Source organism: Salmo salar, chromosome ssa22 (assembly GCF_905237065.1).
Source record: "Salmo salar chromosome ssa22, Ssal_v3.1, whole genome shotgun sequence".
NCBI lineage: Eukaryota > Metazoa > Chordata > Actinopteri > Salmoniformes > Salmonidae > Salmo > Salmo salar.
The window spans coordinates 45,252,575-45,324,663 of record NC_059463.1 but is presented as its reverse complement, the minus strand read 5'-3'; the positions used below and the strand labels follow the sequence as shown (position 1 = coordinate 45,324,663).

General features: G+C 46.2%; 2 protein-coding genes across 2 annotated transcripts; both read right to left on the bottom strand.

Annotated features, from left to right (window-relative positions):
* Positions 1–46,225: 46,225 nt before the first annotated feature.
* On the bottom strand, positions 46,226–60,454 carry LOC106583587 (rac GTPase-activating protein 1). The gene is made up of 17 exons (XM_014167949.2): positions 60,278–60,454; positions 59,835–59,922; positions 59,139–59,341; positions 58,729–58,889; positions 58,424–58,493; positions 58,185–58,238; positions 57,924–58,001; positions 57,162–57,282; positions 56,869–57,014; positions 56,294–56,461; positions 55,986–56,084; positions 55,596–55,794; positions 55,395–55,500; positions 54,974–55,109; positions 53,161–53,284; positions 52,684–52,789; positions 46,226–47,920 (listed from the first exon to the last, which is right to left on the bottom strand). The coding sequence occupies exons 2-17, from the start codon at positions 59,917–59,919 to the stop codon at positions 47,845–47,847; spliced, it is 1,932 nt and encodes a 643-aa protein (XP_014023424.1). The 5' UTR covers positions 59,920–59,922; positions 60,278–60,454; the 3' UTR covers positions 46,226–47,844.
* A 3,822-nt stretch (positions 60,455–64,276) lies between these two features.
* LOC106583588 (major intrinsically disordered Notch2-binding receptor 1) lies at positions 64,277–70,746 on the bottom strand. The gene is made up of 3 exons (XM_014167952.2): positions 68,565–70,746; positions 66,785–67,018; positions 64,277–66,383 (listed from the first exon to the last, which is right to left on the bottom strand). The coding sequence occupies exons 1-3, from the start codon at positions 70,695–70,697 to the stop codon at positions 66,189–66,191; spliced, it is 2,562 nt and encodes an 853-aa protein (XP_014023427.2). The 5' UTR covers positions 70,698–70,746; the 3' UTR covers positions 64,277–66,188.
* Between the last annotated feature and the right edge of the window lie 1,343 nt (positions 70,747–72,089).

Here is a 72,089-nt window from a genome sequence, read left to right as displayed (position 1 = left end):
CCATAACTACCAGGACCAGCACACACACCGCTCACAGCATTAAACTACCCATAACTACCAGGAGCAGCACACACACCGCTCACAGCATTAAACTACCCATAACTACCAGGACCAGCACACACACCGCTCACAGCTATTAAACTACCCATAACAACCAGGACCAGCACACACACCGCTCACAGCATTAAACTACACATAACTACCAGGAGCAGCACACACACCGCTCACAGCATGAAACTACCCATAACTACCAGGAGCAGCACACACACCGCTCACAGCATGAAACTACCCATAACTACCAGGACCAGCACACACACCGCTCACAGCATTAAACTACCCATAACTACCAGGACCAGCACACACACCGCTCACAGCATGAAACAACCCATAACTACCAGGACCAGCACACACACCGCTCACAGCATTAAACTACCCATAACTACCAGGACCAGCACACACACCGCTCACAGCATTAAACTACCCATAACAACCAGGACCAGCACACACACCGCTCACAGCATTAAACTACCCATAACTACCAGGACCAGCACACACACCGCTCACAGCATTAAACTACCCATAACTACCAGGACCAGCACACACACCGCTCACAGCATTAAACTACCCATAACTACCAGGACCAGCACACACACCGCTCACAGCATTAAACTACCCATAACAACCAGGACCAGCACACACACCGCTCACAGCATTAAACTACCCATAACTACCAGGAGCAGCACACACACCGCTCACAGCATTAAACTACCCATAACTACCAGGACCAGCACACACACCGCTCACAGCATTAAACTGCCCATAACAACCAGGACCAGCACACACACCGCTCACAGCATTAAACTACCCATAACTACCAGGAGCAGCACACACACCGCTCACAGCATTAAACTACCCATAACTACCAGGAGCAGCACACACACCGCTCACAGCATGAAACTACCCATAACTACCAGGACCAGCACACACACCGCTCACAGCATTAAACTACCCATAACAACCAGGACCAGCACACACACCGCTCACAGCATTAAACTACCCATAACTACCAGGAGCAGCACACACACCGCTCACAGCATTAAACTACCCATAACTACCAGGAGCAGCACACACACCGCTCACAGCATTAAACTACCCATAACTACCAGGAGCAGCACACACACCGCTCACAGCATTAAACTACCCATAACTACCAGGACCAGCACACACACCGCTCACAGCATTAAACTACCCATAACTACCAGGAGCAGCACACACACCGCTCACAGCATTAAACTACCCATAACTACCAGGAGCAGCAAACACACCGCTCACAGCATTAAACTACCCATAACTACCAGGAGCAGCACACACACCGCTCACAGCATTAAACTACCCATAACTACCAGGACCAGCACACACACCGCTCACAGCATTAAACTACCCATAACTACCAGGACCAGCACACACACCGCTCACAGCATTAAACAACCCATAACTACCAGGACCAGCCCACACACCGCTCACAGCATTAAACTACCCATAACTACCAGGACCAGCACACACACCGCTCACAGCATTAAACTACCCATAACTACCAGGACCAGCACACACACCGCTCACAGCATTAAACTACCCATAACAACCAGGACCAGCACACACACCGCTCACAGCATTAAACTACCCATAACTACCAGGACCAGCACACACACCGCTCACAGCATTAAACTACCCATAACTACCAGGAGCAGCACACACACCGCTCACAGCATTAAACTACCCATAACTACCAGGACCAGCACACACACCGCTCACAGCATTAAACTACCCATAACTACCAGGACCAGCACACACACCGCTCACAGCATTAAACTACCCATAACTACCAGGAGCAGCACACACACCGCTCACAGCATTAAACTACCCATAACTACCAGGAGCAGCCCACACACCGCTCACAGCATGAAACTACCCATAACAACCAGGACCAGCACACACACCGCTCACAGCATTAAACTACCCATAACTACCAGGAGCAGCACACACACCGCTCACAGCATTAAACTACCCATAACTACCAGGAGCAGCACACACACCGCTCACAGCATTAAACTACCCATAACTACCAGGAGCAGCACACACACCGCTCACAGCATTAAACTACCCATAACTACCAGGAGCAGCACACACACCGCTCACAGCATTAAACTACCCATAACTACCAGGAGCAGCACACACACCGCTCACAGCATTAAACTACCCATAACTACCAGGACCAGCACACACACCGCTCACAGCATTAAACTACCCATAACTACCAGGAGCAGCACACACACCGCTCACAGCATTAAACTACCCATAACTACCAGGAGCAGCACACACCGCTCACAGCATTAAACTACCCATAACTACCAGGACCAGCACACACACCGCTCACAGCATTAAACTACCCATAACTACCAGGAGCAGCACACACACCGCTCACAGCATTAAACTACCCATAACTACCAGGAGCAGCACACACACCGCTCACAGCATTAAACTACCCATAACTACCAGGAGCAGCACACACACCGCTCACAGCATTAAACTACCCATAACTACCAGGACCAGCACACACACCGCTCACAGCATTAAACTACCCATAACTACCAGGAGCAGCACACACACCGCTCACAGCATTAAACTACCCATAACTACCAGGAGCAGCACACACACCGCTCACAGCATTAAACTACCCATAACTACCAGGAGCAGCACACACACCGCTCACAGCATTAAACTACCCATAACTACCAGGACCAGCACACACACCGCTCACAGCATTAAACTACCCATAACTACCAGGACCAGCACACACACCGCTCACAGCATGAAACTACCCATAACTACCAGGACCAGCACACACACCGCTCACAGCATTAAACTACCCATAACTACCAGGACCAGCACACACACCGCTCACAGCATTAAACTACCCATAACTACCAGGACCAGCACACACACCGCTCACAGCATTAAACTACCCATAACAACCAGGACCAGCACACACACCGCTCACAGCATTAAACTACCCATAACAACCAGGACCAGCACACACACCGCTCACAGCATTAAACTACCCATAACTACCAGGAGCAGCACACACACCGCTCACAGCATTAAACTACCCATAACTACCAGGACCAGCACACACACCGCTCACAGCATTAAACTACCCATAACAACCAGGACCAGCACACACACCGCTCACAGCATTAAACTACCCATAACTACCAGGACCAGCACACACACCGCTCACAGCATTAAACTACCCATAACTACCAGGAGCAGCACACACACCGCTCACAGCATTAAACTACCCATAACAACCAGGACCAGCACACACACCGCTCACAGCATTAAACTACCCATAACTACCAGGAGCAGCACACACACCGCTCACAGCATTAAACTACCCATAACTACCAGGAGCAGCACACACACCGCTCACAGCATTAAACTACCCATAACTACCAGGAGCAGCACACACACCGCTCACAGCATTAAACTACCCATAACTACCAGGAGCAGCACACACACCGCTCACAGCATTAAACTACCCATAACTACCAGGAGCAGCACACACACCGCTCACAGCATTAAACTACCCATAACTACCAGGAGCAGCACACACACCGCTCACAGCATTAAACTACCCATAACTACCAGGAGCAGCACACACACCGCTCACAGCATTAAACTACCCATAACTACCAGGAGCAGCCACACACCGCTCACAGCATTAAACTACCCATAACTACCAGGACCAGCACACACACCGCTCACAGCATTAAACTACCCATAACTACCAGGAGCAGCACACACACCGCTCACAGCATTAAACTACCCATAACTACCAGGAGCAGCACACACACCGCTCACAGCATTAAACTACCCATAACTACCAGGAGCAGCACACACACCGCTCACAGCATTAAACTACCCATAACTACCAGGAGCAGCACACACACCGCTCACAGCATTAAACTACCCATAACTACCAGGAGCAGCACACACACCGCTCACAGCATTAAACTACCCATAACTACCAGGAGCAGCACACACACCGCTCACAGCATTAAACTACCCATAACTACCAGGACCAGCACACACACCGCTCACAGCATTAAACTACCCATAACTACCAGGAGCAGCACACACACCGCTCACAGCATTAAACTACCCATAACTACCAGGAGCAGCCCACACACCGCTCACAGCATTAAACTACCCATAACTACCAGGAGCAGCACACACACCGCTCACAGCATTAAACTACCCATAACTACCAGGACCAGCACACACACCGCTCACAGCATTAAACTACCCATAACAACCAGGAGCAGCACACACACCGCTCACAGCATTAAACTACCCATAACTACCAGGAGCAGCACACACACCGCTCACAGCATTAAACTACCCATAACTACCAGGAGCAGCACACACACCGCTCACAGCATTAAACTACCCATAACTACCAGGACCAGCACACACACCGCTCACAGCATTAAACTACCCATAACAACCAGGACCAGCCCACACACCGTACACAGCATTAAACTACCCATAACTACCAGGACCAGCACACACACCGCTCACAGCATTAAACTACCCATAACTACCAGGACCAGCCCACACACCGCTCACAGCATTAAACTACCCATAACTACCAGGACCAGCCCACACACCGCTCACAGCATTAAACTACCCATAACAACCAGGACCAGCACACACACCGCTCACAGCATTAAACTACCCATAACTACCAGGAGCAGCACACACACCGCTCACAGCATTAAACTACCCATAACTACCAGGAGCAGCACACACACCGCTCACAGCATTAAACTACCCATAACTACCAGGACCAGCACACACACCGCTCACAGCATTAAACTACCCATAACAACCAGGACCAGCACACACACCGCTCACAGCATTAAACTACCCATAACTACCAGGAGCAGCACACACACCGCTCACAGCATTAAACTACCCATAACTACCAGGAGCAGCACACACACCGCTCACAGCATTAAACTACCCATAACTACCAGGACCAGCACACACACCGCTCACAGCATTAAACTACCCATAACTACCAGGACCAGCACACACACCGCTCACAGCATTAAACTACCCATAACTACCAGGACCAGCACACACACCGCTCACAGCATTAAACTACCCATAACTACCAGGACCAGCACACACACCGCTCACAGCATTAAACTACCCATAACTACCAGGACCAGCACACACACCGCTCACAGCATTAAACTACCCATAACTACCAGGACCAGCACACACACCGCTCACAGCATTAAACTACCCATAACAACCAGGACCAGCACACACACCGCTCACAGCATTAAACTACCCATAACTACCAGGAGCAGCACACACACCGCTCACAGCATTAAACTACCCATAACTACCAGGACCAGCACACACACCGCTCACAGCATTAAACTACCCATAACTACCAGGAGCAGCACACACACCGCTCACAGCATTAAACTACCCATAACTACCAGGACCAGCACACACACCGCTCACAGCATTAAACTACCCATAACAACCAGGACCAGCACACACACCGCTCACAGCATTAAACTACCCATAACTACCAGGACCAGCACACACACCGCTCACAGCATTAAACTACCCATAACTACCAGGAGCAGCACACACACCGCTCACAGCATTAAACTACCCATAACTACCAGGACCAGCACACACACCGCTCACAGCATTAAACTACCCATAACAACCAGGACCAGCACACACACCGCTCACAGCATTAAACTACCCATAACTACCAGGAGCAGCACACACACCGCTCACAGCATTAAACTACCCATAACTACCAGGAGCAGCACACACACCGCTCACAGCATTAAACTACCCATAACTACCAGGACCAGCACACACACCGCTCACAGCATTAAACTACCCATAACTACCAGGACCAGCACACACACCGCTCACAGCATTAAACTACCCATAACTACCAGGACCAGCACACACACCGCTCACAGCATTAAACTACCCATAACTACCAGGACCAGCACACACACCGCTCACAGCATTAAACTACCCATAACAACCAGGACCAGCACACACACCGCTCACAGCATTAAACTACCCATAACTACCAGGAGCAGCACACACACCGCTCACAGCATTAAACTACCCATAACTACCAGGAGCAGCACACACACCGCTCACAGCATTAAACTACCCATAACTACCAGGACCAGCACACACACCGCTCACAGCATTAAACTACCCATAACTACCAGGACCAGCACACACACCGCTCACAGCATTAAACTACCCATAACTACCAGGACCAGCACACACACCGCTCACAGCATTAAACTACCCATAACTACCAGGACCAGCACACACACCGCTCACAGCATTAAACTACCCATAACTACCAGGACCAGCACACACACCGCTCACAGCATTAAACTACCCATAACAACCAGGACCAGCACACACACCGCTCACAGCATTAAACTACCCATAACTACCAGGAGCAGCACACACACCGCTCACAGCATTAAACTACCCATAACTACCAGGACCAGCACACACACCGCTCACAGCATTAAACTACCCATAACAACCAGGACCAGCACACACACCGCTCACAGCATTAAACTACCCATAACTACCAGGACCAGCACACACACCGCTCACAGCATTAAACTACCCATAACTACCAGGAGCAGCACACACACCGCTCACAGCATGAAACTACCCATAACTACCAGGACCAGCACACACACCGCTCACAGCATTAAACTACCCATAACTACCAGGACCAGCACACACACCGCTCACAGCATTAAACTACCCATAACTACCAGGAGCAGCACACACACCGCTCACAGCATTAAACTACCCATAACTACCAGGAGCAGCACACACACCGCTCACAGCATTAAACTACCCATAACTACCAGGAGCAGCACACACACCGCTCACAGCATTAAACTACCCATAACTACCAGGACCAGCACACACACCGCTCACAGCATTAAACTACCCATAACTACCAGGAGCAGCACACACACCGCTCACAGCATTAAACTACCCATAACTACCAGGAGCAGCACACACACCGCTCACAGCATTAAACTACCCATAACTACCAGGAGCAGCACACACACCGCTCACAGCATTAAACTACCCATAACTACCAGGACCAGCACACACACCGCTCACAGCATTAAACTACCCATAACTACCAGGACCAGCACACACACCGCTCACAGCATTAAACTACCCATAACTACCAGGACCAGCACACACACCGCTCACAGCATTAAACTACCCATAACTACCAGGACCAGCACACACACCGCTCACAGCATTAAACTACCCATAACTACCAGGACCAGCACACACACCGCTCACAGCATTAAACTACCCATAACAACCAGGACCAGCACACACACCGCTCACAGCATTAAACTACCCATAACAACCAGGACCAGCACACACACCGCTCACAGCATTAAACTACCCATAACTACCAGGACCAGCACACACACCGCTCACAGCATTAAACTACCCATAACAACCAGGACCAGCACACACACCGCTCACAGCATTAAACTACCCATAACTACCAGGACCAGCACACACACCGCTCACAGCATTAAACTACCCATAACTACCAGGAGCAGCACACACACCGCTCACAGCATTAAACTACCCATAACAACCAGGACCAGCACACACACCGCTCACAGCATTAAACTACCCATAACTACCAGGAGCAGCACACACACCGCTCACAGCATTAAACTACCCATAACTACCAGGAGCAGCACACACACCGCTCACAGCATTAAACTACCCATAACAACCAGGAGCAGCACACACACCGCTCACAGCATTAAACTACCCATAACTACCAGGAGCAGCACACACACCGCTCACAGCATTAAACTACCCATAACTACCAGGAGCAGCACACACACCGCTCACAGCATTAAACTACCCATAACTACCAGGACCAGCACACACACCGCTCACAGCATTAAACTACCCATAACAACCAGGACCAGCCCACACACCGCTCACAGCATTAAACTACCCATAACTACCAGGACCAGCACACACACCGCTCACAGCATTAAACTACCCATAACTACCAGGACCAGCCCACACACCGCTCACAGCATTAAACTACCCATAACTACCAGGACCAGCACACACACCGCTCACAGCATTAAACTACCCATAACAACCAGGACCAGCACACACACCGCTCACAGCATTAAACTACCCATAACTACCAGGAGCAGCACACACACCGCTCACAGCATTAAACTACCCATAACTACCAGGAGCAGCACACACACCGCTCACAGCATTAAACTACCCATAACAACCAGGACCAGCACACACACCGCTCACAGCATTAAACTACCCATAACTACCAGGAGCAGCACACACACCGCTCACAGCATTAAACTACCCATAACTACCAGGAGCAGCACACACACCGCTCACAGCATTAAACTACCCATAACTACCAGGACCAGCACACACACCGCTCACAGCATTAAACTACCCATAACAACCAGGACCAGCACACACACCGCTCACAGCATTAAACTACCCATAACTACCAGGAGCAGCACACACACCGCTCACAGCATTAAACTACCCATAACTACCAGGAGCAGCACACACACCGCTCACAGCATTAAACTACCCATAACTACCAGGAGCAGCACACACACCGCTCACAGCATTAAACTACCCATAACTACCAGGAGCAGCACACACACCGCTCACAGCATTAAACTACCCATAACTACCAGGAGCAGCACACACACCGCTCACAGCATTAAACTACCCATAACTACCAGGAGCAGCACACACACCGCTCACAGCATTAAACTACCCATAACTACCAGGAGCAGCACACACACCGCTCACAGCATTAAACTACCCATAACTACCAGGACCAGCACACACACCGCTCACAGCATTAAACTACCCATAACTACCAGGAGCAGCACACACACCGCTCACAGCATTAAACTACCCATAACTACCAGGAGCAGCACACACACCGCTCACAGCATTAAACTACCCATAACTACCAGGAGCAGCACACACACCGCTCACAGCATTAAACTACCCATAACTACCAGGAGCAGCACACACACCGCTCACAGCATTAAACTACCCATAACTACCAGGAGCAGCACACACACCGCTCACAGCATTAAACTACCCATAACTACCAGGACCAGCACACACACCGCTCACAGCATTAAACTACCCATAACAACCAGGACCAGCCCACACACCGCTCACAGCATTAAACTACCCATAACTACCAGGACCAGCACACACACCGCTCACAGCATTAAACTACCCATAACTACCAGGACCAGCCCACACACCGCTCACAGCATTAAACTACCCATAACTACCAGGACCAGCACACACACCGCTCACAGCATTAAACTACCCATAACTACCAGGACCAGCACACACACCGCTCACAGCATTAAACTACCCATAACTACCAGGACCAGCACACACACCGCTCACAGCATTAAACTACCCATAACAACCAGGACCAGCACACACACCGCTCACAGCATTAAACTACCCATAACTACCAGGAGCAGCACACACACCGCTCACAGCATTAAACTACCCATAACTACCAGGACCAGCACACACACCGCTCACAGCATTAAACTACCCATAACTACCAGGAGCAGCACACACACCGCTCACAGCATTAAACTACCCATAACTACCAGGACCAGCACACACACCGCTCACAGCATTAAACTACCCATAACAACCAGGACCAGCACACACACCGCTCACAGCATTAAACTACCCATAACTACCAGGAGCAGCACACACACCGCTCACAGCATTAAACTACCCATAACTACCAGGAGCAGCACACACACCGCTCACAGCATTAAACTACCCATAACTACCAGGAGCAGCACACACACCGCTCACAGCATTAAACTACCCATAACTACCAGGAGCAGCACACACACCGCTCACAGCATTAAACTACCCATAACTACCAGGAGCAGCACACACACCGCTCACAGCATTAAACTACCCATAACTACCAGGAGCAGCACACACACCGCTCACAGCATTAAACTACCCATAACTACCAGGAGCAGCACACACACCGCTCACAGCATTAAACTACCCATAACTACCAGGACCAGCACACACACCGCTCACAGCATTAAACTACCCATAACTACCAGGACCAGCACACACACCGCTCACAGCATTAAACTACCCATAACTACCAGGAGCAGCACACACACCGCTCACAGCATTAAACTACCCATAACTACCAGGACCAGCACACACACCGCTCACAGCATTAAACTACCCATAACAACCAGGACCAGCACACACACCGCTCACAGCATTAAACTACCCATAACTACCAGGAGCAGCACACACACCGCTCACAGCATTAAACTACCCATAACTACCAGGAGCAGCACACACACCGCTCACAGCATTAAACTACCCATAACTACCAGGAGCAGCACACACACCGCTCACAGCATTAAACTACCCATAACTACCAGGAGCAGCACACACACCGCTCACAGCATTAAACTACCCATAACTACCAGGAGCAGCACACACACCGCTCACAGCATTAAACTACCCATAACTACCAGGACCAGCACACACACCGCTCACAGCATTAAACTACCCATAACTACCAGGAGCAGCACACACACCGCTCACAGCATTAAACTACCCATAACTACCAGGAGCAGCACACACACCGCTCACAGCATTAAACTACCCATAACTACCAGGACCAGCACACACACCGCTCACAGCATTAAACTACCCATAACTACCAGGAGCAGCACACACACCGCTCACAGCATTAAACTACCCATAACTACCAGGACCAGCACACACACCGCTCACAGCATTAAACTACCCATAACTACCAGGAGCAGCACACACACCGCTCACAGCATTAAACTACCCATAACTACCAGGAGCAGCACACACACCGCTCACAGCATTAAACTACCCATAACTACCAGGACCAGCACACACACCGCTCACAGCATTAAACTACCCATAACTACCAGGAGCAGCACACACACCGCTCACAGCATTAAACTACCCATAACTACCAGGAGCAGCACACACACCGCTCACAGCATTAAACTACCCATAACTACCAGGAGCAGCACACACACCGCTCACAGCATTAAACTACCCATAACTACCAGGAGCAGCACACACACCGCTCACAGCATTAAACTACCCATAACTACCAGGAGCAGCACACACACCGCTCACAGCATTAAACTACCCATAACTACCAGGACCAGCACACACACCGCTCACAGCATTAAACTACCCATAACAACCAGGACCAGCCCACACACCGTACACAGCATTAAACTACCCATAACTACCAGGACCAGCACACACACCGCTCACAGCATTAAACTACCCATAACTACCAGGACCAGCCCACACACCGCTCACAGCATTAAACTACCCATAACTACCAGGACCAGCACACACACCGCTCACAGCATTAAACTACCCATAACTACAAGGACCAGCACACACACCGCTCACAGCATTAAACTACCCATAACTACCAGGACCAGCACACACACCGCTCACAGCTTTAAACTACCCATAACAACCAGGACCAGCACACACACCGCTCACAGCATTAAACTACCCATAACTACCAGGAGCAGCACACACACCGCTCACAGCATTAAACTACCCATAACTACCAGGACCAGCACACACACTGCTCACTGCATTAAACTACCCATAACTACCAGGAGCAGCACACACACCGCTCACAGCATGAAACTACCCATAACTACCAGGACCAGCACACACACCGCTCACAGCATTAAACTACCCATAACAACCAGGACCAGCACACACACCGCTCACAGCATTAAACTACCCATAACTACCAGGAGCAGCACACACACCGCTCACAGCATTAAACTACCCATAACTACCAGGAGCAGCACACACACCGCTCACAGCATTAAACTACCCATAACTACCAGGAGCAGCACACACACCGCTCACAGCATTAAACTACCCATAACTACCAGGAGCAGCACACACACCGCTCACAGCATTAAACTACCCATAACTACCAGGAGCAGCACACACACCGCTCACAGCATTAAACTACCCATAACTACCAGGAGCAGCACACACATCGCTCACAGCATTAAACTACCCATAACTACCAGGAGCAGCACACACACCGCTCACAGCATTAAACTACCCATAACTACCAGGACCAGCACACACACCGCTCACAGCATTAAAGTACCCATAACTACCAGGACCAGCACACACACCGCTCACAGCATTAAACTACCCATAACTACCAGGAGCAGCACACACACCGCTCACAGCATGAAACTACCCATAACTACCAGGACCAGCACACACACGCTCACAGCATTAAACTACCCATAACAACCAGGACAAGCACACACACCGCTCACAGCATTAAACTACCCATAACTACCAGGAGCAGCACACACACCGCTCACAGCATTAAACTACCCATAACTACCAGGAGCAGCACACACACCGCTCACAGCATTAAACTACCCATAACTACCAGGAGCAGCACACACACCGCTCACAGCATTAAACTACCCATAACTACCAGGAGCAGCACACACACCGCTCACAGCATTAAACTACCCATAACTACCAGGAGCAGCACACACACCGCTCACAGCATTAAACTACCCATAACTACCAGGACCAGCACACACACCGCTCACAGCATTAAACTACCCATAACTACCAGGAGCAGCACACACACCGCTCACAGCATTAAACTACCCATAACTACCAGGACCAGCACACACACCGCTCACAGCATTAAACTACCCATAACTACCAGGACCAGCACACACACCGCTCACAGCATTAAACTACCCATAACTACCAGGAGCAGCACACACACCGCTCACAGCATTAAACTACCCATAACTACCAGGAGCAGCACACACACCGCTCACAGCATTAAACTACCCATAACTACCAGGAGCAGCACACACACCGCTCACAGCATTAAACTACCCATAACTACCAGGAGCAGCACACACACCGCTCACAGCATTAAACTACCCATAACTACCAGGAGCAGCACACACACCGCTCACAGCATTAAACTACCCATAACTACCAGGACCAGCCCACACACCGCTCACAGCATTAAACTACCCATAACAACCAGGACCAGCACACACACCGCTCACAGCATTAAACTACCCATAACTACCAGGACCAGCACACACACCGCTCACAGCATTAAACTACCCATAACTACCAGGACCAGCCCACACACCGCTCACAGCATTAAACTACCCATAACTACCAGGACCAGCACACACACCGCTCACAGCATTAAACTACCCATAACTACAAGGACCAGCACACACACCGCTCACAGCATTAAACTACCCATAACTACCAGGACCAGCACACACACCGCTCACAGCATTAAACTACCCATAACAACCAGGACCAGCCCACACACCGCTCACAGCTTTAAACTACCCATAACAACCAGGACCAGCACACACACCGCTCACAGCATTAAACTACCCATAACTACCAGGAGCAGCACACACACCGCTCACAGCATTAAACTACCCATAACTACCAGGAGCAGCACACACACCGCTCACAGCATTAAACTACCCATAACTACCAGGAGCAGCACACACACCGCTCACAGCATTAAACTACCCATAACTACCAGGACCAGCACACACACCGCTCACAGCATTAAACTACCCATAACTACCAGGAGCAGCACACACACCGCTCACAGCATTAAACTACCCATAACTACCAGGAGCAGCACACACACCGCTCACAGCATTAAACTACCCATAACTACCAGGAGCAGCACACACACCGCTCACAGCATTAAACTACCCATAACTACCAGGACCAGCACACACACCGCTCACAGCATTAAACTACCCATAACTACCAGGAGCAGCACACACACCGCTCACAGCATTAAACTACCCATAACTACCAGGAGCAGCACACACACCGCTCACAGCATTAAACTACCCATAACTACCAGGAGCAGCACACACACCGCTCACAGCATTAAACTACCCATAACTACCAGGACCAGCACACACACCGCTCACAGCATTAAACTACCCATGACAACCAGGAGCAGCACACACACCGCTCACAGCATTAAACTACCCATAACTACCAGGAGCAGCACACACACCGCTCACAGCATTAAACTACCCATAACTACCAGGAGCAGCACACACACCGCTCACAGCATTAAACTACCCATAACTACCAGGACCAGCACACACACCGCTCACAGCATTAAACTACCCATAACAACCAGGACCAGCACACACACCGCTCACAGCATTAAACTACCCATAACTACCAGGAGCAGCACACACACCGCTCACAGCATTAAACTACCCATAACTACCAGGACCAGAACACACACCGCTCACAGCATTAAACTACCCATAACTACCAGGACCAGCCCACACACCGCTCACAGCATTAAACTACCCATAACTACCAGGACCAGCACACACACCGCTCACAGCATTAAACTACCCATAACTACCAGGAGCAGCACACACACCGCTCACAGCATTAAACTACCCATAACTACCAGGAGCAGCACACACACCGCTCACAGCATTAAACTACCCATAACTACCAGGACCAGCACACACACCGCTCACAGCATGAAACTACCCATAACTACCAGGACCAGCACACACACCGCTCACAGCATTAAACTACCCATAACTACCAGGACCAGCCCACACACCGCTCACAGCATTAATCTACCCATAACAACCAGGACCAGCCCACACACCGCTCACAGCATTAAACTACCCATAAATACCAGGACCAGCACACACACCGCTCACAGCATTAAACTACCCATAACTACCAGGAGCAGCACACACACCGCTCACAGCATTAAACTACCCATAACTACCAGGACCAGCACACACACCGCTCACAGCATTAAACTACCCATAACTACCAGGACCAGCACACACACCGCTCACAGCATTAAACTACCCATAACTACCAGGAGCAGCACACACACCGCTCACAGCATTAAACTACCCATAACTACCAGGAGCAGCACACACACCGCTCACAGCATTAAACTACCCATAACTACCAGGACCAGCACACACACCGCTCACAGCATTAAACTACCCATAACTACCAGGAGCAGCACACACACCGCTCACAGCATTAAACTACCCATAACTACCAGGAGCAGCACACACACCGCTCACAGCATTAAACTACCCATAACTACCAGGACCAGCACACACACCGCTCACAGCATTAAACTACCCATAACAACCAGGACCAGCCCACACACCGCTCACAGCATTAAACTACCCATAACTACCAGGACCAGCACACACACCGCTCACAGCATTAAACTACCCATAACTACCAGGACCAGCACACACACCGCTCACAGCATTAAACTACCCATAACAACCAGGACCAGCCCACACACCGCTCACAGCATTAAACTACCCATAAATACCAGGACCAGCACACACACCGCTCACAGCATTAAACTACCCATAACTACCAGGACCAGCCCACACACCGCTCACAGCATTAAACTACCCATAACTACCAGGAGCAGCACACACACCGCTCACAGCATTAAACTACCCATAACTACCAGGAGCAGCACACACACCGCTCACAGCATTAAACTACCCATAACTACCAGGACCAGCACACACACCGCTCACAGCATTAAACTACCCATAACTACCAGGACCAGCACACACACCGCTCACAGCATTAAACTACCCATAACTACCAGGACCAGCACACACACCGCTCACAGCATTAAACTACCCATAACTACCAGGAGCAGCACACACACCGCTCACAGCATTAAACTACCCATAACTACCAGGAGCAGCACACACACCGCTCACAGCATTAAACTACCCATAACTACCAGGAGCAGCACACACACCGCTCACAGCATTAAACTACCCATAACTACCAGGACCAGCCCACACACCGCTCACAGCATTAAACTACCCATAACAACCAGGACCAGCCCACACACCGCTCACAGCATTAAACTACCCATAACTACCAGGACCAGCACACACACCGCTCACAGCATTAAACTACCCATAACTACCAGGACCAGCACACACACCGCTCACAGCATTAAACTACCCATAACTACCAGGACCAGCACACACACCGCTCACAGCATTAAACTACCCATAACTACCAGGACCAGCACACACACCGCTCACAGCATTAAACTACCCATAACTACCAGGACCAGCACACACACCGCTCACAGCATTAAACTACCCATAACAACCAGGACCAGCACACACACCGCTCACAGCATTAAACTACCCATAACTACCAGGACCAGCACACACACCGCTCACAGCATTAAACTACCCATAACTACCAGGACCAGCACACACACCGCTCACAGCATTAAACTACCCATAACTACCAGGACCAGCACACACACCGCTCACAGCATTAAACTACCCATAACTACCAGGACCAGCACACACACCGCTCACAGCATTAAACTACCCATAACAACCAGGACCAGCACACACACCGCTCACAGCATTAAACTACCCATAACTACCAGGAGCAGCACACACACCGCTCACAGCATTAAACTACCCATAACTACCAGGAGCAGCACACACACCGCTCACAGCATTAAACTACCCATAACTACCAGGAGCAGCACACACACCGCTCACAGCATTAAACTACCCATAACTACCAGGACCAGCACACACACCGCTCACAGCATTAAACTACCCATAACTACCAGGAGCAGCACACACACCGCTCACAGCATTAAACTACCCATAACTACCAGGAGCAGCACACACACCGCTCACAGCATTAAACTACCCATAACTACCAGGAGCAGCACACACACCGCTCACAGCATTAAACTACCCATAACTACCAGGACCAGCACACACACCGCTCACAGCATTAAACTACCCATAACAACCAGGAGCAGCACACACACCGCTCACAGCATTAAACTACCCATAACTACCAGGAGCAGCACACACACCGCTCACAGCATTAAACTACCCATAACTACCAGGAGCAGCACACACACCGCTCACAGCATTAAACTACCCATAACTACCAGGACCAGCACACACACCGCTCACAGCATTAAACTACCCATAACAACCAGGACCAGCACACACACCGCTCACAGCATTAAACTACCCATAACTACCAGGAGCAGCACACACACCGCTCACAGCATTAAACTACCCATAACTACCAGGACCAGCCCACACACCGCTCACAGCATTAAACTACCCATAACAACCAGGACCAGACACACACACCGCTCACAGCATTAAACTACCCATAACTACCAGGAGCAGCACACACACCGCTCACAGCATTAAACTACCCATAACTACCAGGAGCAGCAGACACACCGCTCACAGCATTAAACTACCCATAACAACCAGGACCAGCACACACACCGCTCACAGCATGAAACTACCCATAACTACCAGGACCAGCACACACACCGCTCACAGCATTAAACTACCCATAACTACCAGGACCAGCCCACACACCGCTCACAGCATTAATCTACCCATAACAACCAGGACCAGCCCACACACCGCTCACAGCATTAAACTACCCATAAATACCAGGACCAGCACACACACCGCTCACAGCATTAAACTACCCATAACTACCAGGACCAGCCCACACACCGCTCACAGCATTAAACTACCCATAACTACCAGGACCAGCCCACACACCGCTCACAGCATTAAACTACCCATAACAACCAGGACCAGCCCACACACCGCTCACAGCATTAAACTACCCATAAATACCAGGACCAGCACACACACCGCTCACAGCATTAAACTACCCATAACTACCAGGACCAGCCCACACACCGCTCACAGCATTAAACTACCCATAACAACCAGGACCAGCCCACACACCGCTCACAGCATTAAACTACCCATAACTACCAGGACCAGCACACACACCGCTCACAGCATTAAACTACCCATAACTACCAGGACCAGCCCACACACCGCTCACAGCATTAAACTACCCATAACTACCAGGACCAGCACACACACCGCTCACAGCATTAAACTACCCATAACTACCAGGACCAGCACACACACCGCTCACAGCATTAAACTACCCATAACTACCAGGAGCAGCACACACACCGCTCACAGCATTAAACTACCCATAACTACCAGGAGCAGCACACACACCGCTCACAGCATTAAACTACCCATAACTACCAGGAGCAGCACACACACCGCTCACAGCATTAAACTACCCATAACTACCAGGACCAGCACACACACCGCTCACAGCATTAAACTACCCATAACTACCAGGACCAGCACACACACCGCTCACAGCATTAAACTACCCATAACAACCAGGACCAGCACACACACCGCTCACAGCATTAAACTACCCATAACTACCAGGAGCAGCACACACACCGCTCACAGCATTAAACTACCCATAACAACCAGGACCAGCACACACACCGCTCACAGCATTAAACTACCCATAACTACCAGGACCAGCACACACACCGCTCACAGCATTAATCTACCCATAACAACCAGGACCAGCCCACACACCGCTCACAGCATTAAACTACCCATAACTACCAGGACCAGCACACACACCGCTCACAGCATTAAACTACCCATAACTACCAGGACCAGCCCACACACCGCTCACAGCATTAAACTACCCATAACAACCAGGACCAGCCCACACACCGCTCACAGCATTAAACTACCCATAAATACCAGGACCAGCACACACACCGCTCACAGCATTAAACTACCCATAACTACCAGGACCAGCACACACACCGCTCACAGCATTAAACTACCCATAACAACCAGGACCAGCCCACACACCGCTCACAGCATTAAACTACCCATAACTACCAGGACCAGCACACACACCGCTCACAGCATTAAACTACCCATAACTACCAGGACCAGCCCACACACCGCTCACAGCATTAAACTACCCATAACAACCAGGACCAGCCCACACACCGCTCACAGCATTAAACTACCCATAAATACCAGGACCAGCACACACACCGCTCACAGCATTAAACTACCCATAACTACCAGGACCAGCCCACACACCGCTCACAGCATTAAACTACCCATAACTACCAGGACCAGCACACACACCGCTCACAGCATTAAACTACCCATAACTACCAGGACCAGCACACACACCGCTCACAGCATTAAACTACCCATAACTACCAGGAGCAGCACACACACCGCTCACAGCATTAAACTACCCATAACTACCAGGACCAGAACACACACCGCTCACAGCATTAAACTACCCATAACTACCAGGACCAGCCCACATCCCGCTCACAGCATTAAACTACCCATAACAACCAGGACCAGACAACACACCGCTCACAGCATTAAACTACCCATAACTACCAGGAGCAGCACACACACCGCTCACAGCATTAAACTACCCATAACTACCAGGAGCAGCAGACACACCGCTCACAGCATTAAACTACCCATAACAACCAGGACCAGCACACACACCGCTCACAGCATGAAACTACCCATAACTACCAGGACCAGCACACACACCGCTCACAGCATTAAACTACCCATAACTACCAGGACCAGCCCACACACCGCTCACAGCATTAATCTACCCATAACAACCAGGACCAGCCCACACACCGCTCACAGCATTAAACTACCCATAAATACCAGGACCAGCACACACACCGCTCACAGCATTAAACTACCCATAACTACCAGGACCAGCCCACACACCGCTCACAGCATTAAACTACCCATAACTACCAGGACCAGCACACACACCGCTCACAGCATTAAACTACCCATAACAACCAGGACCAGCCCACACACCGCTCACAGCATTAAACTACCCATAAATACCAGGACCAGCACACACACCGCTCACAGCATTAAACTACCCATAACTACCAGGACCAGCCCACACACCGCTCACAGCATTAAACTACCCATGACAACCAGGAGCAGCACACACACCGCTCACAGCATTAAACTACCCATAACTACCAGGAGCAGCACACACACCGCTCACAGCATTAAACTACCCATAACTACCAGGAGCAGCACACACACCGCTCACAGCATTAAACTACCCATAACTACCAGGACCAGCACACACACCGCTCACAGCATTAAACTACCCATAACTACCAGGACCAGCACACACACCGCTCACAGCATTAAACTACCCATAACAACCAGGACCAGCCCACACACCGCTCACAGCATTAAACTACCCATAACTACCAGGACCAGCACACACACCGCTCACAGCATTAAACTACCCATAACTACCAGGACCAGCCCACACACCGCTCACAGCATTAAACTACCCATAACAACCAGGACCAGCCCACACACCGCTCACAGCATTAAACTACCCATAAATACCAGGACCAGCACACACACCGCTCACAGCATTAAACTACCCATAACTACCAGGACCAGCCCACACACCGCTCACAGCATTAAACTACCCATAACTACCAGGACCAGCACACACACCGCTCACAGCATTAAACTACCCATAACTACCAGGAGCAGCACACACACCGCTCACAGCATTAAACTACCCATAACTACCAGGACCAGCACACACACCGCTCACAGCATTAAACTACCCATAACTACCAGGACCAGCACACACACCGCTCACAGCATTAAACTACCCATAACTACCAGGAGCAGCACACACACCGCTCACAGCATTAAACTACCCATAACTACCAGGAGCAGCCCACACACCGCTCACAGCATTAAACTACCCATAACTACCAGGACCAGCACACACACCGCTCACAGCATTAAACTACCCATAACTACCAGGACCAGCACACACACCGCTCACAGCATTAAACTACCCATAACAACCAGGACCAGCACACACACCGCTCACAGCATTAAACTACCCATAACTACCAGGACCAGCACACACACCGCTCACAGCATTAAACTACCCATAACTACCAGGACCAGCCCACACACCGCTCACAGCATTAAACTACCCATAACAACCAGGACCAGCACACACACCGCTCACAGCATTAAACTACCCATAAATACCAGGACCAGCACACACACCGCTCACAGCATTAAACTACCCATAACTACCAGGACCAGCACACACACCGCTCACAGCATTAAACTACCCATAACTACCAGGACCAGCACACACACCGCTCACAGCATTAAACTACCCATAACTACCAGGAGCAGCACACACACCGCTCACAGCATTAAACTACCCATAACTACCAGGACCAGAACACACACCGCTCACAGCATTAAACTACCCATAACTACCAGGACCAGCCCACATCCCGCTCACAGCATTAAACTACCCATAACAAACAGGACCAGACAACACACCGCTCACAGCATTAAACTACCCATAACTACCAGGAGCAGCACACACACCGCTCACAGCATTAAACTACCCATAACTACCAGGAGCAGCAGACACACCACTCACAGCATTAAACTACCCATAACAACCAGGACCAGCACACACACCGCTCACAGCATTAAACTACCCATAACTACCAGGACCAGCACACACACCGCTCACAGCATTAAACTACCCATAACTACCAGGACCAGCCCACACACCGCTCACAGCATTAAACTACCCATAACAACCAGGACCAGCCCACACACCGCTCACAGCATTAAACTACCCATAAATACCAGGACCAGCACACACACCGCTCACAGCATTAAACTACCCATAACTACCAGGACCAGCCCACACACCGCTCACAGCATTAAACTACCCATAACAACCAGGACCAGCCCACACACCGCTCACAGCATTAAACTACCCATAAATACCAGGACCAGCACACACACCGCTCACAGCATTAAACTACCCATAACTACCAGGACCAGCCCACACACCGCTCACAGCATTAAACTACCCATGACAACCAGGAGCAGCACACACACCGCTCACAGCATTAAACTACCCATAACTACCAGGACCAGCACACACACCGCTCACAGCATTAAACTACCCATAACTACCAGGAGCAGCACACACACCGCTCACAGCATTAAACTACCCATAACTACCAGGACCAGCACACACACCGCTCACAGCATTAAACTACCCATAACTACCAGGACCAGCACACACACCGCTCACAGCATTAAACTACCCATAACTACCAGGAGCAGCACACACACCGCTCACAGCATTAAACTACCCATAACTACCAGGACCAGCACACACACCGCTCACAGCATTAAACTACCCATAACTACCAGGACCAGCACACACACCGCTCACAGCATTAAACTACCCATAACTACCAGGAGCAGCACACACACCGCTCACAGCATTAAACTACCCATAACTACCAGGAGCAGCACACACACCGCTCACAGCATTAAACTACCCATAACTACCAGGAGCAGCACACACACCGCTCACAGCATTAAACTACCCATAACTACCAGGAGCAGCACACACACCGCTCACAGCATTAAACTACCCATAACTACCAGGAGCAGCACACACACCGCTCACAGCATTAAACTACCCATAACTACCAGGAGCAGCACACACACCGCTCACAGCATTAAACTACCCATAACTACCAGGAGCAGCACACACACCGCTCACAGCATTAAACTACCCATAACTACCAGGAGCAGCACACACACCGCTCACAGCATTAAACTACCCATAACTACCAGGAGCAGCACACACACCGCTCACAGCATTAAACTACCCATAACAACCAGGACCAGCACACACACCGCTCACAGCATGAAACTACCCATAACTACCAGGACCAGCACACACACCGCTCACAGCATTAAACTACCCATAACTACCAGGACCAGCCCACACACCGCTCACAGCATTAAACTACCCATAACAACCAGGACCAGCCCACACACCGCTCACAGCATTAAACTACCCATAAATACCAGGACCAGCACACACACCGCTCACAGCATTAAACTACCCATAACTACCAGGACCAGCCCACACACCGCTCACAGCATTAAACTACCCATAACTACCAGGACCAGCCCACACACCGCTCACAGCATTAATCTACCCATAACAACCAGGACCAGCCCACACACCGCTCACAGCATTAAACTACCCATAAATACCAGGACCAGCACACACACCGCTCACAGCATTAAACTACCCATAACTACCAGGACCAGCCCACACACCGCTCACAGCATTAAACTACCCATAACAACCAGGACCAGCCCACACACCGCTCACAGCATTAAACTACCCATAACTACCAGGACCAGCACACACACCGCTCACAGCATTAATCTACCCATAACAACCAGGACCAGCCCACACACCGCTCACAGCATTAAACTACCCATAAAAACCAGGACCAGCACACACACCGCTCACAGCATTAAACTACCCATAACTACCAGGACCAGCACACACACCGCTCACAGCATTAAACTACCCATAACAACCAGGACCAGCCCACACACCGCTCACAGCATTAAACTACCCATAACTACCAGGACCAGCACACACACCGCTCACAGCATTAAACTACCCATAACAACCAGGACCAGCACACACACCGCTCACAGCATTAAACTACCCATAAATACCAGGACCAGCACACACACCGCTCACAGCATTAAACTACCCATAACAACCAGGACCAGCCCACACACCGCTCACAGCATTAAACTACCCATAACAACCAGGACCAGCCCACACACCGCTCACAGCATTAAACTACCCATAACTACCAGGACCAGCCCACACACCGCTCACAGCATTAAACTACCCATAACAACCAGGACCAGCACACACACCGCTCACAGCATTAAACTACCCATAAATACCAGGACCAGCACACACACCGCTCACAGCATTAAACTACCCATAACTACCAGGACCAGCACACACACCGCTCACAGCATTAAACTACCCATAACTACCAGGACCAGCCCACACACCGCTCACAGCATTAAACTACCCATAACTACCAGGACCAGCACACACACCGCTCACAGCATTAAACTACCCATAACTACCAGGAGCAGCACACACACCGCTCACAGCATTAAACTACCCATAACTACCAGGACCAGAACACACACCGCTCACAGCATTAAACTACCCATAACTACCAGGACCAGCCCACATCCCGCTCACAGCATTAAACTACCCATAACAAACAGGACCAGACAACACACCGCTCACAGCATTAAACTACCCATAACTACCAGGACCAGCACACACACCGCTCACAGCATTAAACTACCCATAACTACCAGGAGCAGCAGACACACCGCTCACAGCATTAAACTACCCATAACAACCAGGACCAGCACACACACCGCTCACAGCATGAAACTACCCATAACTACCAGGACCAGCACACACACCGCTCACAGCATTAAACTACCCATAACTACCAGGACCAGCCCACACACCGCTCACAGCATTAATCTACCCATAACAACCAGGACCAGCCCACACACCGCTCACAGCATTAAACTACCCATAAATACCAGGACCAGCACACACACCGCTCACAGCATTAAACTACCCATAACTACCAGGACCAGCCCACACACCGCTCACAGCATTAAACTACCCATAACAACCAGGACCAGCACACACACCGCTCACAGCATTAAACTACCCATAACTACCAGGACCAGCCCACACACCGCTCACAGCATTAAACTACCCATAACAACCAGGACCAGCCCACACACCGCTCACAGCATTAAACTACCCATAAATACCAGGACCAGCACACACACCGCTCACAGCATTAAACTACCCATAACTACCAGGACCAGCACACACACCGCTCACAGCATTAAACTACCCATAACAACCAGGACCAGCCCACACACCGCTCACAGCATTAAACTACCCATAACTACCAGGACCAGCACACACACCGCTCACAGCATTAAACTACCCATAACTACCAGGACCAGCACACACACCGCTCACAGCATTAAACTACCCATAACTACCAGGACCAGCACACACACCGCTCACAGCATTAAACTACCCATAACTACCAGGACCAGCACACATCCCGCTCACAGCATTAAACTACCCATAACAACCAGGACCAGACAACACACCGCTCACAGCATTAAACTACCCATAACTACCAGGACCAGCACACACACCGCTCACAGCATTAAACTACCCATAACTACCAGGAGCAGCACACACACCGCTCACAGCATTAAACTACCCATAACAACCAGGACCAGCACACACACCGCTCACAGCATGAAACTACCCATAACTACCAGGACCAGCACACACACCGCTCACAGCATTAAACTACCCATAACTACCAGGACCAGCCCACACACCGCTCACAGCATTAAACTACCCATAACAACCAGGACCAGCCCACACACCGCTCACAGCATTAAACTACCCATAAATACCAGGACCAGCACACACACCGCTCACAGCATTAAACTACCCATAACTACCAGGACCAGCCCACACACCGCTCACAGCATTAAACTACCCATAACTACCAGGACCAGCCCACACACCGCTCACAGCATTAAACTACCCATAACTACCAGGACCAGCCCACACACCGCTCACAGCATTAAACTACCCATAACAACCAGGACCAGCACACACACCGCTCACAGCATTAAACTACCCATAACTACCAGGAGCAGCACACACACCGCTCACAGCATTAAACTACCCATAACTACCAGGACCAGCACACACACCGCTCACAGCATTAAACTACCCATAACAACCAGGACCAGCCCACACACCGCTCACAGCATTAAACTACCCATAAATACCAGGACCAGCACACACACCGCTCACAGCATTAAACTACCCATAACTACCAGGAGCAGCACACACACCGCTCACAGCATTAAACTACCCATAACTACCAGGAGCAGCACACACACCGCTCACAGCATTAAACTACCCATAACTACCAGGAGCAGCACACACACCGCTCACAGCATTAAACTACCCATAACTACCAGGACCAGCACACACACCGCTCACAGCATTAAACTACCCATAACTACCAGGAGCAGCACACACACCGCTCACAGCATTAAACTACCCATAACTACCAGGACCAGCACACACACCGCTCACAGCATTAAACTACCCATAACTACCAGGACCAGCCCACATACCGCTCACAGCATTAAACTACCCATAACTACCAGGACCAGACAACACACCGCTCACAGCATTAAACTACCCATAACTACCAGGAGCAGCACACACACCGCTCACAGCATTAAACTACCCATAACTACCAGGAGCAGCACACACACCGCTCACAGCATTAAACTACCCATAACAACCAGGACCAGCACACACACCGCTCACAGCATTAAACTACCCATAACTACCAGGACCAGCACACACACCGCTCACAGCATTAAACTACCCATAACTACCAGGACCAGCCCACACACCGCTCACAGCATTAAACTACCCATAACAACCAGGACCAGCCCACACACCGCTCACAGCATTAAACTACCCATAAATACCAGGACCAGCCCACACACCGCTCACAGCATTAAACTACCCATAACTACCAGGACCAGCCCACACACCGCTCACAGCATTAAACTACCCATAACTACCAGGACCAGCCCACACACCGCTCACAGCATTAATCTACCCATAACAACCAGGACCAGCCCACACACCGCTCACAGCATTAAACTACCCATAAATACCAGGACCAGCACACACACCGCTCACAGCATTAAACTACCCATAACTACCAGGACCAGCCCACACACCGCTCACAGCATTAAACTACCCATAACAACCAGGACCAGCACACACACCGCTCACAGCATTAAACTACCCATAACTACCAGGACCAGCCCACACACCGCTCACAGCATTAAACTACCCATAACAACCAGGACCAGCACACACACCGCTCACAGCATTAAACTACCCATAAATACCAGGACCAGCACACACACCTCTCACAGCATTAAACTACCCATAACTACCAGGAGCAGCACACACACCGCTCACAGCATTAATCTACCCATAACAACCAGGACCAGCCCACACACCGCTCACAGCATTAAACTACCCATAACTACCAGGACCAGCACACACACCGCTCACAGCATTAAACTACCCATAACTACCAGGAGCAGCACACACACCGCTCACAGCATTAAACTACCCATAACTACCAGGACCAGAACACACACCGCTCACAGCATTAAACTACCCATAACTACCAGGACCAGCACACACCCCGCTCACAGCATTAAACTACCCATAACAAACAGGACCAGACAACACACCGCTCACAGCATTAAACTACCCATAACTACCAGGAGCAGCACACACACCGCTCACAGCATTAAACTACCCATAACTACCAGGAGCAGCACACACACCGCTCACAGCATTAAACTACCCATAACAACCAGGACCAGCACACACACCGCTCACAGCATGAAACTACCCATAACTACCAGGACCAGCACACACACCGCTCACAGCATTAAACTACCCATAACTACCAGGACCAGCCCACACACCGCTCACAGCATTAAACTACCCATAACAACCAGGACCAGCCCACACACCGCTCACAGCATTAAACTACCCATAAATACCAGGACCAGCACACACACCGCTCACAGCATTAAACTACCCATAACTACCAGGACCAGCCCACACACCGCTCACAGCATTAAACTACCCATAACTACCAGGACCAGCCCACACACCGCTCACAGCATTAAACTACCCATAACAACCAGGACCAGCCCACACACCGCTCACAGCATTAAACTACCCATAACAACCAGGACCAGCACACACACCGCTCACAGCATTAAACTACCCATAACTACCAGGACCAGCACACACACCGCTCACAGCATTAAACTACCCATAACTACCAGGACCAGCACACACACCGCTCACAGCATTAAACTACCCATAACAACCAGGACCAGCACACACACCGCTCACAGCATTAAACTACCCATAACTACCAGGAGCAGCACACACACCGCTCACAGCATTAAACTACCCATAACTACCAGGACCAGCCCACACACCGCTCACAGCATTAAACTACCCATAACAACCAGGACCAGCACACACACCGCTCACAGCATTAAACTACCCATAAATACCAGGACCAGCACACACACCGCTCACAGCATTAAACTACCCATAACTACCAGGAGCAGCACACACACCGCTCACAGCATTAAACTACCCATAACTACCAGGACCAGCCCACACACCGCTCACAGCATTAAACTACCCATAACTACCAGGACCAGCACACACACCGCTCACAGCATTAATCTACCCATAACAACCAGGACCAGCCCACACACCGCTCACAGCATTAAACTACCCATAAATACCAGGACCAGCACACACACCGCTCACAGCATTAAACTACCCATAACTACCAGGACCAGCACACACACCGCTCACAGCATTAAACTACCCATAACTACCAGGACCAGCACACACACCGCTCACAGCATTAAACTACCCATAACTACCAGGACCAGCACACACACCGCTCACAGCATTAAACTACCCATAACTACCAGGAGCAGCCCACACACCGCTCACAGCATTAAACTACCCATAACTACCAGGACCAGCACACACACCGCTCACAGCATTAAACTACCCATAACTACCAGGACCAGCCCACACACCGCTCACAGCATTAAACTACCCATAACAACCAGGACCAGACACACACACCGCTCACAGCATTAAACTACCCATAACTACCAGGAGCAGCACACACACCGCTCACAGCATTAAACTACCCATAACTACCAGGAGCAGCACACACACCGCTCACAGCATTAAACTACCCATAACAACCAGGACCAGCACACACACCGCTCACAGCATGAAACTACCCATAACTACCAGGACCAGCACACACACCGCTCACAGCATTAAACTACCCATAACTACCAGGACCAGCCCACACACCGCTCACAGCATTAATCTACCCATAACAACCAGGACCAGCCCACACACCGCTCACAGCATTAAACTACCCATAAATACCAGGACCAGCACACACACCGCTCACAGCATTAAACTACCCATAACTACCAGGACCAGCCCACACACCGCTCACAGCATTAAACTACCCATAACTACCAGGACCAGCACACACACCGCTCACAGCATTAAACTACCCATAACAACCAGGACCAGCACACACACCGCTCACAGCATTAAACTACCCATAAATACCAGGACCAGCCCACACACCGCTCACAGCATTAAACTACCCATAACTACCAGGACCAGCACACACACCGCTCACAGCATTAAACTACCCATAACAACCAGGACCAGCACACACACCGCTCACAGCATTAAACTACCCATAACTACCAGGACCAGCCCACACACCGCTCACAGCATTAAACTACCCATAACTACCAGGACCAGCCCACACACCGCTCACAGCATTAAACTACCCATAAATACCAGGACCAGCCCACACACCGCTCACAGCATTAAACTACCCATAACTACCAGGACCAGCACACACACCGCTCACAGCATTAAACTACCCATAACTACCAGGACCAGCACACACACCGCTCACAGCATTAAACTACCCATAACTACCAGGAGCAGCACACACACCGCTCACAGCATTAAACTACCCATAACTACCAGGAGCAGCACACACACCGCTCACAGCATTAAACTACCCATAACTACCAGGAGCAGCACACACACCGCTCACAGCATTAAACTACCCATAACTACCAGGAGCAGCACACACACCGCTCACAGCATTAAACTACCCATAACTACCAGGACCAGCACACACACCGCTCACAGCATTAAACTACCCATAACTACCAGGAGCAGCACACACACCGCTCACAGCATTAAACTACCCATAACTACCAGGAGCAGCACACACACCGCTCACAGCATTAAACTACCCATAACAACCAGGACCAGCACACACACCGCTCACAGCATGAAACTACCCATAACTACCAGGACCAGCACACACACCGCTCACAGCATTAAACTACCCATAACTACCAGGACCAGCACACACACCGCTCACAGCATTAATCTACCCATAACAACCAGGACCAGCACACACACCGCTCACAGCATTAAACTACCCATAAATACCAGGACCAGCACACACACCGCTCACAGCATTAAACTACCCATAACTACCAGGACCAGCCCACACACCGCTCACAGCATTAAACTACCCATAACTACCAGGACCAGCACACACACCGCTCACAGCATTAAACTACCCATAACAACCAGGACCAGCACACACACCGCTCACAGCATTAAACTACCCATAAATACCAGGACCAGCACACACACCGCTCACAGCATTAAACTACCCATAACTACCAGGAGCAGCACACACACCGCTCACAGCATTAAACTACCCATAACAACCAGGAGCAGCACACACACCGCTCACAGCATTAAACTACCCATAACTACCAGGAGCAGCACACACACCGCTCACAGCATTAAACTACCCATAACTACCAGGAGCAGCACACACACCGCTCACAGCATTAAACTACCCATAACTACCAGGACCAGCACACACACCGCTCACAGCATTAAACTACCCATAACAACCAGGACCAGCACACACACCGCTCACAGCATTAAACTACCCATAACTACCAGGAGCAGCACACACACCGCTCACAGCATTAAACTACCCATAACTACCAGGAGCAGCACACACACCGCTCACAGCATTAAACTACCCATAACTACCAGGACCAGCACACACACCGCTCACAGCATTAAACTACCCATAACTACCAGGAGCAGCACACACACCGCTCACAGCATTAAACTACCCATAACTACCAGGAGCAGCACACACACCGCTCACAGCATTAAACTACCCATAACTACCAGGAGCAGCACACACACCGCTCACAGCATTAAACTACCCATAACTACCAGGAGCAGCACACACACCGCTCACAGCATTAAACTACCCATAACTACCAGGAGCAGCACACACACCGCTCACAGCATTAAACTACCCATAACTACCAGGAGCAGCACACACACCGCTCACAGCATTAAACTACCCATAACTACCAGGAGCAGCACACACACCGCTCACAGCATTAAACTACCCATAACAACCAGGACCAGCACACACACCGCTCACAGCATTAAACTACCCATAACAACCAGGACCAGCACACACACCGCTCACAGCATTAAACTACCCATAACTACCAGGACCAGCACACACACCGCTCACAGCATTAAACTACCCATAACTACCAGGACCAGCCCACACACCGCTCACAGCATTAAACTACCCATAACAACCAGGACCAGCACACACACCGCTCACAGCATTAAACTACCCATAAATACCAGGACCAGCACACACACCGCTCACAGCATTAAACTACCCATAACTACCAGGACCAGCCCACACACCGCTCACAGCATTAAACTACCCATAACTACCAGGACCAGCACACACACCGCTCACAGCATTAAACTACCCATAACAACCAGGACCAGCACACACACCGCTCACAGCATTAAACTACCCATAAATACCAGGACCAGCACACACACCGCTCACAGCATTAAACTACCCATAACTACCAGGACCAGCACACACACCGCTCACAGCATTAAACTACCCATAACTACCAGGACCAGCACACACACCGCTCACAGCATTAAACTACCCATAACTACCAGGACCAGCACACACACCGCTCACAGCATTAAACTACCCATAACTACCAGGAGCAGCACACACACCGCTCACAGCATTAAACTACCCATAACTACCAGGAGCAGCACACACACCGCTCACAGCATTAAACTACCCATAACAACCAGGACCAGCACACACACCGCTCACAGCATTAAACTACCCATAACTACCAGGACCAGCACACACACCGCTCACAGCATTAAACTACCCATAACTACCAGGACCAGCACACACACCGCTCACAGCATTAAACTACCCATAACTACCAGGACCAGCACACACACCGCTCACAGCATTAAACTACCCATAACTACCAGGACCAGCACACACACCGCTCACAGCATTAAACTACCCATAACTACCAGGACCAGCACACACACCGCTCACAGCATTAAACTACCCATAACTACCAGGACCAGCACACACACCGCTCACAGCATTAAACTACCCATAACTACCAGGACCAGCACACACACCGCTCACAGCATTAAACTACCCATAACAACCAGGACCAGCACACACACCGCTCACAGCATTAAACTACCCATAACTACCAGGACCAGCACACACACCGCTCACAGCATTAAACTACCCATAACTACCAGGACCAGCCCACACACCGCTCACAGCATTAATCTACCCATAACTACCAGGACCAGCACACACACCGCTCACAGCATTAAACTACCCATAACAACCAGGACCAGCACACACACCGCTCACAGCATTAAACTACCCATAACTACCAGGAGCAGCACACACACCGCTCACAGCATTAAACTACCCATAACTACCAGGAGCAGCACACACACCGCTCACAGCATTAAACTACCCATAACTACCAGGAGCAGCACACACACCGCTCACAGCATTAAACTACCCATAACTACCAGGACCAGCCCACACACCGCTCACAGCATTAAACTACCCATAACAACCAGGAGCAGCACACACACCGCTCACAGCATTAAACTACCCATAACTACCAGGACCAGCACACACACCGTTCACGGCATTAAACTACCCATAACTACCAGGAGCAGCAGACACACCGCTCACAGCATTAAACTACCCATAGCTACCAGCACCACCAAACCACAAACATAAAAAACGAAAAGTAAATAGTCTCATCCCCGCCCTCACCCCTGACTGGAGGGCCTCAAACATTTACACTATACATGTGTGTATATAATTATTCCAACACATCAATTCCACCCTTCAGACAGACACAGATCAACCCATATTTCCCAAATGTCTGACCAAATGTCCCTAAAAATAAACATTTCACCTAACAGCACAATGATGTTTCCGACTGTGGTTCATCAAATCCCCCAGCAATACTGTGTGCAGGTCAAACCGCATCCTGATATTATGGCAGGGTTAGTTCCATTTGCTTTGCCCCTAAAAACCTGGTATTAGGTTTGTGTTGGGCGAGGGGTAAGCTGATCCTAGATCTGTGCCTACTGCTTACAAACAATTTCTACCTGGCACTAGAGAGCCTATATGCTTTCATAACAACCTAGCATTGTGCATTGGGACTTAAACTCATGAAACTCTTTATTGTTAATTTTACAGACACAAGCAAAGGACATTTCTGAATAGATCAGTGAATGACTACAAATGTATTATTGTTCATGTATTTCTGCGAAAGAGTGAGAGAGCGAATGAGCTTTAAAGTGAGAAAGTTAGATGGGTGAAGATGAGACAGGGACTTTTGTTTAGGGAACATTCTCAATCTTCTGCAAAACATCAGTGTGCTCATTCTTCTAAACTGACAAGTCAGTAAAAAGAGCTCTCTCTTTCCGACGTCTTGATTGAACTAGTTTAATTAGTTGTAATACTGTCTGAAAAGCATATTTCATTACAAGCCCTTTTATTCAACAAGAAAAAAGCATTTTTCCTTAGATGTAAATTCTCCATTGCTTCTACTCAACCCTGCTATTTGCTTATCTCCGTAATGCCTTTTCTTTGTCACTGATTTTTTATGAGAATTCCAACTTCAGCTTTATCCAAATAAAATTATACATTATTTTGCATTCTGTAAAACATGTATGCTCAAGCAATTGACAGGAAATTAATAAAAATGGCCAATGTGCCATTAATAAAAATGGCCAAATATGTGTACAAAAGCTATTTTCTCTGCGTAGATTTGTGGGGGGTTGTCAGCATGAGCCATGCATGTAAGAGGATGGTCAGAGGTGGGCAGACACATTGGAGGCTTGTTAAATGCCCATTGGTTTCAATTGGTATAAAATTCATAACAGGAGACATTGTCACGTCCGTCTTAAGGAGTAGACCAAAATGCAGCGGGAATGTGTATACTCATCTTCTATTTTATTAGAAGGAAACTGACCACAAAACAAAAATAACAAACATTGACGGAAACAGTCCTGTCAGTTGCAACAAACACTAAACAGGAAACAACTACCCACCAATCCCATAGAAAAAACACCGCTCTTAAATAGGACCTTCAATTAGAAGCAACGAGGAGCAGCTGCTTCCAATTGAAGGTCAACCCAATTAACTAAACATAGAAATAGAAAACCTAGAATGAACATAGAAATACACTACCATAGAACATTAACCAAAAAAAACCAAAACACACTAAACAAACACCCCCTTTTACTGGTCAGGACGTGACAGTACCCCCCCCCAAAGGTGCAGACCCCGGATGCACCTCAAACAAAAAGAAACCAAAACAAAAATAATCCCAAACTAAAGGGAGGGAAGGGAGGATGGCTACCGTCACCGACGGCTCCCGTGCTACACCCCCCCTCCCCAATCCTCCAACTATGGAGGTGGCTCAGGCCCTAGCGTTAGTACCCAACCTAACCTGTCCACTCCCGCTGAAGACTCAGGGCTAAGGCGCGTCGCTGGAGACCTCGGGCTGATGCGCGTCGCTGGAGACCTCGGACTGGAGGGCGACTCTGGCTGCGCCGGTTCCGGACTGTAGGGCGACTCTGCAGGCTCTGGACTGTGGGCCGTCTCTGCTGGCTCCGGACTGTGGGCCGTCTCCGCTGGCTCCGGACGGTGGGCCGTCACTAGACGGGGCACTGTCGCCGGAAGCTCTGGACGGGGCACTGTCGCCGGAAGCTCTGGACGGGGAACTGTCGCCGGAAGCTCTGGACGGGGAACTGTCGCCGGAAGCTCTGGACGGGGCACTGTAGCCGGAAGCTCTGGACGGGGCACTGTCGCCGGAAGCTCTAGATGGGGCACTGTCGTCGGAAGCTCTAGATGGGGCACTGTCGTCGGAAGCTCTAGACGGGGCACTGTCGTCGGAAGCTCTGGACGGGCTGATGCACTGGAGGCCTGGTGCGTGGGGCTGGCACTGGAGGAACCAGACTGGTGACACGCTCCTCAAGGCTAGTGCGAGGAGCAGGAACAGGACATACTGGACTGGGCTGACGCACTGGAAGCCTAGTGCGTGGTGCTGGCTTTGGAAGCGCCAGACTACGGACACGCACCACAAGGCAAGTGCGAGGAGCAGGAACTGGATACATTGGGCCATGAATAAGCACTGGAGGTCTGGAGCACACAACTCCTTCTGGCTGAGTGCTCACTCTAGCAAGGGGCTGGAATCGCTCGCACCAGACTGTGCGTGCGCATGGGCGTGATTGTGCGCACTTCTGCATAGCACGGTGCTCTCTTGATCCGTTGCTCCCCATAATAAGCACGGGGAGTTGGCTCAGGTCTATAGCCTGACCTAGCCAATCTTCCCGTGTGCCCCCCCCAAAAAAAAACATTTTTGGGGCTGCCTATCAGTCTCCTCCAGCTCCCTTTGTTTGTCCTCCCAAAATCTTCGTTCATCCGCCCATGTCCATCCTTCTCCCCGGTGCTCCAATCCCCATGTTCCTGCATAGCGTTCCCGGTCCTCTCCAGTCTTCCTCCATGGTCCCTCTCCAGCTAGGATCTCTTCCCAAGTCCATGACTCCTTGTATTTCTCCTGTTGCTCCTTCCTCCGCTGCTTGGTCCTTTGGTGGTAGGTAGTTCTGTTACGTCCGTCGTAAGGAGTATCAAATCAAATCAAATGTATTTATATAGCCCTTCTTACATCAGCTGATATCTCAAAGCGCTGCACAGAAACCCAGCCTAAAACCCCAAACAGCAAGCAATGCAGGTGTAGAAGCACGGTGGCTAGGTAAAACTCCCATGAAAGGCCAAAACCTAGGAAGACCTAGAAAGGAACCAGGCTATGAGGGGTGGCCAGTCCTCTTCTGGCTGTGCCGGGTGGAGATTATAACAGCACATGGCCAAGATGTTCAAATGTTCATAAATGACCAGCATGGTCAAATAAGTAGTAGACCAAAATGCAGCGGGAATGTGTATACTCATCTTCTATTTTATTATAAGGAAACTGACCACAAAACAAAAATAACAAACATCGACGGAAACAGTCCTGTCAGGTGCAACAAACACTAAACAGGAAACAACTACCCACCAATCCTATAGAAAAAAAAACACCCCTCTTAAATAGGACCTTCAATTAGAAGCAACGAGGAGCAGCTGCTTCCAATTGAAGGTCAACCCAATTAACTAAACATAGAAATAGAAAACCTAGAACGAACATAGAAATACACTAACAGAACATTAATAACCTGTTAGGGCTAGGGGGCAGTATTGACACGGCTGGATAAAAAACATACCCGATTTAATCTGGTTACCACTCCTACCCAGTAACTAGAATATGCATACACTTATTACATATGGATAGAAAACACCCTAAAGTTTCTAAAACTGTTTGAATGGTGTCTGTGAGTATAACAGAACTCAAATGGCAGGTCAAAACCTGAGAGATTCCTTTACAGGAAGTGGCCTGTCTGACCATTTCTTGAACTTCGTTTCCATCTCTATCTTTTACTAAGGATCTCTGCTCTAACGTGACACTTCCTACGTCGTCCATAGGCGCTCAGAGCCCGGGAAAAACCTGAATGTCGTCATCCCAGCCCCAGGCTGAAACACATTATCGCCTTTCTCAAGTGGCCGATCAAGGGACTCTGGGCTTAGGCGCATGACCCGACAGCCCCCGCCTTTGTGATTTTTTCCTCTGTTTGCCGTAAAGGAGATTCCCTGTCGGAATATTATCGCTTTTCTACGAGAAAAATGGCGTAAAAATTGATTTTAAACAGCGGTTGACATGCTTCGAAGTACGGTAATGGAATATTTAGAATTTTTTTGTCACAAATTGCGCCATGCGCACGACCCTTCTTTACCATTTCGCATAGTGTCTGGAACGCACGAACAAAACGCCGCTATTCGGATATAACGATGGATTATTTTGGACCAAACCAACATTTGTTATTGAAGTAGCAGTCCTGGGAGTGCATTCTGACGAAGACAACAAAAGGTAATCAAACTTTTATAATAGTAAATATGATTATGGTGAGTGCTAAACTTGCCGGGTGTCTAAATAGCTAGCCCGTGATGCCTGGGCTATGTACTTAGAATATTGCAAAATGTGCTTTCACCAAAAAGCTATTTTAAAATCGGACATATCGAGTGCATAGAGGAGGTCTGTATCTATAATTCTTAAAATAATTGTTATGCTTTTTGTGAACGTTTATCGTGAGTAATTTAGTAAAATGTTAGCGAATTCGGGGGGTATGCTAGTTCTGAACGTCACATGCTAATGTAAAAAGCTGTTTTTTTATATAAATATGAACTTGATTGAACAAAACATGCATGTATTGTATAACATAATGTCCTAGGGTTGTCATCTGATGAAGATCATCAAAGGTGAGTGCTGCATTTAGCTGTCTTCTGGGTTTTTGTGACATTATATGCTAGCTTGAAAAATGGGTGTCTGATTATTTCTGGCTTGGTACTCTGCTGACATAATCTAATGTTTTGCTTTCGTTGTAAAGCCTTTTTGAAATCGGACAGTGTGGTGAGATTAACGAGAGTCTTGTCTTTAAATAGCTGTAAAATAGTCATATGTTTGAGAAATTGAAGTAATAGGATTTTTAAGGTTTTGAAAATCGCGCCACAGGCTTCAAGTGGCTGTTACGTAGGTGGGACGAATTCGTCCCGCCTAGCCCAGAGAGGTTAACCCCAAAAAAACGAAACACACTAAACAAACACCCCCTGCCACCCCCTGACCAAACTACCATAACAAACAACCCCTTTTACTGGTCAGGACGTGACAGACATGTATGCATGATGGCATCCCTGGGGTTCATATTTATATGCCAAAGTTGTTGAACAATCGGTTCATGGCTTGCACTTACAAATTACCCTATGCTGGAGAGGAGACCAATTTATTACACCGTCTTGAACTGAATTGTCCAAATCTTGTGGTAAATTAATCTGTACTGCTAGCCTTTGGATTTCATCCAGTCAATGTTCTGTGACCCTTCACAAACAGGTTTAATATTTTGCAAATGTTTTTCTTACCTTGACAGTCTCTTCTGGGACAAGAATACCTGCAAGTGCGATCTGGGTTGTGTCCATTGGGGAACCCATTGGAAAATGTTTTAAAATGTTTTGGACAAGTCCAGTTAGTCGCATCCTGTTTCAGTCTTTTTTCTTCCATTTGATGCCTTATGAATACAACCCAGGCTTTTAGTACTTTAATATAGCCACACAATGCTAACATTAGCATAGATTAACACAAAAAGATAGGCATAAATGCTGCAGACTGCAGTAACTATCAAGTAACTGTAAAAAGCAAATGGAAACCTGTGTGTGGTTAATCTTTTCCACTACCTTTTATGCAGCCATCTGCCTTCTCCAATCATTGTCAAGCAATCTTAATTACATCTAGACGTTCCACTAGCGGAACACCTGCTCTAATATCCAATGATAGGCGCGAATTACAAATTCCTCAAAAATCCAAAAACTTCAATTTTTCAAACATATGACTATTTTACACCATTTTAACCTCTCTGGGCTAGGCGGGACGAAATCGTCCCACCTACGCAACAGCCAGTGTAATCCCGTGGCGCATTTTCAAATACCTTAGTAATGCTATTACTTCAATTTCTCAAACATATGACTATTTTACACCATTTTAAAGACAAGACTCTCGTTAATCTAACCACACTGTCCGATTTCAAAAAGGCTTTACAACGAAAGCAAAACATTAGATTATGTCAGCAGAGTACCCAGCCAGAAATAATCAGACACCCATTTTTCAAGCTAGCATATAATGTCACAAAAACCCAGAAGACAGCTAAATGCAGCACTAACCTTTGATGATCTTCATCAGATGACACACCTAGGACATTATGTTATACAATACATGCATGTTTTGTTCAATCAAGTTCATATTTATATCAAAAAACAGCTTTTTACATTAGCATGTGACGTTCAGAACTAGCATACCCCCCGCAAACCTCTGGTGAATTTACTAAATTACTCACGATAAACGTTCACAAAAAACATAACAATTATTTTAAGAATTATAGATACAGAACTCCTTTATGCAATCGCGATGTCCGATTTTAAAATAGCTTTTCGGTGAAAGCACATTTTGCAATATTCTGAGTACATAGCCCAGCCATCACGGCTAGCTATTTAGACACCCACCAAGTTTAGCCCTGACCAAACTCCGATTTACTATTACAAAAGTTTGATTACCTTTGATGTTCTTCGTCAGAATGCACTCCCAGGACTGCTACTTCAATAACAAATGTTGGTTTGGTCCAAAATAATCCATCGTTATATCCAAATAGCGGCGTTTTGTTCGTGCGTTCAAGACACTATCCGAAGTGTAAATAAGGGTCACGAGCATGGCGCATTTCGTGACAAAAAATTTCTAAATATTCCATTACCGTACTTCGAAGCATGTCAACCGCTGTTTAAAATCCATTTTTATGCCATTTTTCTCGTAAAAAAGTTATAATATTCCGACCGGGAATCTGCGTTTAGGTAAACAGACAAAAGAAAACAAAGCATGAGGTCGACGCGGGCACGAGCCTGAGTCTCACAGTACTGTAACCAGCCACTACCCAAACGCGCTACTTTTTTTCAGCCAGAGCCTGCAAAGCCACGATTCAGCTTTTTGCCGCCTTCTGAGAGCCCATGGGAGCCGTAGGAAGTGTCACGTAACAGCAGAGGTCCTCTGTAATGGATAGAGATAATCAAGAAGGGCAAGAAATTGTCAGACAGGCCAGGCAGTATTTTCACAGACGGAAAAAAACATACCCGATTTAATCTGATTATTACTCCTGCCCAGAAACTAGAATATGCATATAATTATTAGCTTTGGATAGAAAACACTCCAAAGTTTCTAAAACTGTTTGAATGGTGTCTGTGAGTATAACAGAACTCATTTGGCAGGCCAAAACCTGAGAAGATTCCAAACAGGAAGCGCCCTCTCTGACTATTTCTTGGCCTTCTTGATCATCTCTATCCAAAACAGGGGATCTCTGGCATAACGTGACATTTTCTAACGCTCCCATAGGCTCTCAGAAGGCGGCAGAACGGTGAATGATGACTTTGCAGGCCATGGCTGAAAAACAGTAGCGCATTTGGTGTGGTCGATCTGAGATCAATGAGACTGGGGGCGACAACATTGTTCAACAGCAATGTAATATATGTCATCTGACTCTGAGATGCAGTACATAAGAGGTTGCCTACTTCCCAACCCTCCTCTTGAATAAGTGTGCAGACTTTTGTTCCATTCCTACCTTAACTCTCCAAATTCACTGAATAAAGGTCCTGTTGAGCTGCTGATTGGAAGAACCAAGGGTGTTAAAGCAGGGCTGGGAAAAAAGCCTGCACACCCTGTAGCTCTATCCTGGAGGAAAGTTGGCAAATTAGCAACTCATGTTGCTCATGCTACATCTACCCGTGTGAATACTTTTTTCAATTCAAACAGACCTATGCATTTGACAAGACAAGAACATAGTATTTCCTCTAAACCACCAGCAACTATCGAGAACTTATCCCAAATGAGATGGTGCTCTAGGAAAAGATTATGTGTTCGTGCTAGGCTCAATGAGATGACAGATAATGACTCACATAGTACAACACTTCCCCCTAGTGGCCATTATTTGTAACTACACAAAGGTGTGCTGACCAAATAGATTTTTCACCGTGTTGTTTAGTTACATAACTATCCAGCAGCGGTAGTGATAGAGGGGTGTCTATATGGAATGTGTCTGATCTGCCCTGCGTTGCCTCGCACGAGAGAGAGAGAGAGAGAGAGAGAGAGAGAGAGAGAGAGAGAGAGAGAGAGAGAGAGAGAGAGAGAGAGAGAGAGAGAGAGAGAGAGACTGGGATGCACTTCCTAACCTCCTGCCAAATGTATGACCATATTAGAGACACATATTTCCCTCAGATTACACAGAGCCACAAGGGTTACTGATGATTGGTTCATGGCCAGTATGTAATAACACTGGTATGGCCTACGTTACAAAAACATCAATCTAAATGACACTGACAAATTCAACAATTTCTAGCCGGGGAAGGGTGAATGGCATGTTACATTACATTTCAGATGAAGGCCAGTCTGTTCATCTTTAGGCTGAGCGATAACTGTTATTACAACAAGGAGGATACAATATACACCATATACAACCTTCCAGACTTTTGTGTTTGTCCATTTTTACATTTTACATTTACATTTTAGTCATTTAGCAGACGCTCTTATCCAGAGCGACTTACAGTAGTGAATGCATACATTTCATTTCATACATTTTGTTTTTTCTGTGCTGGCCCCCCGTGGGAATCGAACCCACAACTCTGGCGTTGCAAACACCATGCTCTACCAACTGAGCTACAGGGAAGGCTAACTTCAGAAGAGGAGCTGGATGTGTTTGACCGGAAGAAATACTCCAGATCAGAGGAGGGTCTCTGGGGCTGCTGCCAGTGGTCACAGAGGAAGGCTTTGCTGCATCTAAATTGGAAAAACAATCAGGAATTCAGAGACAGAAACACATATAGGCCTATACGTATTCATAGACCTGTAAATATTCATAGACCTGTAAATATTCATAGACATAGCTAGAGGAAATACACTGAGTATACAAAACATTAGGAACACCTTCTCTTTCCATGACATAGACTGACCAGGTGGATCCAGGTGAAAGTTTTGATCCCTTATTGATGTCCTGAAATATTTCTGGGTGATCAGGATAGGGCTGCCCTTCTCTCAACTATTTCACTGTTCTGTTCTCCTCAGACAGAGAGAGCTGTCTGTATGCTGTGTTTGGTTCCAGTGTGAGCTTACAGACATCACACTTTACTTATACACACTTATGCACTCACATACAAGTGCACACACAAACTGTCAACAAACTGGTCCTGGGTCTAACATGAATCCTGATTGACACAAACCCTCAACATACTTGAGTGACAGCAGTCTACAATGTCGATCTTCCAGTTCACCAGAGAGCAGCTTCAAACCTGAATCTCCTGGGTGATTGTGACTCAGTTCCAGCTCTCTCAGGTGGGAGGGGTTTGACCTCAGAGCTGAGGGTAGAGAAGCAAAGCCTTCCTCTGTGACCACTGGCAGCAGCCCCAGAGACCCTCCTCTGATCTGGAGTATTTCTTCCGGTCAAACACATCCAGCTCCTCTTCTGAAGTCAGCAAGACAAAGACCAGAGCTGACCACTGAGCAGGGGAAATGTTGGCTTCTGAAATACGTCCTGAACTCAGGTAGCGTTGGATCTCCTTCTCCAGAGAATAGTCATTCAGCTCATTCAGACAGTGGAACAGATTAATGCATCTCTCTGAGGAGGGTATTTCTCTCTTCTCCTTGATGTACTTGACTATCCTCTTATTGGTCAGTGAGAGGCTTCTTGTCCGTGTCAGAAGGCCGCAGAGGAGAGTCTGATTGGACTCCAGTGAGAGGCCCAGAAGGAAGAGGAGGGACAGCTCCAGCCAGCCATTCTTACTCTGTAAAGCCTTGTCCATTGCATCGATTGATTGATTTAATTTATTTGACAATTTGTAAAATCCAGCTGGTGACGCCTCCACATAGAATTTAACAAAATCATCAAGGATAACACAATAAAGCTTAACAACTTACTTCCATTGCGGACACCAGGGTGCCCCGCCTGTCCTCCGGCCCAGCCCGAGTGGCCCTCCTGTCCTCCGGCCCAGCCCGAGTGGCCCGCCTGTCCTCCGGCCCAGCCCGAGTGGCCCGCCTGTCCTCCGGCCCAGCCCGAGTGGCCCGCCTGTCCTCCGACCCAGCCCGAGTGCCCCGTCTGTCCTCCGGCCCAGCCCGAGTGGCCCGCCTGTCCTCCGGCCCAGCCCGAGTGGCCCGCCTGTCCTCCGGTCCTGCCAGAGTGGTCCGTCTGCCAGGGTCAGCCCGAGTGGCCCGTCTGCCTGGCGCAGCTATCGCAGCTAGCGAGGTCCACGTCCCGCACCTGAGCCACCTCCAGGATAGGTGGGTTGGGGAGGGAGGGTGTAGCACAGTGCCGTCGTTGACGGCAGCCACCCTCCCTTCCCTCCCTTATTGTTTAGGGGTTATTGTTTATGGGTTTTGTTGGGGTATTGGGGATTTTTTTGTGTTTTCTTTTGTACGGTGCATTCCGGGGTCTGCACCTTGGGGGGGGGGGGTTCTGTCACGTCCTAACCAGGATAGGGAGCGATTGTATTAGTTTTGGTCAGGACCTGGCAGGGTTTTTGTGTGTTAAGTGTTGTGTTGGTGATTGGACTCCCAATTGAAGGCAGGTGTGTTGAGTTGCCTTTGATTGGGAGTCCTATATAGTAGTGTGTGTTTTTCTTTGGGGTTGTGGGTTGCACTGCGTTTTGTGTGCCTGTAAAACTGTTGCTGTCGTGGTTATTATTGGTTTTCCTGTGGATGCTTTACTCTGATTCATTAAAAATATGAGTATCCACATTCCCGCTGCGCCTTGGTCCATTCTTGAAGACAGCTGTTACACAATCGCTCACCTCATTTTCATTATTGCCCTCTCCACTTCCACCCTCTGTGATGTAGAGCTCTGTATAGATCTTATTGAGAAGTGTTGGGTTTCCTTGTTTAGCTATTCCCTCAATAACACTTTCAAACGTATTTAGATAAGATTTTAGCTTCCATTGGCTCCTAATGACAAGCGTATAGACAACACCAACCAATCCAGAGGACATAAATGTTACCAGAGCTTTGATTTACTATATTCAGGATGTCAAATTATTTTTTAGAGAACAGCCAACACTACACAGAGATATATACTTTGTTTGGCTAATATATTATGAATTTAGCATTAAACCTGCAGACAGCATACTAATTGAAACATAATTGGACGATATGATTGTAACTACTCCCAAGTCAGATGATAACACAGGTGAAGAATAAATACTCCTCAGTTTCATCAGCTGTCTGGGTGGCTGGTCTCAGACAATCCCGCGGATGCAGAAGCCGGATGTGGAGATCCTGGGCTGACGTGGTTACATGTGGTCTGCGGTTGTAAGGCCGGTTGGAGGTACTGCCAAATTCTCTAAAGTGTTATTGGACGGAGGAATTAACATTCAATTCTCAGGCAACAGCTCTGGAGGACATTCCTGCAGTCAGCATGCCAATTGCACTCTCCCTCAAAACTTGAGACATCTGTGGCATTGTGTTGTGTGACAAAACTGCACATTTTACAGTGGCCTTTTATTGTTAACCCAGCAGTGTTGCAGTTCATGAGAGTAGCTGCTGCCTTGCCAGCAGCTAATGGGGATCCATAAAATTACAAAATACAAAAACCATACCCTGTTCAAAGGCACTTAAATATTTTGTCTTGCCCATTCACCCTCTGAATGGCACACATACACAATCCATGTCTCAATTGTCAGAAAGTCCTTATTTAACCTGTCTCCTCCCCTTCATCTACACGGATTGAAGTTGATTTAACAAGTATTAAGGGATCATTGCTTTTACCTGGATTCACCTGGTCAGTCTAAAGAGCATGGAAAGAGCAGCTGTTCTTAATGTTTTGTACATATGTGGTCAGTTGTTATTTTGAGTAGTGTCAAATAAATGCATGTACTTACTACTTACAAGTTATATGAAGGCTCTATCATTTTTGAAATCTTATTTACCTTTATTAATGTATTTTACTCAGCTCTGTTTCACTGACAGTGTAGAAGTAGCAACATGACCTGTCCAGTAGATGGCAAGGTGTAGGCGTATTCCATAGACTTGGATCAGGGGAGAATGACTGGCCCCTGTCATTGAGGATTTCAAGTTCACAGCCGTCCAGGTACTGCAGGCAATGTTTTCTGAAAGCAGGATCGCTGATTATAGTCAATGGGAGTATGGTGATCTTCATGGTCAATATTCATGTATATATAAATAAATAAAAATAACAAATTCTGAACACACTCATGGTACCAATACTTCTATTTCACCTGATGTATGTGGATTGCAAACAAGGGGATCACACAATCCAGGGGGTCAAATACTTATTTCCCTCATTAAAATGCAAATCAATTTACAACATTTTTGACATGCGTTTTTCTGGATTTTTTGTTGTTGTTATTCTGTCTCCCACTGTTCAAATAAACCTACCATTAAAATTATAGACTGATCATTTCTTTGTCAGTGGGCAAACGTACAAAATCAGCAGGGGATCAAATACTTTTTTCCCTCACTGTAACTGTCTGAGGCATTCTCTCAGGTGACAAGAGGCATTTATGCCAGGGTGGCAGGCGCTGATGGGTAGGTAGGCAAGGCAGGCATGGTGATATCTCCGCCCATTTGGGCCTGTAATGAGCCACTCTGACAAGCTTGTCTGACAGCAGCCAGTGAGAAAAAAATTCTAACCGTAAACAGCTAGCCAGGGATAAGAAGTGCAAATGAGAGCGAGAGAGGAGAAAATATGTCATGTGTGCTGCTCTTAAGGCAGCAATACATTCTGTTTTAATGGGGCACCACAGCAGTAGCAGGCACTCTGTAGCAGCAGCCTGTGTTTGATACCAAATTGGAGGAGATAAAGTGATTTGCTGGTCCAAACTCTCTCTCCACCCCCTTCCATCTCCATCACTCCTTCTCTCTTATTCTCCAAACATCCTAGATGTGAAATACGCCATGCATAGATTACGCATGAGGTCTGACGGAAGTACATTGGTTTCAAATGGGATGTGGTGCACATTAATGAGACTTTGCATATCCCGATCATTGCAAGTAGCCAATAACTTTCTTCAAAAATAGTTGCAGTCTTCAAAATATGTGCTAGTAAGGATAAAATAAGCCAGTACAACAGTTGAAAGGAAAATAATTGGGCACCAATCTCTTCCTTTTATTTGGGATTGAGATATAGCCTGAATCTATACAACCGGTAGAATGAGACGAAGTAAACTTCAGACAATTTTTTTTAGATCTGAAACTATTGGAAAAATTGATGAGTGAAATATCCCTTTAATCCTGTCCTCATGAACAAGAAACTGAGCATTCAAAAAAAAAATTGGTACGAACTTTATATTCACATGATCAACAAATTGCATTTCTTAAAAGATAGTATAAACAGTGCATTTTGATGGTGTGTCAAATGGTGCACCCCCTTGAAACTACTCAGCTAATGACAAATAAAAGGTGTATTCTGTGAATGACACAAACACACCTGAAAGAGAAATCACTTCAGTGTTATTGTATTGAAATCTTCAACTCTTTTTACATCACCTTCCCATCAAGTTGTACATTTCTTTGTGAGAATTGTGTATAAATAACAGGACAATTACAACCATTTTTCAAATTCTACAGAAATAGCCTGAGGGACATTCTGATGTTCTTTGCCATCTTTGGTTAGAAAGTTTACATAATCCCCTCTTATGTGTTATCTAATAAGGTTAGCATGATTATTTTACCACAAAAAAACTACTTAAATCATCAATAAAGAAAAACAATCATTGTATTTCAAAATACAGATCACATTAACGGTTATAGGACTGTAAAAATGAGACATTTTTTTCTGTTCCAATCCAATGCTAGTGTCCCTCCGACTCTGTGATTACAATCACAGAATAAAAGAGTACCACTACCAATGCGTCATTTATAGACCTAATCATCAATTTATGCATTACACAACACTTTATGTACTGTAATGTATACTGGTCAATACCAGACCTGGTTTCAAATAGTTTAGCTAGGCTTGATTGAGCTTGCCTGGCACAATGGAACTAATAGAATAGTGGCAAAACTGCAAATCCTGTCCATTTGGCACTCCAGGCAGGCTAAAGTAAATGATAACAGTACTTAAAGATTTGATAAAAGTATTTGAGCCCATGTCAGATCACCAAAGGTCCTTGGTTTGATGTAGCAGCAACTTCACACTGGCTAACAGTTACTCTTTCTTCCATGATTAGACAGATCAGACCATACTGATTAATTATCGTAAATACAAAGGTATACCATTAAATATAGAGATTCAAACCTCAATATCCTTTTTATGTTGATATTTTAGGCTAAGTGATTGTGTAATAGTGATTTTAGTTTAACATTAAATAAAGCTATTTCAAGTCATTAGTGTTTAAAGCAAAATCAAATATTGCATAGTTCGTTAGAAAATAAAGTTTAAAATAAGTTTGATATAAATTGGTATAAAATATACGGCAGTAGTTTCCCATATTACAGTAGTAGATATGTTAACAAGAATGACAGTGTTTAAAGCAAAATCTAATATTGCACAGAAAATACATTAAAATATGTTTGATATAAAATGGTAAAAAAGCATTGTGACATTGCAGTGGTTTCCCATGTACAGTGACCATGTAAAAATGAACAGTTTTGTTCCTTGACCACATAACCTCATTATTGGTTCTTTAGAAAAAGAGAGTTTAAAATAATGTTACTTTTTCACCATAATACCGTGGTTTTACCATTACTTCAGCTGAGGGGAGGCAAAGAAGCCTTCTTGGCGACTTGAGCTAGTGGATGCCTTGCTCTTGCTTCCAAATCTGTAAATGTATATAAGAATAAAAAACATTAAACTCCATCACTCTGATATAACCACAGATTAAGCAAATTAAGAACAGATCTAATCCAAGATAACGAGAATATTAAAAATACATTCAGGCAGATTTATCACCCAATAAACACATTTAGGGCTGACTCCATTTAGTTGACTGGTCGATTGTTTGGCCAATAGGCTGTTGGTTGACCGAGATTTCCTTAGTTGAGCAGTAGCAACAACAACAAAAAATCATGGTGTACAAGACACCTGCCTGATTCGCGCCTGTCTGAGTGGACTAATCCATTGTGGAGGCCGTGGGGGTGGCACATTCCATCACTCTATGACATGTGCTACTGAAATTGTATATGGTTATATTACATAAGAACAATGGTGCAACACTAACAAAAATATTATTTTATAATAAATGTGCTTTCTATTTTTCTTGTTCTGAAACATCAGTGCATTTTCCTAGACCATTTTGCTATGTGCATAATAGCAAAGTTAACCAGCATATCTGTGTTGAGAATGTGGCGGAGGCAGCAGCGGAGTTAGGAGATGAGAAAACAGCCCTTGTCTTAATTGTCTAAGAAAAGTGAGGAGAGAGGAAACCAACTTAACTTCTTTGGAATAGGGGGCAGTATTTTCACGGCCGGATAAAAACGTACCCGATTTAATCTGGTTACTACTCCTGCCCAGAAACTAGAATATGCATATAATTAGTAGATTTGGATAGAAAACACTCTAAAGTTTCTAAAACTGTTTGAATGGTGTCTGTGAGTATAACAGAACTCATATGGCAGGCCAAAACCTGAGAAGATTCCATGCAGGAAGTGCCCTGTCTGACAATGTGTTGTCCTTCTGTTACATCTCTATCGAAATTACAGCATCTGTGCTGTTACGGGACACTTTCTAAGGCTTCCATTGGCTCTCTAAAGCCGCCAGAAAGTGGAATGGGGTGTCTGCTGTCTCTGGGCAAAGTATAGGAGCAGAGTTTGTAAGTGGTCAGCCTGGGGACAGTGAGACTGGAGATGCGCGTTCACGAGAACTCTCCATTTTTTTCTTTCTCTCTTTGAATGAATACAACGTTGCCCGGTTGGAATATTATCGCTATTTTACGAGAGAAATAGCATAAAAATTGATTTTAAACAGCGTTTGACATGCTTCTAAGTACAGTAATGGAATATTTTTACATTTCTTTTGTCACGAAATGCGCTCGCGCGTTACCCTTCGGATAGTGACCTGAATGCACAAACAAAACGGAGGTATTTAGATATAACTATGGATTATTTGGAACCAAAACAACATTTGTTGTTGAAGTAGAAGTCCTGGGAGTGCATTCTGACGAAGAACAGTAATTCTGAGGTTACTGAGCCCCGACGTTGGCGGGTCTGAATAGCTAGCCTTGATGGCCGAGCTATGTACTCAGAATATTGCAAAATGTGCTTTCGCCGAAAAGCTATTTTAAAATCGGACATAGCGATTGCATAAAGGAGTTCTGTATCTATAATTCTTAAAATAATTGTTATGTATTTTGTCAACGTTTATCATGAGTAATTTAGTAAATTCACCGGAAGTTTTCGGTGGGTATGCTAGTTCTGAACATCACATGCTAATGTAAAAAGCTGTTTTTTGATATAAATATGAACTTGATTGAACAAAACATGCATGTATTGTATAACATAATGTCCTAGGAGTGTCATCTGATGAAGATCATCAAAGGTTAGTGCTGCATTTAGCTGTGGTTTTGGTTTTTGTGACATATATGCTTGCTTGGAAAATGGCTGTGTGATTATTTGTGTCTATGTACTCTCCTAACATAATCTAATGTTTTGCTTTCGCTGTAAAGCCTTTTTGAAATCGGACAATGTGGTTAGATTAACGAGAGTCTTATCTTTAAAATGGTGTAAAATAGTTGATTGTTTAAGAAAATTTAATTGTGGTATTTTAGTTGGTTTTGTATTTCGCGCCGTGCGATGCCATTGGCTGTTGGCTAGGGGTTCCGCTAGCGGAACGTCTGTCCTCAACAGGTTAATACCATAACTTACTGAGGCCTATATTTCAATACTTATATAGGCTACTGTATCAATCAATCATTTATTTGTTCATGTCATCACACAGCATACGAGACATTCATGATTTGAAATGCAATCAAGCATTTGAGTTAAAATAAGCGACCCAAGAATAATTAGCGTAAACAATAAATAAATACAGTGCCTTGCGAAAGTATTTGGCCCCCTTGAACTTTTAGACCTTTTGCCACATTTCAGGCTTCAAACATAAAGATATAAAACTGTAATTTTTGTGAAGAATCAACAACAAGTGGGACACAATTATGAAGTGGAACGAAATTTTTGGGATATTTCAAACTTTTTTAACAAATAAAAAACTGAAAAATTGTCCGTGCTAAATTATTCAGCCCCTTTACTTTCAGTGCAGCAAACTCTCTCCAGAAGTTCAGTGAGGATCTCTGAATGATCCAATGTTGACCTAAATGACTAATGATGATAAATAGAATCCACCTGTGTCTAATCAAGTCTCCGTATAAATGCACCTGCTCTGTGATAGTCTCAGAGGTCCTTTTAAAGCGCGGAGAGCATCATGAAGAACAAGGAACACACCAGGCAGGTCCGAGATACTGTTGTGGAGAAGTTTAAAGCCGGATTTGGATACAAAAAGATTTCCCAAGCTTTAAACATTCCAAGGAGCACTGTGCAAGCGATAATATTGAAATGGAAGGAGTATCAGACCACTGCAAATCTACGAAGACCCGGCCGTCCCTCTAAACTTTCAGCTCATACAAGGAGAAGACTGATCAGAGATGCAGCCAAGAGGCCCATGATCACTCTGGATGAACTGCAGAGATCTACAGCTGAGGTGGGAGACTCTGTCCATAGGACAACAATCAGTCGTATACTGCACAAATCTGGCCTTTATGGAAGAGTGGCAAGAAGAAAGCCATTTCTTAAAGATATCCATAAAAAGTGTTGTTTAAAGTTTGCCACTAGCCACCTGGGAGACACACCAAACATGTGGAAGAAGGTGCTCTGGTCAGTTGAAACCAAAAATCAAACTTTTTGGCAACAATGCAAAACGTTATGTTTGGCGTAAAAGCAACACAGCTCATCACCCTGAACACACCATCCCCACTGTCAAACATGGTGGTGGCAGCATCATGGTTTGGGCCTGCTTTTCATCAGCAGGGGCAGGGAAGATGGTTAAAATTGATGGGAAGATGGATGGAGCCAAATACAGGACCATTCTGGAAGAAAACCTGATGGAGTCTGTAAAAGACCTGAGACTGGGTCGGAGATTTGTCTTCCAACAAGACAATGATCCAAAACATAAAGCAAAATCTACAATGGAATGGTTCACAAATAAACATATCCAGGTGTTAGAATGGCCAAGTCAAAGTCCAGACCTGAATCCAATCGAGAATCTGTGGAAAGAACTGAAAACTGCTGTTCACAAACGCTCTCCATCCAACCTCACTGAGCTTGAGCTGTTTTGCAAGGAGGAATGGGCAAAAAATTCAGTCTCTCGATGTGCAAAACTGATAGAGACATACCCCAAGCGACTTACAGCTGTAATCGCAGCAAAAGGTGGCGCTACAAAGTATTAACTTAAGGGGGCTGAATAATTTTGCACGCCCAATTTTTCCGTTTTTTATTTGTTAAATTTTTTTGAAATATCCAATAAATTTCGTTCCACTTCATGATTGTGTCCCACTTGTTGTTGATACTTCACAAAAAATTACAGTTTTATATCTTTATGTTTGAAGCCTGAAATGTGGCAAAAGTTCGAAAAGTTCAAGGGGGCCGAATACTTTCGCAAGGCACTGTAAATAAATAAATAAAGTTCAATTTTGGAAATTGCATTCATTGTTACAAATGGTGAGAAAAATATATTGTAATCTACACAGAACCTGTTCGGCACACATAATATGCACTCAAAGCTTGCTTCTTAACTTATTTTTCTTGATCTCCAGTATTTTCCACAACTAGCCAAATTCATTCCACACATCTGACTTCCCCTTTACCTCCCGAGGAAGCAGTAAACATTGCCCAGTTTCAAGTTTATTTGTCACGTCCTCTGCATCCATTTTGCTGTCACATGTGCTACGTGTTCAGAGTTTGTTATAAGCAATTTATTGATGCGATTATGATATAGTTCAGGCCCTATTGGTCACGTGCATGCGATGCATATGTGTTACGTAAAGAGAGTGTTGAGGGAATAGGGAATGTTTTTCCTAAACAAATGAGGGATTTCGGTAACATAACTTTTCAGTCAGAAATGACTGTAATTATGTTGCAGCTTCAGCAACACAGACAAAGCGATAAACACTGTTGATGTTCTGTGGTGGTCGCTGCAGCAGGGTCGCTGCAGCAGGGTTAAGGGAGAGGGAGACAACGGATGCTAGACACAGTCACTCACTGTCATTTTGTTTTAACACAGAGCTGCAAGTCTTAGTCCAGCCCGGCACAATCAAATCAATTGCGGTCGGACTCCCTCTAGTCATGCATGTGACTATTGGGACTAGAAGTGCAGTGTGACTATAAGTGCACTGTTTGATCAAACAGTGCACTTAAAGTATCAGACAAGCTCAGTGCATATAGTTGATTAGGATTTGTTTATATATGGAAAAATACAAGTTTTCAAATTTTGACCAGACGACTCTCGGTTGACCAAGATTTCTTTTTTTGTCGGGGACAGCCCTAAACACATTAGAGCCATTTGAGATGTGCCCTAAGGTTAGAGTGTGGTACTTACATTGTGGTGCTGGAGAAAGTCTGTTTCATGCGCTGGGACAGGGAGCTAGAGGAGGGCGTTTTAGTCATCTGGTGTTCTGGAGTGGTCACTGGTCCCAGCATGCTCACTGTGTGGTCAGAGAATTAACATATTTAGGAGAAAATTATTATTTCAGACTGGCCAATATTGTGAAATCATTTTGGAAAATTGCCCACCCCGTATTTCCACATCACATTCAAGCATTACACACAAAAATGCATACACAGTCATTTTATAACTCCCACCCCCCCCCCCCCCCCCCACACACACACACACCAGTGTGAAACTGTACTGTAGCTCCAAAGTGAAACTAAGAGCATGCCATGTACTGAATGAAGTAACTTTTTAAACTATTAACATAGCAATGGTAAAGGATACTGTATGTTTGGTATTTTAGACCTTCTTTGACACTACTGTATGTCTATAGGCCAGGAGAGACGGGTTCTCAAAGCTGCTTACCTTTGTGGTCTGGAGTGTTGTAGCAGTTAGCATCGTCTTTGACCACATTGTCTGGATGGGTGTGCTGCTCCACTGTGAACTGGCTCCAGTACTCATAAGGAAGGTCCAACAAGCACTCCATCACCTGTGTACATCAATAGGAATCTCTCAAAACTGTTTTCACCACTTAACCTGTTAGGGCTAGGGGGCAGTATTTGCACGGCTGGATAAAAAAATGTACCCGATTTAATCTGGTTACTAATCCTACCCAGTAACTAGAATATGCATATACTTATTATATATGGATAGAAAACACTCTAAAGTTTCTAAAACTGTTTGAATGGTGTCTGTGAGTATAACAGAACTCATTTGGCAGGCAAAACCCTGAGACATTTTCTGACAGGAAGTGGATACCTGATGTGTTGTATTACCTTTAAACCTATGCCATTGAAAAACACAGGGGCTGAGGAATATTTTGGCACTTCCTATTGCTTCCACTAGATGTCACCAGCCTTTACAAAGTGTTTTGAGTCTTCTGGAGGGAGATCTGGAACGATGATGGCCCATTAGACACCTGGCGCGCGAGTTCATGTTGGGTACCCTCGTTCCAATACGTTATAAAAGAGAATGCATTCGTCCACCTTGAATATTATTCATGTTCTGGTTAAAAAAGGCCCTAATGATTTATGCTATACAACGTTTGACATGTTTGAACGAACGGAAATATATTTTTTCCCCTCGTTCATGAAGTGAAGTCCGGCGGGCTTAGATCATGTGCTAACAAGACGGAGATTTTTGGACATAAATGATGAGCTTTTTTGAACAAAACTACATTCGTTATGGACCTGTGATACCTGGAAGTGACATCTGATGAAGAGAATCAAAGGTAATGGATTATTTACATAGTATTTTCGATTTTAGATCTCCCCAACATGACGGCTTGTCTGTATCGCAACGCGTATTTTTCTGGGCGCAGTGCTCAGATTATTGCAAAGTGTGATTTCCCAGTAAGGTTATTTTTAAATCTGGCAAGTTGATTGCGTTCAAGAGATGTAAATCTATAATTCTTTAAATGACAATATAATATTTTACCAATGTTTTCTAATTTTAATTATTTAATTTGTGTTGCTGACTTGACTGCCGGTTATTGGAGGGAAACGATTTCCTCAACATCAATGCCATAGTAAAACGCTGTTTTTGGATATAAATATGAACTTGATAGAACTAAAAATGCATGCATTGTCTAACATAATGTCCTAGGAGTGTCATCTGATGGAGATTGTAAAAGGTTAGTGCATCATTTTAGCTGATTTTATGGTTTTGGTGACGCCTGTCTTTGAATTGGCACAACATTACACACAACTCTTGTAAATGTACTGTCCTAACATACTCTAAATTTATGCTTTCGCCGTAAAACCTTTTTGAAATCGTAAAACGTGGTTAGATTAAGGAGATGTTTATCTTTCAAAGGGTGTAAAATAGTTGTATGTTTGAAAAATTTGAATTTTGACATTTATTTGGATTCAAATTTGCCGCTCTTGAAATGCACCTGCTGTTGATGGAGTGCACCACGGGTGGGACGCTTGCGTCCCACCTAGCCCATAGAGGTTAAGAATAGCCTTGTGTAGAAAGAGCAGTACTTTTCTGTGTGGAGAGAATCATTGTTATTGCGTATTCAAAAGGGTACTGTAATATAATAACAATATTCTGTTCAACTAGACAGCTGATAAATAAGTGTCCACATAATGTAGAAATAACTTAAATTCAGCTTATGGTCTGAGTATTATTTTACATATGTATGTCTAAATATATATTTGTATAGCTCTCTACATACCCGTGGTTGTCTGCTGGTGTCGTGCAGGATGGTCATGGGGTCTGGGTCTGGGATGGCATGACCCACCAGGGTGGGTCCAAACACTCTTGCCAGATTGGTGATGTCCATCTTGGTGTCTAGTACACACTGGGCCACCCTGAAAGAACATCGTCAACCATTTCAGAGAGATTCAAGTCAGGTTCAAGCTCCTCCGGTGCATTGTGAAATCAGGACTTGCTTTTAAACTCGTCTTTGATTATGGGGGGCAGTTACTACAGAATTTAAATAACATTGACAGTTACATTGCCCAACATCCACCACTACAGTTTACAAACACGTGCAGGCAGGGGCACCACTTTTGACTGGTTTTGCAAGTTACAGATTGTGCTTTAAATGGCGGTTTGATGGAGTAACTATGAGGTGGATTGAAGCTCTGCCATACCTCTGCAGGTGGATGGACAGATAGGCCAGAGTGTCTCTGTTAGGATGGGGCAGCTCACTGATGGTCTGGTAGATCATCGACAGACTATTGCCATTGTCCTGGATTTCTGTGTGCAAGACAAGAGGAGTGACATAAGAAGAGCTCCATAGACTACTTACAAGGTGAAGAAACCAATGCGTCAGCCAACAGCTGAAGACGGACCTGCAGCCTCCATGAAGTCGCGGTTGAGGCGGAAGGTGAGGAGGGGCTCCGGGAGGTTTCTCAGGAAGTCCTTGAGGAAGCCCGTGACACAGTGGATGTCCTCCACCTTGGCCAGGGCAGGCACTGTCCTCCCCCGCAGGAAGCTCTTCTTCAGCTCCTTCACTGTGCGCCCCTCGCCCGACACACGGTACAGACCCGTCTGACAGGGAGGGAGAGAGAAAGAATTGGATGGAATATTAACTGGCAGTCAGGATAGGAACGATGAGATCAGTTCAATTAAAATTATCAAGGTAAAAACTAAACATTTGTAAAAAAAAAAAAAAAAAAAAAGTTACGTGAATTTTGTATGTGCTAAAGTGCCAACATTTAAGAGCTGAAATGGCTGCTCACCTCGTGTAAACCCCTGTGCTCAATCTCCTTGACACAGTGGACCACCAGGGCAGGGATCATGGGAGAGGAGGAGGGAGCGTAGTCTGCAAGGGTGCTTGGCTGCAACACAAGACAAACACTCATGGCATGGGACATTTGGAGAAGGCATTCAAAACAAATATGTTGCGATACAAATCAGTCATAATCCATCTAACCATACCCAGGACCCTGAATCATAAATACAAAATCATTATTAGTTATTGCTGTATAAGCATTGCAAATATGAAGTGTTGTCAATCTAAGAATATATAACTCCCCAGGTGTAATACCTCTCTGGTCCTGATGGGGGTGCTGCCTGTAGAGATAGGGTTACACGGCAGGGTGCAGAGGTCGCGGCACTCTGGGTGAGCCACCAGCTTGCAGTCCTGGCACCTCAGGTAGAGCTTCCCAAACTTGGTCTTCCTTCCACACGGCACGCAGAACTCTGACCTGATCACCTGTGTGAGGAGAGGGGACGGGACAGACAGAGGCTAGTGACAAATGGGACAGACAGAGGGTAGAAGAGTGGACGGGACAGACAGAGGCTGGTGACAGACAGGAGAGACAGAGGCTGGTGACACAGGTTTGTAGGCCAAACCTTTCGGACGCTAAAGACGTTTCATGAGAAGACCGATTTTCATGGTCTGACAAACATCACTCTAGCTCTGTCACCTGATGCGAAAGTGTGACATAGGCAGATGCGGTGGATTGAGATGCATCCAATGCAAAAAAACATATCTCTCTAGCTTAAACTGATGGATTTTGATGGGAATTGTTTTTATTATGCAAATTAGATTCCCACGAAACAACAAGTGTATTACAGACAAAAGTGTGTTACAAACAAAAGTAATAACAGAACGTGTACCGTTTTGGCAAGGAACTCGTGCTTTCGGGCCCCCACTTTGGCTCTGGGTGTTTTGGTTGGGGGCGGAGCATTACTGCATGGGGTGCTGGGAACCTCGCTAGCTGTCTCTGATTGGTCAATAGAAGTAGTGTCCCAGCCCTGAGCAGCTGGAAAAACAAGAGAATGTCAAGTTTTTACCCCTCAAACTGGAAGAACTACCTAATTTTCTTCAAATTTTAAATCTTGATACATTATGCGCATCTGAACATGGCTGTCAAGAATAAGGTACTGTAGGCTTGTTAGTGCCGTCTCACCGATCCTCTTCCTGCTGCCTGTCCAGTAGCCAGACACTGTCTCCATGGTGGACACGGCCTCTACCGGACCTCCATTGACGGGCACTGTGATGGTGGTCTTGGTAACTATGGACTCGTTCACCTGTAATAATACATATATAAAACTTGAGTCACATGAAATAATGCTGAAAAAGGAGAAAGCAAAACAGAAGCATAATTTTGTTTTAAACAATTTGAAGCAACTGATAAAGGTCTACAGAGCAATGTTTTGTTTACACGCAAACGTTTGAGTGATGCGCGCGCATGCTAACATCAAAAACCCTGTAGCAGAATAGCTTTACACCGATGTTGGGACCTTGACAAACTTAGCAGTGAGTGATGACCATGAAAACCCACAATGGCTATAGCTACTGTATGTTCAACAAGTATATTACTCTTCTGGATTTATCAAATCAACCCCAGCTTACAATTGGCTTATTCATCCCCCGCTCCTCGCCCCTATAACTATTCCCTAGGTCGTTGCTGTAAATGAGAATGTTCAGTCAACTTACCTGGTTAAATAAGAATAAATAAAATATGTCTAGAATGCGAACACATTCTGACTGTTCTGATTGGTTCCAGAAACCGATTCTTTGGGTCGGAGCCAGCCTACATGATGACGTTATCAACGTCGATTGGTTAGAGAAGATCCAATCACTTATTAATTTATTTTGTTCAATACCCCTCATTTTGAAGTCACACAAACAACTTCTAGGATTGCAGTTTCAGACTGAATGTATGTACCCTCTCGGAAGTACGGCCAGTGGAGCGGGGTTTCTTCACCACCTGCTGGGGAGGCTCAGCAAGGGTTCTGGAGGAACGCTGTGGAAACAAATAGGAATGACTGAGCTAACAATACTTCCAAACGACTGAGCATTGTAGCACTACATTCCCACACTATCCTTGACTACAGACACTTTAGATATAAAATGATAACAAAAAATGTACGTACATTTCCATTGAGGATCTGTCAAGCTATAAACTAAACAGTAACTCTCCACTCACCCTTTTCTGCAGTTTTCTCAGTCGCACTGTCCTCATCACAGAAGAGTCCCAATCCTACAGGAAATATAGAGCGATGACAACCCAATAGTTTATATAGGTACTATTAGTGTGGCTTTATCTGTTTGTCACTTTTTCTATTTTGGCATATTGTTTTCATGTATTTTTGTGATGTGTCACTATGATGTTCAAGACAAATGTTCCCTTGGGGACAAGGTGAAAATGTAAAACGCAATACTAACCAGAGAATCATCTGTTTTGTCATAGCTAATGTCTGACAACAAGGAAGCAGATTCATCTATGGTGGTTAACCTGAAAGACATGACGGGAGGCTTGGTTACGAACCCTGTTCTGAACCTGAACAATCTGGGTCATATTCACTAAACACAAAACTGAATCAAATGTTCCGAAACAGGGTAGGCATATCTAATTACGTCCTAAAAGAAACATATTTTTGTTTTGCATTTCAAAACATTTTCCGTTGGGTGCTCCAATGAACGCAGGCCAGACACGGCTGATGAGGGCCTAGTAAAGGGGTGTATAGTACTTGTGGCTGGTGTTGAGGTTGGTGTTGTTCTTGGCAGCCTGAGCAGCCTGGGAGTGGGCGTTGAGGAAGGCCAGGGCAGAGCGCTGCTCCTCACTCAGGTGGAGGCTGCTGCTGGAGCTCTCCGCCACCAGCATATCTCGGATCAGCTGGATCTGACGCTCCTACACACAGAGATCAGGAAATTACCCCACAATGTCATAGCTACCCAAACAGTGTGTGGTTTTGTGAATTTCTTACCAACTCATAACTAATTAACCTAACCATAGATTTCTTCAAACTTTGTCCTCTTTTTGACAATAAACATCACAAATGAGCAGCATAACGCAATAGAAGCCACCACCACATGTACAATTCTGACGTAGAATCACCTGCGACATGTACTGTAGCAGTCTTATAAACTGTTTACCAACCAGTTTCTCGTATTCTGCCTCTGCCCGCTGGCGCCGTCTGATCTCCACGTCCACCTGGTTGCGTGCGTGCTTCAGCTTTATCTCCAGAGCCCCCCTCTCAGTCTCTGTTTTGGTCAGCACCTCCTTGCAGGCTCCCAGTTCCTCCTCCCACTGCAGCCACTTCCTCCTGCAGTCCTCGAAGTTCAGAGCCATTTGGATGAACTCTGATCAAAGAAATAAGGCCAAGGGGATGGTTATTGGTTGAAGATCTGCTTTTATCTCATTCAGACCAAATGTACTCTTTTGAAGTCAATCTCCCCTATGGTTTTTCTGGTGAGGGGTGAAGGGGGGGGGGGCAATGATGCCAACATTCTTTCAGGTAGGTGGCTACAAAGATGGGCAAGGGTTCCGCCTTGTCTAAGTGAATGAGCAATAAGTCATTTTGTTATCCATTTTAGATGAGTTAGCGTTTTTCAAACCTACCTCCACCCCCCTTTCAATTTTGGGGTCATTAAGTGTCTTGTGCAAGGGCACCTGGAATACTCACTCCAGCGAACCTCCAGTTGCTAGTTAATCGTTCAATGTCATTACACATGGGTTTTCAACCAGCAACAACCTGCGAGTTTCTGGTCTGCTGAAAACCTGCCATCTCTGATATGCAATGGCATGGGCACTGATTCAACAATCCACCAAAAGCATGCTCCACTGGTCACTTACGTGGTTCGAGGCCCTCATTGAGAATATCGGAGCATGCACACAGATTCTGGAAATGGTTGTGCAGGTTCAGCACTGTCGATTCCATGTCCTGATAATGCAAGGTGACAAAAGGACATGGGGGGAACGGTCACGTGACAGAAACCCAGCAGGGGACTTCAAAGATTTTCTAGCAAAGACAGTACAGTATGTTTTAGAAACTCTGTTTCTAGAATAGCTTTTTCTCTCCGACTTTATTTATTTGGTAGGTAGTTATAACGTTAGCAAGATTATAAATAATAGATAGCTAGCCTAGCTGCCAAAGTTAGCAAAACAGATTGAAACGGACTCACCTCCACTTTTTAGAAACCAAGCATGGTATTAGTTACTATAGCTAGCTAACGTTTGCTAACTTTAATAAAAAATACAAATATATTGAAAACAAAATAGAGCAGATAGTTACGGACTTTGGTCCTTCCTGGAACAGTGTCCCACGGCGGATGTTTCCAGCTGCTATCAAAGGCAACATCTATTGTAAATCGTGACAATAAGTGGGTTATGTTGTCTCTAGCAACGCAAGCTACCACACCTGTCTGGTCCAACTTTTCCAAGCGTTTCAAAATCCAGGCGCCGAGAAAGAAGGCGTTTCTTCGGGTGGGTTTTCTGACTATGCAGATGGCAGCTATTTGGGCATTATCGCCACCATGAGAGTTGGAGTGTAACTACGCTTACAACGAGAGGCTAAATACATTCGAATAGGGCAGGTTTTCCCAAACTCGCTCCTGGGGGCCCCTGGGAGCACGTATTGTTTTTTGCCCTAGCACTACACAGCTGATTCAAATCATCAAAGCTTAATGATGAGTTGGTTACTTGAATCAGCTGTGTAGTGCTAGAGCAAAAAAAACAAATGTGCACCCAGGAAGGTCCCCAGGACTGAGTTCGGGAAACCCTGGAATAGGGAACATATAACTACCTTGTAACCAGTGTTGGTAGAAAAAAAGAGAGAATGCATTAGAGAGAAATGTTCCATGTTACATTCTTCAAGGCTCTGGGGTGTAAGACACCAACGAGATATAGGGTGGAGTGTCTGTGAATTATCAGGTCTTGACACTGCTGCCTGTTCTCCTTTAGTTTGTCTGTCACACATGGGACATACCCCACAGCATCATTAATCAAACCATGCTGGTGTATCTGGGCCCTGCATCAGCCTTACTGTGCCATATAATGAGGAGGACAGACACTCACTCACTTGCGGACACACGCTAACATACAAACACATTTGGATCAAAATTGTATGTGTTTGTAAAAAATAGGACGACATACAAATAGGCAAACACACCTGTACACACACCACGAGCATTAACTCTGCTATGCTCGTCGCTCACTCATAATTGTCTTCTTTGTGTTTCACATTGCTCTTCCACTACTGTAGATCCATTAGTCTTGATTTGAGATCATTGGACTTGTCAGTCAAAAATACTGACTCTTTGTCTATATCTATTATTTATACAACAGCTAGAGGCCCCTTTCCGTGGCTCGGCAAATATTCCACCAATCAAGCATCAATTAACTGCCGGAACTCTCTCTCTCCTCTCAAATCAGTCTACTTTGTCTTGGACTGACTAGAGAAGTTAGTGAGATTCCTCTCTAGGAAGCTTGGCATCCGTCTTACAAAGACTGTGATATGGAAAGAGAATATGGAATAACTTTGCATTACCAAACAACCCAGAGAAGGCATTTTGGGAAATAAGCCACCACCTATCATGCCAGTGAAGAGTTTTACCAACAGATTTCTATTAAAACGCACCACTCCTTCTGCCCTACATCACTTAAATCTGTACGCATTCTTTGTACACACAATACTCCATCCACTGTAGCACTTTAACACAGACCAATCCTGCAACTCTAATGCATACTATCCACACGTATGATGCTAATAGGGCTTCCCGCCACCTACAAGCATGTGTTCACACATGAGTTAAACTGATTAGAGTGAAACATGAAACTACCTGTAACACAGTGTGGCTGGATCAAGTATTTTACAGTAAAGAGGGTACAGGAGAAAAAGCCTTCATCTCCTCTGTCAGCGTCACTATCAGACTCAGGAATAACAATATTGAGGGTAACAGACAAACGGTTAACCTCTGTAGATATATTCCATGTTGAATTTGCATTCCAATATTACACTTTATATACATCACAGAAGACTGAAATAATGTATAACAAAACTGTTTGACACAGAATCTGATATTTAAAAAAATAATGTTTTTAATTGTGAAAGTGCTTATCTTGAGCTGGATCCTGCCAGAACAGGGTCGGCACATCTCTGTTTTTCTCCAGAACCTATCTGTATCCGGTACCTCATGGCATGTATAAATTCTATTAAAATAGATCAAAGTTCATTCGAGTTGCCTCTTCGTTAATTCTCCTTCCCCCTGAAAAGCACAGTGTGAAAAAGTAGATTTTCAGCCTGGGCCTGATATTCTAAGAGTTGGGCTGACCTGGGCTTATGGTTTGCGCAACATTGTAACCTACAGCATGTTTGAGACCAACGCCTGGCAGTGGCTGTGTGAGAAGCACGCATGAGTCTCTCACAGAACTAGAATGAGAATCACTTTATATGATCTCTCTCTCCCTTTCTCTGCTCTGATAGACATGAGCCTGCTGTAGGCTACCAAAATATTTGATCAACTTCCAAATATTGGTGTACAAAGTAAAACAAGAGTAAGATAGGCTTTTGGCACCAGCGCATCGGCTATCACCAGCGAGAGAGCTGCTCATCATTGGGTGAGTCAGTGAAACTGGAGAGCATTTTAAGGACTATAGTTTCCTTATCATATTGTAGCCAATATGTCTCCACACACCTAGGCCTAGGCTATTGATGTATTCAAAACAAGGTCATTTTTATTGATCTCAGATTCTCAGTTTGTTAGTGTCAAAGTAGCCTGTCATTTCGATCATTTGTGCAGTATGAAAAAATATTCTGCCAAAGCCTCCTGTCATGTAAAATTACGTAGAATTGCATGAAATGCATTTATAAAAGGACATTTTTCCCAGACCCTAGGCTACTAAACAATGTTCCCCTTGTGTGCAACTTCTGTAAGTGCCTCTACTCTACTGCTCAATGCCACTACATAAATGTGACGATATACATGCATGGCTTTATTTCTCATGCGATCCAGGACCTCAGAGCTCCCGAGTTCAACCATCTCTCACGCTCACTTTTTGTTCTGGCACCTCCCGATTTACAAGTTAACCTCTACAGGATCGGTCCCAACCTCAGGACGTTGAGCTAACGTGCAGCTAATGTGATTAGTATGAGGTTCTAAGTAACAAGAACATTTCCCAGGACATAGACATATCTGATATGGGCAGAAAGCTTAAATTTGTGTTAATCTAACTGCACTGTCTAATTTACAGTATTACAGTGAAAGAATACCAAGCTATTGTTTGATGAGAATGCACAGTTATGAACTTGAAAATGTATCAATAAACCAATTTGGCACCTTTGGGCAGACTTGAATCAACAATTTGAACAGAAATGCAATGGTTCATTGGATCAGTCTAAAACTTTGCGTGTCCACTGCTGCCATCTAATGGCCAAAATCTAAATGGCGCCTAAACTGGAATAATACATTGTGGCCTTTCTCTTTAATTTCAAAGATGATGGAAACATTTTTAAAAAGATGCATCTTTTTTTTCTTTGTATTATCTTTTACCAAATCTAATGTGTTATATTATCCTACATTAATTTTACATTTGCGCAAACTTCAAAGTGTTTCCTTTCAAATGGTATCAAGAATTTGCATATCCTTGCTTCAGGTCCTGAGCTACAGGCAGTTAGATTTGGGTATGTCATTTTAGGCGAAAATTGACAAAAAGGGGTCAGATACTTAAGAGATTTTTAAGCACTGAAAATATTAATAACATTCCACCATGAGGGCTCTAGAAGGCAATTTGGTCATTTTACTGCAGGAAAGGGCAATGTGTTCTGCCTTTCGTTGTAACAAAACATCAAGTCTATTGTTTAACGCAAAACAAAAACTGCGTTGTGTACAAGGCTCCTAATAACGCTTTTGATGTGCATCCGGTATGAGCAAAGATGGTTGACTGCAGGAAACCCCTTTTGTGTTGTTCCTTAAAATCGGGATCTAGCTTGTCTGTATTTAGTGGGTCACAGGAAAAGACCCAAAAGCTTTAGATGGGTCTCATTGATACGTTTGGGATCCAAGGGTGTGGAGAAGTTTCAGGTCATTACTATTACTGAATCCCCACAGACTGGCAGCGTTGTGCTGAGCACAACAGCTTTCCTGTGGCTCCAACACAACAACGGTAATGGATCTGCAACTAGACTCGAGGGGACCACTTCGTCGACACACATCCACTTAAGAGGAAGCAATGCTCTCAACATTCTGCGTGTGTGGGTGGGTGAGGTTCCCTGGCAATCACGTCATAGGAACTTTGGCTGTGTGTATTATACAGGCCTTGATTTTATTAATGTGATGTGCGTGCGTGTGTGTGTACATACAGTAACATGGTAGAGTGGTATCACACAAATTAGATTACACAGTGAATCCCCTATTCACAAAGTGGTTCCTGGCAGCAGAGGAATCCTTTTTCCATATCCCCAAGAACCAAAACATCAACAACAACTAAACAAACAGGCACGTCCAGGCCCGCTCATTGGGCAGGATTGGACGTCCGCCTATGGCGGCAGACTGATGAGGGCGGCATTTTCTGAGCTAACTGACCAAGATGCACCTCCAACAACAACACATAAAGCCTCACATAATCTGGCCCCAAAACAATGGCAATTTCTTTCAACCAGTAGCATATGGGCTTTTTAGGTGAACATTGATACCGTTCTGTGATAAGCAGTGCCCACTTTGTCAAAGGCAGCGGCGCAAAATATTTTGCTTGTCCATACCCAGCATGCCTCTCCGGGGTTCTGTTGGAGAGACGCATTGCTGCAGTGCTCCACCAATGTAAAACATAAATCATGTAGTAGCAGGGGCGCAACTTTGGTTTTAGAAGTGGGGGGGCCAAAATTATAATTATTGTATTGTTTTTATCCAGTCGAATAAACACTCCAAACAGCCTACCCGACCGCTCGGAGGCATCCGCATGGTCCTAAAGCACACCGTTGCCTAGTTTTATATCACATTCCAATGGTAAAACTGTGGGGAACAAAAATGCAATTTCAGAATGTGGGGGAGGCATGTCCCCCCCGTCCCCAGTGAAAGTTGCACCCCTGTGTAGCAGATATTGGATATGGTAGAAAGAGCACGTTGCCTTTTCTGTAGCCTACAGGCTGGTGATAAAATATATGACAATTTATTGACAAGGACACTTTTTACATCATGCAGGTTTCTTCAGTCAAATAGCCTAACCTAAGACACTTTTAACATCATTCAGGTTTCTCCGATCAAATAGCATAACCTAAAACAAATGTACTGTCATGTTAACAAATAACATATCCTAAAAATACGTATTTTCAACATCCGGAAAATAAGTATTTTCAACTTTCAGTAGAACCGAAAATAAACCTTACTTCAACATCAGGAAAATATGTATTTGTCAACGTCCGGAAAATATGCCTTTTCAACGTCCTGGAAAATATGTATTTTAAACGTATGGAAAATACATATCTTCACCTTTCCTTCAGACCTAAATTGAACCTAACTTCTATGTCTGGAAAATACATATTTTAGATGTCTTTTCAATGTGATTTTGCTTACTGGCACTATTCTAGTTTTGGGGGATGGCATTTTTTGGTCTTGCCTAGGGCACAGAACAGCAAGGTCCGGCCCTGCAAACAGGGGTGGCATATCTCATGAAACAAATACATTGCCTTAGCCAGCGGAAAATAGCGGAAATCCCAGATTTTACACTCTTGAAAAACCACTATGAAAACAAAAGTTGTTTTATTCAACATAACTTACTGCACCATACTGCTTAATGAGAAACAAAGGCATTCAAAGTCAGACAGTAGACCCACACAAATGCTGTGCTTTTTACAATTGAGAATTTTTTCAGTTGTGCTTGAAAGAAATGAGCCCTGTAGGGTTTGCGGGCAAAAGGATAAGGCCAAAATAGCACTCAAGGGCGTAACTGACTGTGATAACATGGGGATTCACAAAGAGTTTGCATTAGTTTAGCTTTGTCTTTTGTTATTACTCTCTCCTGAGAGAAGTGGTGCAAAAGCATGGTATATGTAGGGCATACTAGTCCCCTACATCGTTATATGAAAAAAAAATGTTATATATATAAGATAAACACTGCATTCAGACTTCAGAATCCCTGCATCTCATCATCACTAATCAACCAATCAAGTCAGTCTTTGTTTGGTGGTTTCCTGTCTGATATCCAATCAGAGCCTCAGGAGCTCATTGTGGCGATGGGGATGACGATGACAAGGACTATTGTAATGGCTGTGAAGATGAGCGCCCCCAGCTTGCAGGCTTTGGCTCTGCGCTGGTCAGCCTCTTTGCGCCTCAGTAGTGTGTCGTAACCTGGCGTGTAGATGTCCTCCATCCAAAACTCCAGATTATTGGGGTTTAGAGACTCCTGGGCCTACGAGACAAAACATAAGGTCGCCACCACTCTATCAAGCCAGATGTTAGACAGTCAGATAGATAACTGTTCGAGTTTCTTCGTTAACAGTCTTATTCACTGGGAGTTCCATTTGAATCCCAGTGAATATACATTTTCTGAATATATGTTTTCTAAAGATTCAATGACTAATCCTGGTTTATATCATTTTAGGAGAAAGCTCTGTGAAACTTTACCGAATGCATTATGATGCAGTTATAAGCATCATCTCATAATGACCCTGACTGAATAACATCTGTTTTCAGTCTGTTGAATAAAACTGGGGGCCCATGGGCCAGATACGGCCGGCAAGCAGTTTAAATGTGGTCTGTGGTTTAATTAAAGGAAAGTGTCACCAAAAGGCCAATAAGGTCCTAATGTACCTGCAGTTCCAGAGGGGACATTCTGGCCTCTCTGTCCTCCACGGTCCAGATCGGGGCTCCTCCTCTCCCCCCAGCCAATCTGGGGTCACAGGGCAGCCCAGAGGACAACCCAGGATTGGTCAACCCGCCACCCTTCTGACGCAAGAGAGAGGAACTGAACACTGGCTCCACCAGGTGGGAGTGTTTCTGAGGGGGGAGCTTATGACTCTGGGCGGAGTTGTTTGATTGGTCCATCTGCATGGAGGGCGAGTCAGAGATGTGAAAGAGAGAATGCGAATGGATGAGAAGGAGGAAGAGAGAACAATAGAGCAAATGTAAAGGCAGAAACAAAAGTTGTAATATTGGAATAAACGTGATCAAACTGGATACACACAAGCAGACCTTCTCTTGCCTTCTTATCCTAAGTTGAAAATTACTGATTACAGTCTTAGAAAAAGTGCTATTTAGAACATAAAAGAGTTCAGCTGTCGCCATAGGAGAACCATTTGAAGAACCCTTATTGATTCCAGCTAGAACCCTTTTGGTTCCAGTTAAAACCCTTTTTGGCTCCATGTAGAACACTTTGAACAGAGGATTCTACATGGAACTCAAAAGGATTCTACTTGGAACCAAAAAGGGTTCTCCTATGGGGACAGCTGAACCCTTTTTTCGAAGAGTGTACGATGAAAGACATCCCTGCATTGAAAGTAAAAGAGCCATGGGTTATACTAATCGACTATGTATTCAACTGACCACCTAAACCACAGTCTGACCAACAGGCCAGCTAATTACATGTCTGACTCAAGTTCTGCTTTAGATTTGAGTATTAGTCTTTTCCCATCTCTGCCTAAAACCCCAAAATCCACAGAGCTTATATTTCCTTATTCTGACACACACAGGTCCAAACTAGCCTTGTGAAACCCGACCAGTGTTATAAAATACTATTAAGTAGTTTTTTTGGGGTATCTTTACTTTACTATTTATATTTTTGGCTACTTTTACTTTTACTCCACTACATTCCTAAAGAATATATGTACTTTTTACTCCATACATTTTCCCTGACACCCAGAAGTACTTGTTACATATCGAATGCTCAAGCAGGACAACAATATGGTCCAATAGATACACCTATAAATATGATGTATTGTCATCCCTACTGCCTCTTATCTGGCGGGCTTAGTAATACAGCGTTTGTAAATTATGTCTGAGTGTTGGAGTGTGCCCATTGCTGTCTGTAAATAAAAAAAACAAGAATTGTGCCATCTGGTTTGCTTAATATACAGAATTTTTGTTTTAGCACTTACTTTAACTTTTTACTTTTTTAAGTCAATTTAAAACCATATACTTTTAGACTTTTACTGAAGTAGTATTTTACTGGGTGACTCACTTTTACTTGAGTCATTTTCTATTAAGGGATCTCTACTTTTACTCTTTTACTCAAGTATGACAATTGAGTACTTTTTCCACAACTGAACCTGACTGATCTTACAATAGCTCACATTCTGTATAACTTAATGTGAAATGAAACGTGAGAAATAGCAACCAGTCTCCTTTACCAGGCTAGGCCCAAACACCAACACACGAAAATACAGAGCAGATAACAGGTTGGACCCTGAGACTGCTTTACAGCAAACACAGTTAACCTCCCGACTTAACAAAATGATCACACTCAATAACACACACATACTCAGTTACTCCCAAACGAATCCAAACATTTCCAAACAAATTGATGCGTGCATACCAACACACACACAAACACACACTGACATACAATGTTGCACTGGCGAAGGTCGTACATCACCTGCCGTTTTTTCCCGGGCTGGGCCTTGCCATCTTTACTTTTAGAGAACGACACCGTCCAATCCCGCGCAGACGAGTTGGAGACGACGCTCGGACGTTTGGAGTCTACGCCACTTTTCTCCTCAGGCTTGGAGGAGGCCAGCCGAGAGAGCACCCCTTTCTTCCCCCCTTCGGTCTCGCTCAGACCTCCGTTTGTCTCTGTCTTCCCTTGGCTGCTGCCCCACTGGTTCCAGTCCAGGCTGCCAAACGAATGCCCAGACACAGACAGGGGCTGGGGTTCTGAGGAGCCACCAGACCCAGGAGTGAGCGAATGGCTCAAGCTACCCAGGGAAGACCCACCACCGCTGGGCGGTCCCAGCCACCTACCTCCACTCCCTCCTCCCCCTCTAATGGCCTGCTCTTGTATCTTCTCATCCAGTCGCTGGAGGAAGGAGAGAACTTGGGAGATCTCAGCCTTGACCTCGGACAGCGACTCCAGGCGTCGCTCGATCTGACCCATTCTCAGGAGGAGTTTACATACGCTGGCCTTGAGGCCACCATCATCGCTGCCATCCAGGGAGTGAAAGAGCTTCTGGAGCTGGCCCAGGCGGCCGCGCCGTGCCTCTGGGGTGTCCTGGGCTGCCGAGGGGCCCACGTCGTGGGGGTGGAGGACCCCCGTGGAGCCGCACATGCTCATGTCGTCCAGGAAGCGGAAGATGGCGCTGATGTCATCCTCGCCCATCATGTCAGGGTCATCCATCGAGGTCATGAAGGACAGCCGGTCGGCGTGCACCAGGCTCCGCAGGCGCCGGGGGTCCGGCATGGTGTCGGTCTGGGTGCCCCTGGTGCAGGCCGTCAACCCCCCTCCTCCAAGTGCGGGAATGGTGTTCCCCTCCCATCCCTTTGGAGGGGACAACCCCCCACCAATGTTGTTTGTGGTGGGGCTGGGAGTGAGTCTCACCTGAAGAGAGCCCTCGGAGCCATCCAAACCCACCCCCGCTAAGCCCACCACCCTGTCATCCAGACTCAGGCTCTTGTCGGCCCACCCTGGCCTCTGGGCCCTAGGGGGTTGGAGGTGGAGGGGGGACCATTCTTGAATAGTATCCCCTGGGCCAAAGTACGTGGAGTCCTGGAGGTCGTCCAGGCTTTCATGCTTGGCCCGGCGCTCCGGCGAAGACCGACCAACAGTGGGGGAAGGATACGGGTTGGATAGCAGTTCAAAGCTGCGGTTGGAAAAAAGTTCCTGCCTCCCTCTTCGGCCTACTCCTCCTCTTGGAGTCTGAGACTCAGTACTGATGGTCACCTGGGGAACAAGTTGCGACTGGTTGTGGAAGTCCTTCTTGAAGATGTCTCTCTTCTTCACGCAGGAATGCCGCTCCGATCCCGGCTGTGATCCCGCCTGTGATCCCGGCTCTGATCCCGGCTCTGATCCGGGATCTCTGGGTGCCGAGTCTCCGCTCAGGGAATCCTTGGAGGACTCGCTGTCCGTCTCCAGGGGGAGATAGATGCTCTGCATGCCTGGGATGCTGCCGCTGCTAGCGAACAGTGGGGTGTTGTGGCGCCAGTCGAAAGACACAGCCCTGGCACGGCTCGGAGGGGATGAGGAGACAAGAGAGAGGGGATCGGGAGGGAGACTGGCGCGCTTGCGGAACGAATAATTTGATTTGGGCCAGAGCAAGCTTGAGTCGATGGGGCCTGAGATGGTCTGAGAGTCTGAAAGTGTGCGCACCCTATCACATCTGGAGAATCTCACTTCGTCAGTGATGGGCAAAGAGCTTTGCAAAGAGGGCTCTGGGGATTGGTCGATGTGAGGGGTGGGCTTTGCTTTTATTGGCTGAGCAGCCTGGGCCTCATCGGGAGCCCCACCCGTCATTTGAATGAGGTTGAATATAGTGACGATGTCAGCTGCCACGCCTATTGGGGATGTCCCCAGTCCCTTGGGGGTGACCCTGTCTCTGAAGAGGGTGGCAGGGAAACAGGGGTCGCGGCAAGCTGCGGAGAACAGCAGGCTCCTAAGCTCTGTGAGGTGCTGCAGGTCGAAGCGGGTGCTGACCATTCGACACAGGTCCTGGAAGGAGAGCCAGTGGCGCATAGCGGACAGCTCCTCCAGAATACCCAGCAGGACCAGGGGATACTCCTGTTGCAGGCTGGCCATGAGCCAATATCACCTTCATATCAACAATAAAATCAACAGGAGATGTGAGAACAATCAAAGTGGTTGGAAATAACTCATAGGATAAATACCACTCATTTATTACCACTAATTTATTACCACTTGAATACCACTGAGCCAGAGTAAAACCTCTGGAGTTTAAAGTGTGTGCTAGTGTCACGTCCTGACCCTAGTTAGATGTAATTTTCTATAGTAGAGTAGGTCAGGGCGTGACAGGGGGTGTTTTGGGTGGTTTTCTATGTTTTCTATTTCTATGTTTAGTTCTAGTTTTCTATTTCTATGTTGGAGTTTTTTTGGGATGATCTCCAATTAGAGGCAGCTGGTTCGCGTTGTCTCTAATTGGAGATCATATTTAAGTTGGGTTTTTTTCTATTGTGTTGGTGGGCAGTTGTATTCTGTTTAGTTGTGTTCTGTGTAGTCTTCAGTACCTGACAGAACTGTTGGCTGATCGTTTTCTCTTTGTTATTTTCTTTAGTGTTCTGAGTTTAATAAACAGTAATTATGAGCACTCAACATGCTGCGCCTTGGTCCCCTCTATATGACAGCCGTTACAGCTAGCCTAAAGAACTTATTAGTAGAATATTATTTATCATGTATCAAAATAACAAGAAATCACAATCTATAGCTAATTAATGAAGCATACACCCTCTTGCAATTTTATTTAATTCAAACCAAAAATATGTGGACCCTGGTGTTTTACGTCAGTGATGTAAAATTATCTATCTCACTGAGAGTCACACTTTACAGCAGGTGACCTTAATTTGAGCCTTAAAATAACTGACCAGATGATATGACGAGGAGATGCTGCATAGCCTATAATATACTGTACACCAGTTAACTCGAAATGAACCAGAAAAAAAATGTAGGCTAAATGAAAAGCCAAACTTAAATAGCATAGTTTTAAAAGACATCTTAATAAACAAATATAATAGCACATATGACATACATTAATTTGAAAATGTAGTCGTTTTTAAGTCATCTCAGAAGCACTAAAAGTTTAGCAATTGGGAGAGCAGAATCAAAAACAGTCATGGAGTCAATCCAGTCTGTGTCAATTAATAATGCATCCCATGAGAACATGAAATAATCTTCACTTGTGCTTGTTGAAAATGTTGAAAAGCCTTTAAAGTAGGCTAGCCTATTTAGAAACAATATTTGATCAACAGTCAGGTTTTAAATAACAGTTACACAAAGTAGGAGACTTAGCTAGCCTACCTGTTATCTCTGGGCAGAGAATAGTTGAATTTCAACAGCAGCACCTCCGTTAGAATAACAGCACTGGCTTTGAGAATCGCAAAACGACCTCAGGTAGCATATTGTCTGCAGATTAATAAAAGGACAATATTCCTTTGGAAAGAAAGATCCAATGCACTG

Bases quoted from the DNA above. Each gene is read 5' to 3' on its own strand.
- LOC106583587 (XM_014167949.2), bottom strand. From the start codon at position 59,919: ATGGAATCGACAGTGCTGAACCTGCACAACCATTTCCAGAATCTGTGT. The intron at 58,239-58,423 runs GTTAGTATTGCG...TATTTCCTGTAG, and splicing joins ACAAAACAGATGATTCTCTG to GATTGGGACTCTTCTGTGAT. The intron at 55,795-55,985 runs GTGAGCAGCCAT...CCTCCCTGTCAG, and splicing joins AGCACAGGGGTTTACACGAG to ACGGGTCTGTACCGTGTGTC.
- LOC106583588 (XM_014167952.2), bottom strand. From the start codon at position 70,697: ATGGCCAGCCTGCAACAGGAGTATCCCCTGGTCCTGCTGGGTATTCTG. The intron at 67,019-68,564 runs GTGATGTACGAC...CCCTCCATGCAG, and splicing joins AGCCCGGGAAAAAACGGCAG to ATGGACCAATCAAACAACTC. The intron at 66,384-66,784 runs GTACATTAGGAC...TTTGTCTCGTAG, and splicing joins TGTCCCCTCTGGAACTGCAG to GCCCAGGAGTCTCTAAACCC.